This window comes from Parambassis ranga, chromosome 24 (assembly GCF_900634625.1).
Source record: "Parambassis ranga chromosome 24, fParRan2.1, whole genome shotgun sequence".
In the NCBI taxonomy this organism is placed as follows: domain Eukaryota; kingdom Metazoa; phylum Chordata; class Actinopteri; family Ambassidae; genus Parambassis; species Parambassis ranga.
Genome location: NC_041043.1, coordinates 15,267,955 through 15,329,466, shown reverse-complemented (window position 1 = coordinate 15,329,466; position 61,512 = coordinate 15,267,955). Strand labels below are relative to the sequence as shown.

Here is a 61,512-nt window from a genome sequence, read left to right as displayed (position 1 = left end):
CTTCCCCATTGTGGGACAAATAAAGTTTTTCTTAATCCTAATCTTAAAGGTAGGGTAGGAGATTTAGGCCCCGTTCACACTGGAGAAAGTCAATCCAGCTAGAGTAGGATTGTATCTGGATAGTCTTTAAGCTGGATACGTTCAGGCCTATTTTCAAATCTGGCTATCACACAAGCGTGTCCGTCCGCACTCAATTCAGCTTAATCCGGCTTGTTTGCGGTCCTCCAAACCACTAGGTGGCGCCTCGTAATATACAGAGTCCGTTCAGGCTAGATCCACCTCTCGTAGGTGGATTTAGCCGGATTGAAATCCAACTGGATACAGCCGGATTCGAGGTGTTCACACTCAGAAAAAAAACATCTGGATACATCTGGATGTGGCCCAAATCCCGCTTTAGCCAGATTTATTTCCCCAGTGTGAACGGGGTATTAGAAAACTCAGTGAGAGTCAGCCAGATTTCAAAAGTAAACACACGCCCCTTTCTCTCGGAGCTCACCCCGAAGCCACGCCTCCCAATCACATGGACGCACATCACCTGAAGACGAGCTGCGGTCTGTGACTTCGGCCATCATGCACGTACCTCTCTGGTGCGCGCAGAGCAGGAAGAGAGTGACAACCAGCCAATACTCCGCACAGGGTCCACCCGGAGGATTGGCTGATGTTTTTAGTGTTTTATAGCTTCAGATGATTAATATTCTTCGTTTTAATGAGAAACTGCCGAACTAATCGGTTGCTATCGGATTGTAAAGAGAAGTTACGCTAATTTAACAAGCCCTTAGGCCCCTGGGCCTGGTCGCCCGTGCAGTAATTGTTCTACTGATGCCAGTTAAAACTATAAAACTATCGTCTTACACTACTGTGACTGCTGTCTCCACACCGGCCCTGATACAGTGTTATACAGGCTGTGCATCAGGTTCAAGTCAAAAAATTTCAAAAGGGTGAAACGCTGGTAAGAAAATCGTAGAACATTTTATTTCATCGACAATACTTCAACACTTGAACACAGAATTGAACGTTCCCTGTGTTTTCAAGAACTTAAGACCACAAATGAATCCAACATAAGGCAAGTGTGCGCGTCAAATGTTCAAGGTCAGATGAGAAAAGAAGAGTACAATCACCACAGCTGTATGCATAAAACACACACACACACACAGCACATGTAATAATAATAATAATGACCGATCCCACTGAACATGCCTCTGATTCTCTCTCCCTCTCTCTGCTGGTCATCTCAAAGGAACGCTTTAACATTCTTTTAATTTTCAGATTACTAATTCAGAGCCACAGGGGCGGATCTAATCCCAGATAATCTCTGTGAAGATAATTCGCATAGTACAAGGATTAAAGAATGTGAATATATCTTTGAAAAATCTTGGGGAAATGGATAATTTGGGACCTGAAGTCACCACAGAAAACAAATATTCAGTCATAAAAACTGATGTATATGACTAAACCACAGGGTGCTTGTGATTAAAGTGTTAATGTTCCATTGTAAATGGCAGATTAGCTTCATGTATTGGAACAGATCTAAGTTTTTCTGCCAGACCGGAGTCAGATTTAACATCAACACCCACATTTTCACATCATCTGAATCCAAAGATGTCTGGATACCAGCACCAAAGTCCTAATATGGCCTCTTTATTTTTAGCCTTTATGCTAAGCTACGCTAATCACCTGATGCCACTGTTCACAGATTCGTCTCAACCTCAGTGTTCCTTAAATATTATGGCACAACTTGTCTATGCACACGAACAAAAATAACAAAATGAACCCATTCAGAAGTCGGTTAAAGCGTCAATCTGCATATGAATGAAGCACAAGTAGTCCACTGTTTTTTTTTAGCACTCACATGTCACTGTTGCACCAAAAATAATACAAAGAACATCGAGCATAGTCTTCATCCATTATTATTGTTATTATTATTATTATTGTTGTCTCCCAAAGTTGTGTACGTTTTTTTTTTATAAACAGCCAACACAAAGGACAGTATTGTGCAAGTTCTTTAGCAACAATGACCTGAAGATTAACACATTCTACAAAACTGACACAGGGGTTAACAACAGACCTCACGTCATAGGAACATTCTGGCATTTAAACAACACCTGGGCTCTATTGTCTGAAAACGAAGAATATTATACAGAGCAGGAGCCCAAAGGTGGCTGCAGAGGGGTGGCCGAGAGGCAATATGGACACATAAGCATGAGATTTAATCCCAGATTATCTCCTTAAAGCTGCACAAAGAGCAAAGAGCATGAATATCTTTATATAAAATCCTGAAGGAAAAGGCTACAGAAAACAAAAACTGTAAACATGACGGAGCATGTCGTGGTACAGGGTTGGGGCACGCTGCTGCGTTTGTGCATTTTATGATGCGTTCAGTACGATATTATTAGCACAGCTAGTTTGTCTAATTGGAATCAGTGCAAATGTGGCTACAAAAAAAAGCATTCTGACACATTTCTTCCTTTAAAAACTGTCCACACAAGCTATTTTGGAGTGAAACCTTAACTTTGTACGTGATCAGGTTGTGAGTCCGTTCTTGGCGCGCACACATCGCGATCTATCCTTGTGCACGTGTGCATAAAAGCGACCATTCAAGAGCGAGCATGTCATCTCTACACTGTCATAATGATACTTTTTCCAACCTTGGAAACAGCGTCCATGTTTGAAAATCCCAGAATGATCCTTTACGTTACTAAAATTGTACAATAAACTATATATATATACATATATTAAAGAAAGGAGGGTTTCACAGTAACAGTATGTCAACACAACGACGCTAAGAGATCTTAGAGTACATCCCAGCCTAGCTTCCAGCAGATGACAGTCTTGAGGTATCACTTCAGGGAGAAAGAGAAATGTTCACTTTATTTTTCTAACAATTCTACAGAAAATAATAATGGGGGTGGGGGGCTCACACACATAAAACAATAGGAACACTATATAATTACTGTATGCGGACACACACACACACACACACACACACTTATTTCCACGTGTACGTTACACTAAACCACGAAACAACGTTGAAATGTAGGCGTTATTACAGAGAGATACTGAGGCTTACATTCACATGGTTTCTCTGAGGGAGTGTATGCGTTCTGTTCTCCACAGATGATGGTGGTGGTGGTGGTGGTGGTGGTAAAGGTGGGGTGGTGGGGGGGGGGGGACAAGTGGGAAACTACAGGCCAAAATGGAGGCACATTCCTCTCCTGAGGCAGAGAGGTAAGGGAGGACGTTTTTGTTTTTCTTCTTCTTCTTCTTCTTTCTTTTTTTATGACAGACTCTCACACCTCTTCAGCAAAGAATCCGGGGGCCGGGGGTAGTAGCCGGTGGTGCAGGGCTTGTCAGGGGAAAACCTGGGGAACTTGTAATCCAGAGGGAGATCTACAAAGAGGCGAAGCAAACAGAAACACACATCAGCTGTGTGGGATGTTTGATCTTTAACTCATAAAGAGGAAACTATGGTATAAATGACAGACCTGCAAGAAAAGGGGAAAGTTTTAAAACAGAAGCCCTGTAAAAAAAAAAGGGGGGGGGGTATCATATCAAAACTACCACTGTATAGTAGGGCTGCAAGGATTACTCGAGTACTCGAGTAATATTCGAGTTGCATCGACAACTAATTTAGTACTCGATGACTCGCTTAGTGATGTCATCGGGAATGATTCTCTTGTGGCGTAGCGGGATGATCAGAGTTTTGGGTGCAAGAGGCCAGACGCAAAATAATCGGCGAGTATCCGAGTATCAAAAATACTCATTTGTTGCAGCCCTACTGTATAGTATAGCACTCGTACACCAGGCAGGGAGTATAGTATAGCATCATAACATCACAGATCAAATAGACACAGCAGCAGGTCGGTATGTCTTCTGTGGAGACCCAGGCCTGACAGGAGTCACACAGTGCTGTGGTTTGTCTCCAGTCATAATACAGTCTGTGCCAACATCGTACAAAAGGAACTCACACACACACACAGATGTCAGGATAACATCAGTAACGGCACTCCTGTGAGCACATGACAAACACAGGTGTCCTGACAACCACCGTACACACCTGGAGTTTTGATGAGGGACAGAAAGTCTGATCAGAACAGCAGTGAAAACACACCGACAGGGTTTTTCTTTTGGGGGGGGGGCAGTTTGCTGTGTGAAGACAGGCCCAAACTCATCATTATGTGGGAGACCAGTGCTGAATCACTGAGGTCGCCGGTTGGAGTTAATTCTGACTTCGGCTCCACATCTGTGTCTGATTCTGTGTGAATGTCTGAGCCAGTGATGGACGTGTGTGATGTGGGATTTCTTTACCCACTGAATGTTCGACATCCTGTTTTTTCCCTCCTTTAACACGATAAGTTTGATTCCCATGCTTGTTCTGTGCATCATATGGGCGCACTGGTAGTGTAGTGTTCACATTTACAGTCAGTGTGGGTTCATTGTTCATCGTCATGAAAAGTCCTGGACCTTTATAGAAACAGAACAATCACGGCTAGACAGCGGGAGAACTCAAACCTTTCTGTTATATATTGTTTAAAAGCAGCATTGTTTTGTTTGTTTTCCACCTGCTATGAATATTAAATTATTTGCATTTTACAGCCTCTGGGAACTAGTTTTGTTGCAGATCAGCCAATAACTCGCTGAATCCGTTTATTTTACCGGGACCTGAGCTGGTTGTGAGAAAACATCAGTAGTTCTTGATTTATTTTCCTGTAGAAGTGGAGATAGTTCAGCATGTATGCTAAATCTGTAATTACATCGTCAATATATCATTTAGAGCATGTGTCATTTTGGGGCTCCAAGAACCTGATTTGTGTGTCATCCACTCTTATTTTGAAAGTCCTCCGTGTTGCCGCCGCCCACCTACCTGCTATGTGCTCCACACTGGGGATGGCCATGGTGCTGTATTTGTGAATGCAGTGGCAGCACCAGGTCAGTTTCTGGATCTCCTCGTCGCCTCCTCCACTTTTATGTACGTCCACGAAGTAGGAGCCCCACTGCTGGGACACATCAGAGGGCGACTTCATGCCCTGCTCCTGTGCAGACACACAAACTTTGTGTGTTAAGAGTCATTTTCAGGCAAGTGTGGGTCTGACTGAAGAGCGTTTTTTTAGAACCGCCGTCAATCATTAATTCCAAGAAATCCCCTCTGTGTTAATCACACAGCATCATTATCATTGTAGATAAGCAGGAATGACAACAGGATGTGGTGTTCAAATGGGAGCTGACACACACCAACCCCACATGATAAACAGGCGCACTGCACAGCATCTGCAGGAAATGTTGCACAACAGAAAAGATTCAAATCTACTTCGGTGTCAAAGAAATATTTCTGAACATGCAACACGCTCTCCACAGATATCAGACTAAGCTCGTGAGAAAACAGAAAGCAGAGATCCTCATCATCGCTGAAGCTCCATGTGTCATGTTGTATGCTGCCGTGACAGGAGTGGAAACTATTCCTGACACACAGCTCAGTGACAGACTGAACACACTTGCTTCAACTTGCAAACCGCTCATAGGGTTTTAAAGGACCTTTCCATCCTGTAAGCCTGAACTTTGTTTAGAGAAGATGGGTTGGACTCACCTCCGGAGGAGGACCCTGAGGGCAAAGAAAGAGAAAAGCAACCAGCACTGAGCTGCTAATAAATCCAACTAATTGACCGATTTGATTGGCAGAAAATTAACTGAGAACAGTTGTGATGTCAGATGAACCACTGGTATCACTTTAAACAAAAATCTTTAAAACCAGCTTCACATATATAAAGATCCTGTTTGAGTTTTATACGTTGTAACATATCATAGCAAACCTAAGTTCTAATCTGGATTATAATCTTCATTTTAATGAAGCAGCAAACTGAGGCTGAGTTAACACAGATGTACCGAGAGCTGCAGTTCCTGCAGTGTCCACTTGAGGGCTGCCTCCAAAAGTGAGTGAAACCCCATAGAGTCTAATGTTAAAATATCCAACTTTAGCACAGACATAAACACGTTTACAGCCTGGTACAGCAACAAAAATTGTGAACGTTTTTCATTTCCAATGCCCCGCCCCTTTAGCCAACTAGCGGGTAAGTGCTGAGTGGAGCCATCAATGCCAATCTAAATCTAAATATTGGACTTATTTTTCAAATCTAACATTTAACTTGACATCGAAACTGTGATTTTTCAAACAAATCAATCAGTAAAAAATGGACTTTGGTGACAAACTTTGTTAGCTAACTGATTCTGAGATGCTAAACAGAGCTGCTAGCTATGTAAATCATCATTCATTTTAGCACAAAATATTTGCGAATATAAATGATAACATGTCATCGAGCAGCAATGTTTTGATTGGCCTTGTATGTAGCATTTCATACTGTTAGCATGATGGAATCTGAGTACCTCTGATGTCCAATCTGCTAAAAAACACAAGTTAATTAAAATAAAACATGGTGCCAGGAAACTTTGCTGTGTCCTCGGTGCAGTGAGTGATGTTAGCTGTGATTTATTACTGTATGTTGGAACAAGGAGGATTCTGTTGTGACATACTGTATGTGACGGTTTCTCCTCTTACACTCTGCAGTAGCACAGAAAGAGGAAGTCTGTGTGCAGACGCGCTGACCCCTCACTTAGTCGCTGTCAGGATCACAACATCCTGCTGCGTAATATCCTTATTTAGTGTGATATTATACACGCCACTGTGGAGGCTGAAAGTAGCTTCATCTGCTAAACACAAAGGGTGTGTGGTGGCAGCAGGCCAGAGGGGGGGGGCAGCACTAAACAGGAGCAGCTGCTTCACTCGACTTACCTCGAACTTTCCTTTTTTCTCCAGTGGCTCTACCTGCGCCTCGTTGGACATGGCCGCTTCGCTCTTCGGGACGCCCTCCCCCTCCATTTCCTCCACTATCATCACCGTCTCCCACTTCCCAAAGCTGCTGGCGGGAAACATGTCTGACCTCATGCTATCTCCGAAATACACTACCTGCAGGGGATGAAAGGAGAAAGAGAGAGAGACGATGTGAACGGCTTGTTTACTTTAACCACAGCCACTGTAAAAGTCAGTAAAGCTGGTATACATCTTAAGACCCCCCCCTCCACCACCACCACCACCAGGGGTGAACTTAACCAGACACCCTGAGTCTGCAAAAGCCATCACAGCCTCCTTGACCATCATATCTCTGGAAGGAAAAGCGAGCTGGGGCAGGAGCTGCATTCCAAACCTGAAGTGCAGACGCTTTAAATCCCATTTGAACGGCCATTTTTTTTCCTATTCATCTTAATGGGAGAGGAGAGCGGAGATTAAACTGAGAGGACGCAGACGCCTGCTGACACACTGAACACAGGAAAAAAGGATTTACAGCCAGAAGTGGCTCAAAAAAAAAAAAAGATCCTGCGTGAATTAAAGTGATCCTGAGGTGGAGTTAGTCGAGCTTGAGCTGCTGATTTATGGACAAAAGTATGTGGACATTATGTGTGTCTGCTGGTTCCCCCGCTCAGCACATGACACATCTGTAAAGTCTGATGAAGAGTGATGAGGAAAGGCGTGGGGTGGACTGGAGGTCGGGACAGGTGAGTTCATCAAACAGCAACATTTGCAGGAAGACTTTGTCCATAAATACATCCATTGATTAATCATAAACAACCAATTAATAACACAAACATATGCAGAGTCTGCAGGATTAGGATTTGCCTTATTTACCTTAATTAACCTTATTTATGACAGAAACATGAGATCTTTTCTGCAACTTTATCAGTATAAAGGTGTTTCCTGTGTATCATGAAGCTGGTTAGAATAGGAGCTGACACACACACGTGTTGTGTACGTTTGTGCGTGTGGAGTGTAACTGAATCAAACTTCCCTGCAGGGGTCAGAAGGTCATAAAACACGGATGTAAGGCATTCCAGTAGCCGCCCCTCCCCCTCGCAGCGCTGCGCTCCGTCCACATGTAAACAAACAGACGGGCTAATCGGGACAACGGCTGCTGGAATCCCTGTTCCAGCACAACTGACCACAGCTGGTCGCTGACACCCCCCCAACACCACCCAACACCACCCACCACCACCACCAAACAGCCTCTCATTGCTCAGCAGTGCTGGGATCACTATGATAAATATTTACAGAGGCCGAGGATTCCAGCACAGAGGCAACATATCAGAGAACAGACTCATTGTTCATGCACACAGTTCACCCTGCTGAGCTCTGCAGACTACAACACAATCACACTGCTCACTGGGTCCTAATGCAGCCAAGTGTTGAGATCTTTTACACCAAGAAAAAGCACAGTTACAGTAAGCACAGCCTTAAACATCTACTGCAGAGGTGTTTCACAGAGACTGTGGGGTCCCAGCCAAAAACTCACAGGGGCCCGTCCAGCCAGGGTTGATAACCTTCGGCTCCTTTGGCTCAGGTGGAGCAGCACTCAGGGGCCCCTGGACTAGCCTGGGGCCCCAAAGAGAGGCAGGCAAGGCAGGCAACCGACTAGTAGCACCTCTGCTCCAATCCCGTGCCTCTGACGTCCCACTGAGCGCGCGTCACTCCGATCCACGACTTTAGCCAAAAGTGAAAATCGACTGCATTCTCTATGCTGTCCGTATGTGTGAGTTTCTGCTCGACTGGCTCAGTGGAAGCTGGAGACTAATTAGATTCGGTGCTGAACCAGCGTGGAGGACTGTTTGATGCCTTGAAAGCATCTGGTGGGACCACACACACACACACATCAACTAGAGAGTGGCTCAGCCTGGCCGCGGCCAGCCAGGTCGTGGAAAACATAAAGCGGACCTCATCAAGTGTCTAAAAACTGGGTGCTATCACTGATGACAGCATTTCATGAAGGGTGTGTGTGTGTGTGTGCAGTTGGGGGCACAAGCTCACTGCTGTGTGTGCTTCACAGCTTTAAGAAGCAGTGTGTCCTGTGACCGAGCCGTCTCTTATCAGCTCATCACTCAGAGGTGCAGTTAAAGCCAGAGTCAGGCCCAGGTAAACAGAGCTGCAGGCACACTGAGGGCCTTAATGAACCCATTGTGCTGCACTGTGTGTGTGTGTGGGGGGGGGGCTGGGGCACAAGTGGACTGGTGAACTGGTGTCCAGGTGGGTGGTGGGCTCCATACATCATTTTGTCTTTAATATTCTGGTCTTAAAATGTTATATTCCTCTCCAGTTGTGGGACACTGTGCCAGCAGAATGACATCACTACACATGTTTTCAATGCAGTCTGAGCTCAGCCCCCCCACCACCACCACCATGTTTAAAATAATCCTAACTCTTCTTTTACTGAAACAACTGTATGATCGCGGCCACGACCCCGTCAGTTTCAGCACAGTGGATTGTAATCTTCCCCTGAATGCCTCCATTCAGCTCCACCTGCCTTAAGTCCTGTCAGGTGAAAGTGGAGAGAAGTGAAAACACAGGAGCGCCTCAGGTCACTGTTTAAAGCAGCTATAAGTGTAGGTTGACACCGAATTCCTTGAGAGCTTTCTCCACGTGGCGTGGCGGCGGCGGCGGGGGATGGAGGGGGTGTGGGGAACAGAGGGGGCATTGAGCAGAGGGGAGGGGGAGAGGGGAGGAGGAGCGGGTGAGGGTGGACGATGACAAGTAGTTGGACCTGCAGCTCTGCCTGCGCCTGGTCTGTCGGCCTGCTGTTCCTCTGTTTATTCTTTTGTCTTCATTGAAGTCCTGGCTGAAAGCACAGCCAAACATATAATATACAATATAATATATTTATTTTCCATGATTCTTCTTGAGCTAACCTAGGCTAGCTACAACATTTAATGACCTTTTTTTCTCTTAGATGAGGCATTCTGGGTTGAGACAGCTCCTCTCTCCACACAAAGCCACAGAGCCGGCAGCTTGCAGTCTGAGGGAGTTCTTGTGGCTGGCTTGGGGTTAGACTGTTGAGAGCTCAGATGATTCAGCATTTTCTTCCCCATCCGACATTTTTTCTCTTGTATGTAGCGGCCCGCATTTGGCTGAACTGTTCAGATTTTTATTATTATTATTATTATTATTATTATGTGTGAAGAAAAGAGCAATGATCTATTCTATTCTATTATATGAATCCTAACAGGTATGACACATGATACAATTAAGAAACACAAAAATTGAGCTATTTCAAATTTGTCTCAATTAGGAAAAAAACACCAAAAATTAACCGTTTACTCTATAAACATTCTGTAAAAAACAAAAAATTCTGCACTTCTTAGAGCAACCAAGAAGCCAAGACTCACTCACTTGTGACTCACAGTCATGTGACAAAAATTCAGCGAGTTTTTGGTTGATCTGCAGGCTTTTAACTGTTGATGTGCAGCGAACTGGTTTGAAAATATCTATAAAATATGGAAGTCTCATTTTTTTATTTCAAGACTGCTTGTAAAACTGTTGAACATACTGATTCTAGTTTATTTCATTTTCCATTCTTTGATCAACTTTGTTTCAGTGGTGAAACTGAGTATCATCTGTGTCATTACTGATTGCTCCAGCGACTAATTTCTGTAGGTTCTGCTCATTGACAGGAAAAACTATGGACTATGGAGCTTCCGTGACGTCACCCGTTTGTTTCTGAAGAGCCGTTTTGAGGCTCGGTGGGAGGCTCCGGGACGCTCTGACTGCCGCCATGTTGGCAGCGCCACGTCCGCCAAAACTCCAAATACGAAAAAAAGAGGGGGAGCACGAGCGGAGTTTAGGGGGGGCGGGCGACTTTGGAAGCAGGAAACTCACGGTTGTGATACGGCAACCGTCTGTCGCTCAAGGCAGCAACGCCCATAATTATGCGTAATTTTAAATCCGAATATAGTTAAAACTAGGGATGTCCCGATCCGATCACGTGATCGGAAATCGGGCCCGATTACGTGATTTCAGACTCGATCGGAATCGGATGTTGCCTCCCGATCAGGACTTGGATATATATTTATTAGGGCTCTCAAAGTTAACGCCTTCTGTGCAGGGTGGCTCTGTGTCCTGTAGTGTAGGGGTATGACAGTTGCTTTTGGTGCGAGAGGTCCTGGGTTCGAGGTCTCGATGAGCTGCTGCGTTTCTGAAATCTCCTAGCATGGCGCTCTGGACACACTTCTGGAGCCAGCCCCCAGTGGTTGCAGCGTGAACTACAAGTTTTGACACTTCCGGCTTCAAGTCTGAGCCCTGAAGGTTGCCACTTGGTTCTGCTTGCTATCCTCTAATCTGTGAGGGAAAGTAATAAGAACCGTCTGAAAGAATGAGCTCTATTGTGCACATTTTATCAGTGGAGCTCCAGCATGCTGGCACCCAGCTCGCCAGCTCGTGCCAAGGGCCACGTTCCTCCTCTTCATCACACCAGTGTGAATCTCCCTGAGCTGATTTATCATGAAGCCCTCATCTCTTTCACCCTCTGCCAAAAACTGAAGTTGGACTCAACCTCAAAGCTGGCTCCAGATACCCGTCAACTTAGAGGTCTTGCCCGGCTTCCCCTGTGAAGCACGAGCCGGCTGGCGTACCTTGGGCTCTGCTTTCCCCGTCATGGTCTTGAGCAGCTCGTGCAGGTGCGGCCAGTTGCCCTGGGAGTACCAGCCGGGTTTGTCCAGTGACGGGAGCCCCTCGCTCTCCTCCACGTCGTTCACTAGAAGAAGCAAAAAAAAAAACAGAGAGTCAGGCAGTGCAGCTGCAGACGTTAGAGCAACAGGCCAGCTGCTGGAGGAGCAGACACGACCGCACGGACGTCTTCCATCCACCACAGAGTTCACAAGGAAACCGAGAAGCATTCATTTAGTTATCTACTCCCTGAAACTCACAAGTGGTTTCCAATTTATGGTCAAATGTACAAAATATCAGAGCCTCCTCAGGCTTCTCAGGGTTATCAACAAACGGTCAACTAAACAAGACCTGCGTAAGAACAACAACAATGTGTAGACAAGCTGTCAGCAGAGCGTGTTTCTTCCAGTCTTATAAATCATGACACAAATATTAGTCAGAGAATCAAATCTACTAAACATAAGCCGACAGAAGCTGCTATGATTCAGTGTGTTTTTCTTTGTACAAATATATCTGAGCTGCTGTTTATTCTTACTGTACTCCAACAGCCGTTACCTCAGCAGCAGCAGCAGAGGAGGGAGTAAAAAAAAACTAAAGACTGTGAGCGAATGCAAAGCTGTGGTGACTGACATGTTCAGACCCGGCCGTGCCCGTGCTCGGATCAGTCCAACCCCAACATGCACCACGTGTCAACCAGGACGGGTTCCAAAACCTCAGCTTTACCCCTTCCAAAGATTCCAGAGCCGAGCGTTCAGCCATAGAAAACAGACCTCATGAATAATGACTGAGGGTTTTCCACTGGTTGGTTTACCTGTTTTCTGTCTGCACAGAAGAAAAAGGCATGCAGTGGAAAAAAGCTGTTTGTGCTGGAGGTCCGCCTTAACAAGCGCCGAATAACCTAAGCATCACGTAATGTGAAGAAGTATTCATTTAAAATGAGCTAACAAATTGTACAAGACCCCAAATGACACTGTAAAACAAGGTCTTAAAAAACAGGTTGCACAGGGCTTATATATTAGCATGCTAACATGCTAACTAGAACCATATGAAATGCTGGTTTTAGCTGTAATCTCGAGCCAGTCACGGACCAATAGGATGCTAGTGTGGCTAATTTAGCCCTAAAGGTGTGTGTAATACATTCATTTTACACAACCATCAGTGATGATCAGGCTGATTGATTATGATGTAATAAAATAATGTGACAAATATTAATGATAATGCAGACGAAGAACAAAGTGAAGTCTGATATCTGATGGCTATATTGGATAGTCTTTAAGCTGGATACGTTCAGACCTATTTTCAAATCTGGCTATCACACAAGCGTGTCCGCACTCAATCCGGCTTGTTTGCGGTCCTCCGAACCACTAGGTGGCGCCTCGTAATATACAGAGTCCGTTCTCTGTATATTACATATCAGCCTTGATATTGATCAGAACTGATCTATGACTCACAACAAACACAGAGAGCAACAACACTAAGTGACGTGTGTAATATCTGCAAAGCATTGTGACAAGAAGGGGCATCAACATCGTTCGCGTGAGGTTTAAACTCAGCTTTTGTCTCCACATTTCAAATCTTCAAATATCAGTGAAACTTCATCATTTGTCCTCTTCCATATCTGCTGACAGGGATGCATGATTTTGGATTTTTGCAGTTGTCAGAACTGCAGCTACACCAGCTTCAAAGCATGACTTTGTGTGTGTGTGTGAGGTGATGACACTCAGGAATGTAGACGTGTGATTTATGAAGCTGGCAGAGACATGTCTGCAGGGAATCTCTTCACTATCTGCATGTGTGCTGCTACTTATTTTAAAGTGTGTTTCACAGAGAAACACAGAAATCTTTCACTTGTGTCATGACTGTAATCACAATCTGCAGACTGTGGAGCGACAGCAAAGAGGTCTATAAAACATTTATATTAAAATACACAACAGAACAAAGTGTACTAATAGTGAGTGTACATGATAAGAGGATAATTATAGGAGCAGTAAATATCAGACCTGTTTGAGATCAACAGCATCAGGATAAGAGGAGGTCTGAGGAGAGCAGCGTGTTCTGGGTCAGACTGAGGTTAAATGTGCTTTTAATATGATGAGTGAAAAAACAGACGAGCACCTGCACATGTGGGAGCCACACACACACACACGTACACACACAGACACAGACACACACACACACACACACAGACACACACACACACACAGACACAGACACACACACATACACACACACACACACACACACACACACACACACACACACACACACACACACACACACACACACGTACACACACACACACACGTACACACACACACACAGGAATGAGTGGTATGTGATCTGGATCAGCATTAAGACGTGAATCATGACGATGTACAAAAATGGAGCTGATTATGTAACAGTGCCTTCAGGCTTCAGTGATGTGACACTTTCTGTGATGATGTCGGAATGGGACTGGGAGCGACTGTGGGTCGGGTTACTGCTCAGACTACAGCTGCTGCTGTGGTTGAATGTGTTAAAATTAATGATATGGGCAGAAGTATGTGGACACCACGTGTGTTTGCTGGCCTCCCGTCCATCCCATTAAATATTTGCCTGAAACAGACGGTCACATCTTTTGGTCACAGATGACATATCACACATTCTATTTACACATGTAGTATGTTTTTTGTCACATATGACACATCGTAAGTTACAAACTGTGATCAAAGTTTTTGTTGGTTTAGAGAATTTTAGTTAATTAAAGAAGAAGAAGAGGACCTAGAATAAAGCCATGAGGAACTCCTTGTCACATACACTATATAGGCAAAAGTATGTGGACACCTACTGTGTGTGTCCAGGACATTTGTAAAGTCCGTACACACTGTCACACTGAACTGGGAGGATCAGTGTCTCTCAGACTGTAAGCTTCCTACCTCAGCTCCGCTTCTTTGCCCATATTTGGATAAACAGGAAGTTAGGTGAACTGCTAAGATGGCGACAGCCACTCTGTTTCAAAACAACTCGGGGTGACTTCATGTAAGGTCTGTCCATCCTCATGCTGCTGTAGGTCTATTAGGGATTTGGTTACTGTAACTAACCTCAGTCTTTCCAGTGAATTCTGACTCACTCTGGGCTCCTGCAGTGTGTTTACAGTCTGCCTGTGTGGAGGATGCATTTGTTCTGAGTCTTATGTAGCATGAGTGGGCGTTCCAACATCATCACCATCATCCTGGGAGAGATGAAGGTAGGAGGCAGGCGAATTAAGAAGAGGAACCACGCAGGAAGGCTCCAGATAGCACTTCAATTAAACAGAAGTGGAAGTGATCCTGACATAAATCATTTATGAGCTGATAATGATCTGACTGTGAGGCGTAATAAACTTGTTTTTAGTGTCAGAGTCCTCCAAATAAACTTTACTGGCTATTAAGTGTAGCAGAAAATGTGAAGAATGCAGAATAACACGTAATGTTTCCAGCAAAAAAAAAGAAAAAAAAAAAAGAAGAGGAGCGGAGGCCAGAGGAAGAGCAGATGCTGATGCTTCTTTGCTGCCAACGTGGCAAAAAACAGAGGAAGGGCGCGGGGGAGAGGAGAATACTTCAGCGAGTGGATCATCCTGTCTTCACACATAATGCATCCCTAGTGTTGCTGCTGGCAGCAGGAGAGTCCAGCTGAGGGAAGCCAGGGAAGCCCCCCCCCACCTCTCCCCTACTCCTACTCCTCCGCCGGCATACACCTTCACCAGCAGCATCCAGGATCAGATGCCGGGGCAGGTGGAGGACGATGAGAAGGAGCAGCTGACACTGATCTAACTCACATCTGCCCGAATCACAGTCACAAGCTGGAGGGAGCTCCTAAAATATCACAAACATCCTGAAATCCTATTGTGAAATATTAAAGGGCCAGTGCACACAAACAATTTAGTTATTTCACAGGACACCGTCTGGTGTCCTGGTGTGCTGACAACAACCTGGAGCTGAATGCCCAGAAGACAGTGGAGATGACAGTAGACTTTCGGAAAGTGCCAGCTCCATCACCCCCCCTCACCCTGACAGACACCCCCATCTCCACAGTGGACTCTTTCCGCTTCCTGGGTACCACCATCACCCAGGACCTCAAGTGGGAGCTCACCATCAGCTCCCTCATCAAAAAGGCCCAGCAGAGGATGTACTTCCAGGCAGCTGAGGAAACTCGGTGCCAGCCAGGATGATGGTTCAGTTCTACACGGCCATCATTGAGTCCATCCTCACCTCCTCCATCACAGTGTGGTACGCTGGGGCCACTGCCAGGGACAGGCACAGACTGCAGCGTGTTGTGCGCTCTGCTGAGAAGGTGATCGGCTGCAGCCTGCCATCTATCCAAGACCTGTACGTCTCCAGGACTCTGAGGCGTGCAGGTTGGATCACAGCTGACCCTTCTCACCCTGGACACAGACTCTTTGAACCACTCCCCTCAGGCAGGAGGTTACGGTCCATTCGGACTAGAACCTCACGCCACAAGAACAGCTTCTTCCCCTCTGCTGTTGGACTGTTGAACTGTAATTAATGCACTGCTCTGCACTGTCACTTCACAAGGACACTTTAGTATAGTCACTGCACAATGACGACTATTTGCACTGTTTACTCCATCTTGCACTACTTGCACACTAGTACCACCTCACCGACCCATGTGGTACCTGTTACATTACTACATCATTACACTGTTCCATTTGTTCATATAAGGGTCTATGTTTACCATTTCATCCGCCATTCATTTTGTGTTCTGTTCATTGTCTGTTATGTCATGTCAATTTAGCCTTACTTTAGTTTATTTACTTAATTTTATCTTAGTTTTATCTTATTTCATGTTAATTATTATATGTTCTTTGTATGCACCAATCACTAAGGCAAATTCCTAGTAATGTGAACCCCCTTCACTTACATGGCAATCCTAAAACACGATTCTGATTCTTTTTGGGAAGACGACAGGAGCTGAGCTCTCAGCAAGAAGCATCACCTACCCTCTTAATCATGTGAAACCTAAGTCCTGATATAATGAATAAGAATTACTCACAGAGGGTCCTGAAGGGCCTCTGCTGGGGAACCAAGGAGAAGAATCCGGGCTTCAGAGCGTTGGTGATGATGACATCAAACAGCTCCTCAAAGTCCTTCCTGCAAGAGCCAGACAAGCAACGTGAGCAGCTGACCTACAGGACAACATCCAGACACACATGAGCACTCTGAGTGCAGCTCTAAACAGCCTGTACAGATGATGGAGAGCAGGGAGCAGGGAGCTCTGTGGATGACCCCCTCAGATACCCCCTCTGTATTTTGAAATGGTCACACTCCCAGACCTAGAACTCTGGATTTCTCCATTTTGTGCTAGCCTGCATCTCTATAAATTCTGGGCTTGCCTAGCTTGAGCTGTATGATAGAGATCTGTGAAGTGATACTGAGGCTGTGATGACCTCTCCAGAGCTGCTTACACTACTAATATTTTATGATACCGTATTGCACTGTCACCAGTTTGGACTAAACCTTCTGACTTGCTACGCCTCATTCAACCCCAAGTCCACCCAAATTCACCTCCATGCTTCATGAATCTCCTCTCATCTTCTGTTAACATGCCCGTACGTGTCAAAGTAAACTTTATTTAGAGTTCCACTTATTTTCCAAAACAGAAGTGTGTTTAATATCTCATAAATCCTGCTGAAGTCAACAGTTTAAAGCTGGCAGTACACACTGGAAGTGACAGTGAGCATGCCGAGCATGCTGGGTGACGTCTCCAAGGACACGTTCTGTACAGTAGATCTAATGTTTGTGTGAGGAGAATCTTCCTTATAAGGTGAGAAGCAAACGGCAGCCTGATGTTTAATAATACCAACGGAGAGTGTGGATCCAAGCTGTTTATGCTGCATGAACAGCTTGTTGTCTGTGTTTACAAGAGAAAGTATGGTGCCATGACTAGTTAGCTCGTTTAACATAACATAACAGTTTTCATTCTGCAATATTGTTTATTTATTTATTGTTCTATGAACCTTAATATCCAATCCAATAACTGCACATGTACCCTGCTGTTTACCTCCTCACAGTTTTCATTCTCTGCTCAATTTGCACAACAGCTGATGTAGCACACATACACATTTATATGTATATAGCTCCACTTAATTCCATAGTTTATATTTCTGTGTACTTATTTGCATTTAAGTAATATTAATAATAATAATGGAGATAAAAGTGAAAGACAAATAAATTAAATTAAATGTCCCACTGGGAGGAGACCCCGGAGGAATCCCAGGATGCAGTGGAGAGACTATGGCCCCGTTCACACTGGAGAAAGTTAATCCACATAGAGTAGGATTGTATCTGGATAGTCTTTAAGCTGGATACGTTCAGACCTATTTTCAAATCTGGGTATCGCACACACGTGTACACGCTCAACTGGGCTTAATCCGGCTTGTTTGCGGTCCTCCCAACTGCTAGGTGGCGCCTCGTAATATACAGAGTCTGTTTAGGCCGCGGTAGGACCACGTGTGGGCATGCGAACTGGAAGTATCACGTCGCTAGCCGGATTCGCTACCTGCATTTGCGTTCAGACCTGAGCCACATTGAAATCAAGCTGGATATAGCCGAATTCGCAGTGTTCACACAGAAGAAAACAGGATATATCCAGATACGGCCCGAATCCCGCTCTAGCCGGATTGATTTCCCCAGTGTGAACGGGGTAAGTGTGTCTCGGCTGGCCTGGGAACGCCTTGGGATCCCCCCGGAGGAGCTTCTCCGACCAGCTCCATCTGACAGCTGACCGTCACTGGCTTCCTGCCGGCTCGCTGCACTACAGCAGCGGCAGCTGTTGACCAGTGACTGAGTGTATGCAGTGACTCAATAGAGTTCCCTTTTAACAGTAAAGTGCTGACAAAGTGATTTTTTTCTGTGTTCCCAGAATTAACCTCTAAGAGAATAGTATACAAATGTGAAAGACTCTTAAAGCAGACCATCACTCTGGCAACATAAACACACACACACATTAGGTTTAGACTGCACTCCTTCTACAGGAGGGGGGGGCGGAGACATATTCTGTGCTGACGGAGGTCAAAGACACAGCAGGAGGTAAAGAATGAGCAGGCTGCTTGCTATGCAGGAAAGAATGTGAGGGTTTGGGGCTGCGAGGTCATTAGGCGTCACACAAGGCTCTCACAAATGACCATATAATAGGAATTTAGTCTTTTAGAGGGTTTACATGAGCCTCAACCTGCAGGCCTTTGTAGCCAGGATGTGATAACAAGACCTTACAAGCAGAAAAGAAAGGCTGTGGGTTTGCTAAGCGCAGCATCCACATAGACACTGTGGGCTTGATTGAGCGTGAAACAGAGCTCAGGCTACAAAAATAAACCTAGAACCACACATACTGTGTGCTGCAGACTGAGGGAGGCCAGTGTTAAACTACAAGCTACAGGAAACACTCCATCTCCAGCAACCTACAGTGTAAAGCACGACAGCTGTCAAGTCTAAACGGCCAATTGTGGCATCCTAATACCAAAAAATATACAAATAAAACACACAACAGTGCATGAATGTGAATTAAATTCAGGCTGGAGCCATGCCTGTGGAGGAGAGGACGGTCTCTGTGTGGGCATCCTTACCCCAGGATGTGTTCACAGATGAGCCTGCAGTAGTCGCTGTGGGAGCTGGTGATGAGGAGGAGAACCTTCCCGGCATTCTTCATGCTGCGCAGCCAGGTCTTGACCGAGTCAGAACAGGGTTGCAGGTAACGCCCCGGATCCCTCTTCACACTGGGGAAGTACGTCCCTGCATCATCTGTATGGAGACACAAGGTTTGTAGCAGGAAAGCGTTAAAACAGTGGTACAGGCACGACAAACCCTTTGATTACACTACAGGAAGGGAGATGGAGTGATAGCCTCTGTGAGGATACATCAAAACACAATAAAGACACACCACAAACATTGTGAAATTGCTTCCATTAACGAATGTCAGGACAAGTCTTTAAATGGCTGAAATAAACCCAAAAAACAATGGAAATGTTTGTATTTTTTCCCAAGAGTTCCAATAAAACCACTAAAAATCTGCTTTGATTTCAAAGACAGACATCAAAGCACACATGCTTCCATTTTATTTGTTGCACACTAAATGTTTACAGATTCAGACTTGCTGTGGCTTCAGACTTTCCCATGAACCGCTGGATGTAATATGCTGATTCAGTCCTAAATTAAAAAAAAAAAGAAAAAAGGGGCAGCTTCCCTCTCCCTCTTCACCATCCTCTCTCTCTCTCTTTCACTCTCCCTCTAGTGACCTCCCACTTAGTCAGGTGTTTAATCGATGGCACCTCCCTCACCAATCAGCTGTCGATCCATCCCTCTTCTGCCCAATCATAGCGTAGCAAGAAATTTAAAAGCCTCTGTCTCTTCTCCAGCTGTCTCCTGATCGAATCCGGCAACCCTCCTCCACCCCAAGCACCTCCCGATCCATGCAGTTCAAGGTCTCCCCTCTCCTGCTCTCCTGGGGGGGGGGGGGTCTAGGACGGGGTCTAGGACGCAATTATTGTATTAATAAATTCTTTCTCATTCAGTTCCGAGTCTCTCATGATTGAAATGTGTACATTAAAGTACTGTAGTGGTTAAAAACGGACTTGACCAAGTCCAGGCGCCTCTAAACTCTAAACAAAGTACCAGTGACTTAAAGCCTGAGTCTGCATTAAAGTAGGTTCCTGACAATATGCTCTACTTCATACTATGGTAGTTTTATTAGATACATGCTGATATAAGTAACGCCGCATGTTCTCACCACGCACCAACTTCCCCCCTCCCCCTCACATATTGAGTAGCAACAATCGACACGTCGCCCGTGCACCCGCTGGAACTGAGGGCTCATTCATCTAGCTTCCTGAGCCGAGTGGTATTATAGGTATTTATATCCAGACAGACAGATACGATTTTATAGCAAGAGCACGTGTTTGCAGACTCTTTGTTCTGCATTGAGCTCAGGATTATTCATGTCGGGAGGAGTTTATGAAATCCATTCACACTGATGTCATGTTGTAGGTTTACAAGTTGCTTTTTGGAGTTCCACACATCCACTCGAGCCGTGTCCTGGGGTTAGAATACACAGCTGGAAATGTGGCATCATCTTGGAACAGATTTGGAATTCAGCCCTTGGTGCTATCAAGAGGCAAACTACAAGATGGTGTTTGCTCTGGAGCTGAAGGTGGTAACCAATAAGTGAGAAGTGCTGTTTCTTCTTTCGCAAGCAGGAGAAAAGAGGGCTTAGGAAAACAGGGAAGGGTGTGGATGAGTGGTGTGTATTCATGAGCTGAGGTGTTTACCCTGGCAGAGAGCGGCGGCCTCTCAGGAGCATCGCTGGACCCTCACAGTGACACACACTGTGTGGACGCTGTTAGCTATGTCCTAATTCAGGTCTTTCCTTTTTTTGGCACATACTTGTAATGTTTACTTATCAGTGTGAGCAGCAACAAGATCAATGAGATTGCGCTTTTAAGATTTGAAACTCGGCCAATCAATACTTGCAGAACAAGATTCACACCAAGTGTGTGTTGACAACGTATTAATGTTCATGACAGTGGGACAAGAGGAACAGACAAATATAACCCTAGTCCTAAAGAAAGGTCGATGTGAAAAGTAACTAAGTATTTGTACTTTGTTATTGTACTTAAGTACATGTTTATTTATTTGTACTTTACTTAAGTAAAAATAATAGTGCATACTTTATACTATACTTATACACAGTGCTGGACTGATGTGAGGTCAGAATCTGCATGGAGGTGGTGTCACGCTGCCAGCTGTGTTTCTATAATGAGCCTCAGTCATGATGCCGGTGCTCTGGCTCAGTTAGCTAACTAGTTAGCTGCTGTTTACTAACACAGGTCCATCCATTAATGTCTGATGAACATGAATCATAACATGAATCTACAGCAGGAACACTGACACAGTAAACATGCTGAATGCCTGTTTGTTATCAGCAGCCTCTCTGTTCACTTGATGCCCACAGCCTGCCTCATGACACACAGACCTGTCCACAGCTGCTTCTGGACTGAACATGGACATTAACTACACATGGTCCATTTTAATTTGATTATTTTAACCTGTTCAGATCCTTTGCAATGGAAATCAATCATATATATTCAGTGTGTGAGTACTTTTACTTTTAATACTTTAAGTACATTTAACAGTTCTTAAGACTTTTACTTAAGTAGGATTGTTGATGTAGCACTTCTACTTTTACTTGAGTATATATTTTGCTGGGTAATTGTACTTTTACTTAAATACCAAACTTAAGTACTTCCTCCACCACTGAAGAAAGGTCATGGTGGTCACTATAACTGTGATGATTTATCAATTTTTAGCTTTGATTTTGTCACATATTCTGACAGACATCCAAACAACAGAACTGTCCAGTAGAACAAATGCAAGATAAACCCTAGAAATATGTTGTTCTGATTACAAAGTAATCCACCAGGAATGTGTGCTTCCACTTAGTAAGTTCAGCCAGGTTCAGACTTTTTGCTCTGTGTTTATATTGCACAACACCCTGAACTGATTTGTATCAGGACCCTTAGAATCCTGTCAAACGTTCCGTGGTTATTAGAGAGTTCTGTCATCCTAAACCATCCCAAACCTCATTTCTGGTGTGATCCAAAGCCTGAATGGTCACAGCATGCACCACATGGGATAAATTTGTGTTGTGTGTGTGTGCATGGGTGCTGCAGCATGGGTGTTTAAAATGTTTGGATGTGCTGCCCTCCAGTGATAAAACACAAGACTACCCTGAAGCAGGAAAAGGCTCCTGTAGTTAAAAAAACAAACTACAGGTTCTGACCAGCAGATGGCAACAAACACAAACAAGCAAAAGCCTTGATTCCCATCAGCAGCCCCAGTATTCACACCTTTGAAAGAGCTCCAGATGTAAACATTTGACTTTGAAGCACATTTCTTCTGAAGTTTTAATTGCATGCACAGATCATTACACCGTCAGCTAAACACAAAAAATCAAGGTCAAAATGACCAATGTTTGAACTAAAGTTTGAGGGCCCGGTCCTCCCCGGGGATCCAGCAGCAGAACACCCGTCCTGCCTCATTACCCACAACCTGGGAGGTCATATGGGTCCCCCCCATATGGGGGTTAAGAGAGCTGCCACCAAAATCCCATGTCACAGATATGTGTGTAAAAGGCTAAACACAAACTAAAAGCACCACTGCTTTCTGTGACTTATCTGATCCAACACCAGATACAGAGCAGAAGCCCACGACTACACAGCTGAACCAAGGGCGGGGTGAAAGATCCAGGAGGGGGAGGGGACAGGAGACCCTCCAAATTGCAAGACTGGAATGGAATGTTATAGGACTTCCTGCTAATTAGGCAAAAACTTTGTCGGCCATGTCGATTATGCTCTTCTTAGAATGAACAGATCAGATGTCGGCCATGTTTAACTTCTGCTAAAACTGCTGTGTGTAGCTCCGAAAACAGAACCGCTTCTGAGTGACTGCAGGGGTGTTTCCACTGCATGAAGGACAGGACATCCTGCACCATCCATGGCCAGACGCCAGCCCCCACCACCCCACAGGAGCTCCATCAGGGCTGTTCTCAGAGTAAAAGAGTCTGAGCTGTGGGGTAGGTGCTTCTGAGACCAACAATGAGCTGATGCTTTGTTTACAGGACACATGACAATGCGTAACACTGCTGTATTGCTCTACTTGTAATCCCCCAATAACAATCTCCTATTTACATATAAACACGCCCTCTTTGGCCTTGTGTCATGTGTTTGGCTGAGAGAGGACAGTCCAGTCTAAACTGTGGTCCAGAGAATCATGTGATCAAACCCAGTCCCACAGATTTAAGCATATTTAAAATGTTCTTCGGTCACCAGTGCCAGGCTACACACAATGTGTCTGTGTGGTGAACTACACACACTGGCTGCACTGGCTGTGAATGTGGGACTGCATCGCCCTGAGGGCCCGCAGGCCTGTGGCCGGGCACCATGCCGTGCAGGCCGGGCGCTGAGCACGGATGGCTGCAAAGCCGGCCAGCGTCAGAAAGAACGAACGGCGGCCAGCAGTGGCAGCTCTGTCTCACTCACACATCAAAGAAGTGGCCTCACAGGATATGCAGCTCAAATTAGTGCCAAGCACAAGAGCGTTTCACAAACAGCCACACCAAAAGTGATGAGGCGGCAGAATCGTTTTCTTTATCCCACAGTTAATCAGCAGGGAACATGCAGGCAAGCAAAACAAATAAGAAAAAAAGATGCATCCATAATGAGCATCAGTCTTTTCGGTGTAAGGCCCGTGAACAGAATCTCTAACAGGAAGCTATGATCTCTGTGTTTTGTCTTAAGCAGGCATCCAGACTGTTTTTCAGCACCTGTTGGAACCACGTGGAAAACACTGGCTGGGCCATTTTGTCTGTGGACTTTCCTTTTTTAGCAGACTGGCCACAAATTGCTGCATCATGTCCCTCATGCTGCACACACACTTTTTTTTATGCCTTTGGTCGGTGACAGAGGAAGAGAGTCTAAAAATAACACTAGTGATAACACAAATCCAACACAGACTCCACAGACACTCCAATATATGTAGAGCTCTAATCTGAGAGATCCACTTTGAGCATGAAAGGAGTCTGGTGAGGGGTTTTGGTTCTGTGTTGAAGGGAAGACTTGATTTGGGATACAGTTTTTGGGAGGACATGGGAGTCTGATATCTATACACATATAACCGGGTTTGATTCCTGGAGCCAGGTGTTCCAAAAGTAACAGGACAGTTACCAGAACCAGCAGTTTCAGTGGATGGAAGCCAAGTCGCCCAATTGACACACAGTTTTTGGACCCTTGTTGTATAGTGGTGGCCTTGGACTGTAGGACTGGAGATGCTGCATGAAGTCTGGAAAAGACCACCATAAAGTCTGTGGCAGTTTTTGGAGGTCTCGAGACATAGAAATACTGGAATTCCTCTTTGTCCAAAGGCCTGATTTCGTACAAAAATGAGGTGGAAAAATATTTGCAAATGAAATGTGACATGCTGATGCTCTTTTAGGACTGTACAAGTAGCTGTAGTACATCTTGGCTGCTGCACATGGACCAACATAACGTCTGCGATGGTAAAGGTCTAGATCGCACAACCAACGGGAGCCCCAAGGACACGTCAACATGTGGCCAGGGCCGGGGATTGAACGGCCAACCTTATGATCGGCAGACAAGTCGCAGCTGCCCCTTGAGAAGGAAGGGGGTAGTGAAGGATCACTCATTCCAAATCTTAATTAAGGAGATGTTGGCTGAAGATCGTGGAAATGCTATGCTATGCTTTCTGTTAGCAAGCACCCATGTGTGACTGGTTTGGAGTAAGACCGCCTTACACCTTCAGCCCCCTGCTCCAAGCTATAATACACTACACTGGTGCTTTTTGGAACTTGAAGGTGAAACTTTCAACAGTCCACCAGGCAGGCAGACTTCATCTATCCGTCTCCAAGCTTTCCTGCTGCTGAACTGGAGATAAGAGGCGACAAGAAGAACAATGGCAGCAGAGAAAAAAAAAACAGACAGTGGTTTTTGGACACCCTTGTGCAGATCACTGTGGGGGACAGTGACGCCAACTGCACAGTCACTTTCCCCTCGGAGCAAACGTGAGGGACGCTGCAATCTGTCATTATACCAAACCAGAGCTATATTTAGCCTGAGCTATCTTAAGAAATCTGCGTGGATTCATGCTTCAAGGTTTGATCTCAGAGGGATCATATCTCAAATTCCCCATACAGGCTGAAATATCACACTTAATCTGTACAGTAGCTTAATAGGTGCAGCAGTAAACCAAATTACACAGAAAAAAATAGAAATGCTGATTCAAACATATCTCTGCATAAAGTTAAATAGCCCATCAGCTCAAATACATTTAAGTATATTTATTCAGCAGCACTCTGCTGACTCTCGGAGCTATTTACAAAAAGCAGAGAAAGCAAAATGTGTAAAATCCTGAGCAAGGCAGGTCGAGTTTGTTTTAACACACTGCTGAACAATCTTCTGATCTCTTTCTGTAAACATCTCCACACACACACACATCTGCCTCTTTATAAGTCACAGACCTGTTTAGGTGGACATAGTTTTTAATTGTCAAACACATCCAGTATGTAGCATATCTCACATGCAGTGACCACGTCTGTACATGTGACGTAGCGTACTGCTCCAGAGTGGGGTTACTACAGGTCATGTGACGAAGTGGAAGGAGTGATCACACATGCTGAATGTGGAGTTACTTATAGAGACTATGAAAGCCTTGATTATGGTTTTGCACTCGCTTGGAAAATAGTGTTCTGCTACTATAAAGGTACCAGGTTTTTAGAATACGTACTCTCATGCTACAAATACTGAAACTTACTGTTCTCACCTGGATGACAAAAACCTGTTCTAGTGTGCGTGGTACAGGTCACAGTGTGGGTTAGGACTGCCTGTCTTATCCATAGTCACTGAATGCAGCTCGGGTTTGCACCTGGCTGCTGCTCTCCCTGCCTTAGGCTTTCAAATATAGACATGGAACGGGCATGCTCTCTTTGCCTAAGGCTTTCCATGTATGCACGGAAGTCCTAACCTTAGGTGAAGGCTTGCCACCTTGCTCCACCAATTAACAATTCCTAGACCCATGGTATCATGTTTGGATGCTTGGTCAGGGAACCATCCCTCCAGCCTTTTTCTTAACCCTCTCTGTCCTGTACTATGAGGTCAAGGGAGGGTTGGACCCTATGCCAGATGTCAATGGCCGTGAGGCAGAGTACATCCTGGTATGGTCGTCAGCCTATCATTAGGGCACCGTCATATTGCATAGTGTTGCTGTTTAAATGACAGCTTTCATCATAGCTGCTGTGAGGTCTTATAAAGACCACCATAAAGCCTGCGGCAGTGTCTGGAGGTCCCAGAACAAACCCACATGAACCCATGGATTTTCCTTAGTCTAAAGGCCTCATTTGTTGCAAAACTAAGGAAAGAAACAAAGCACAGGTGTTAAACTAATCCTGACCGTTCAGAAGAGGTCTGTGGGTGCAAATATCATAAGGAACCATAGCCCTGACAAGTTCAACATCGCTATATAACTGCAAGGTGTTCCATCCGGACATGGGGCACTACACACTGCTGGTTTTATCAACCTGTTCAGAACACATCGCCCCAGTTTTGACGCAGCATCCTGCCTGGTAGATGCCACGACTCAAATCAACACTGAAACCCTGAATCCTACACTGGATTCAATGTGGTTTTCACAGCCTCCATAACAGCAAAAGGGCTATTAAAGGCTTATTAGGCTGACTGCGACCATTGTCTTCACAGAATATAAACACATTTTACAAAGTCTTGTGGGAAGAACTTTCATCAGACTCCAAGTGTTCACTTTTTATGATGATGACTCTAAGAAAGAGAGTGTGTGTGTGAGAGAGAGAGACGTGAAGGTTTAAACTTGTTTCTCTACAGTAGATATAAAATTCTGGGGATTAAAATCCAACTTTATGGTTAATTACAGTAGCACCTCTCATCCTATGAGAAGAAAAAAAAAACAACATAGCGGCTCATTAGGAGCACGTTGTGTAAACTAAAAAAACTAAACTGTTATTGTCGGATGCAAACACATATTTAGCTTATCTGAGAACAAACCCAGGTCAGATCAAACCACGGGTGCTGCTGCAACATCATTTAGCATGACAGACATAACAGTGTACATCCCCACCCTGGCGGATGACGTCTTAGTGTGGAACAGTATCTTCAAAGCTGCGAGGGAATGCCAAAAAGACTGATGATTTGATACATGCAAACAGGCCGACGTTGAACCAGAACCAGCACTTGTGGATTTGTAGTGTTTAATTGTGTCCCCGGAGACGGAGACAGGAGGGGTGAAGGTAAATGCAGCCTTTCATGGAGCAGACAAGACCAGATATATATCGCACTCCGTGTCCTCCCAGTCATCAAATGCATAGACGCTGTGCAAAGTTGGCCTTTATGTTTCTTACCCTGTAACTCTAATTTCACTGGATCCCTGACAGACAGCGCTGCACAGTAGCACATCGCTACTTAAAGTTATACTGCCTACAAAAATAGTTCATGGACGCTGCTACACGTCCTGTTCATTGTGTTTCAAATGTAAACAAATTAACTCAACTTGCCACTTTGCAGACTAATTTAGGCCAAAGGCTTGTGGCACGGATGACTTCATCGTCTAACTTACATCTTTACAAAGCCGTAAAAACATGGCTACGGTTACTATGTCAACAAACGGCACCCTGACAAGGTCGTTCAAGCCCAAAGCGGGTGTTTGATGTACAGTGACAGAACTGGCATCACCGTGGAGACACCGGTAACGTCGTTACGATTACAATAACAGGGTCTTGGTCTTGCCTATGAGTTTAAAAGGCAGTAGGATTCAAACAATAAACCACAGCTTTATGTTTTGAAGTAATCCTGCACACCCAGAAAAAGCAGCCAGGCTATCAGAGACGGGACAATTACGCAGTGTGGAGCTAAACAAATTCAACAGTCAATTTAGCAGTGGACGCTGAGGTGGATGGGTGGTTGGAGATGTGGTGGATTTGATGAGAGCATTTTGGTATTTTTGCAGCTTAATACCATGTTTAAAATGAAACTGCTGACTTTAAAACTGGCTTATTTTGGATTTGCTGGATTACCATAAAAACCGGCACACATGTCCCTTCACTAAGGCTGTCCCCTGTTTTGTAGAGAAAATTAGGCATTACTATACATCAATGGTTCCACCTATTCTGGAATACAAACATGTGCACATGTCGTCTGCACACGTGATCAATACCATCTGTTCTGACTTTCTTACTCATAAGAGCATTTATTAAGCACACAGTAATTATGGGCTGGCTGAGGTCATGTAACCAGTGGTCATTACAGCCCCATATGTAGCCCCCTGTAAAGTCAAACCAGTGACCATCAAGTGAACCTTTATAAAGCTGATTGGCTGTTACATCACAATCCTTGTGGGGGTATTAGAGCCCCTTGTGCACATTAATAACACCCCGTTCAATCCGGCTAGAGCCCTATCTGGATATATCCAGATAGACCTCGATTTACCTCTCGGAGGTGGATCTAGCCGGATTGGCTTACATCTGGCTCAAGTCTGAACGCAAATGCGGCTAGTGACGCAATACTTCCAGTTCACAGGGACAGTGTCCGGGTCGCGTACAAAAGCCGTATGTAAACAATCGTGAAACTATGACAACTTTGCCCTGAGTTTATTTTCGACAGGGCTACAGAGGAATAAACTGCTTTTTAAACCAATAAAAAACAGAAAAGAAAGAGTGACATAAGAAAAAAAAAAACATAAAAAAAAAACAAAACAAAAAAACACACGCGGTCCTACCACGGCCTGAACGGACATCGTATATTACGATGCGCCACCTAGTGGTTTGGAGGACAACAAACAAGCCGAATTAAGCTTGATTGAACGTGTGTGTGATAGCCAGATTTGAAAATAGGTCTGAACGTATCCAGTTTAAAGGCTATCTGGATTCAATCCTACTCTAGCTGGATTAACTTTCTCCAGTGTGAACAGGGCCTAACATTACCATGCACACATATTTGGATTAATGTCCATATTTGGGTAAAGGCGATGCTATGAATAAGGTGCGTGCGTGCAGCTATTATGCAATTTCCCCATTGTGGGACTAATAAAGGTTTCTTAATCTTTCTTAATCTTAAACTATGGGATTATGTCTGTGTTCATGCAAACCAGCAAATAAAATGACCTCTTTCCTTAGCGTTGTACTGTAAGCAACACAGGCAATATCCAAAGTAGCTACATTAGCTTGCTTACTGCTAACTCCACCAAGCTAGGTGCAGTGTGTGAGGAATAGTTTTCTGTGAAAATCAGACTCTAACCTGAAAACATCCTCACACAGGGAAGCCATGACTGACTTGTGTCCAGCAGTCATGTGACAAAAACGACTTTATATAGATGGTGGATACAAATGTCACGTCATCACAACAACAAACAACATAAATAACTTCCTCATGATCACATTAGGTGAGGTTATAGTCGCAAGTACCAGCTAATGACGCTGCACTGATTCGCCATTGTTTACCAATCACACATTTAGCTGATACAGTAAACACCAAAGCAGTTCATTCAGGGACCGGGTCAGATGTGGGCGGGATGAATCAGATGCTGTTAACTGCTCTGGTATTGTGCTATATTAACTGCTAATAGTGAGCTGGCAGCCAATTAGCATTTAATGCACCTTGGTTTTCACAAATCCTTACATATGGTGACCTTAAATGCTTCTGACCATCATGTGTTAACTTAAAACATGCATAAAGCACCATGATGGGTTAAAAGGAGCTGAGAGTGTGGTGGAGCCAGGAAGAAGCCATGATGGCAAGGTTGTTGCCCAACCATGAGATGTGGTTTTCAGGCGTGGTTTGACAGCATCCTGAACCCTTCAGTCTGCTGCTTTTATCTCAGCACCACAGCTCAAGGAGTGTGTAATCTTGCCATTCTTGCCAATTTAATCAGTTGTACACACAAAACAAGTTCAGCACACCCTGTAAATCCTTCTACTTGCCAGTTCTGACACAATCCACAGCCATAAAGTTGTCGTTCCTTTTGGGAACGGAGTGTGTTTACATGTCTCAGTCTCAAGAATGTGATGCATGAGCTCTGTATCAGTCCACGTTCTTTCTCATGCAGCCAGTAAACAACACTCACTCTTATGTTGTTTTCTTCTTTGTTAACAGTTTAGCCAATAGCTACAAAGGGAATATGGAAAAATCTCACAATGATGCTGATAGAAATCTGTACTACAAAATCCAGATGTTGCCTTTTTTGTGTTGCAGGAACCTAAATGGGGAGTGCATATTAAGTCCAATTTCAGCCTCTATAATTGATATAATCACTTTTACTACATTCATATCCATGTCCATTTGATCTATCTATCCATCAACTGTGGTGAAAATCAAACCAGATATATTTATACTGCTTGTGAGATAAATGCTATTCGTGACTTTGCTCCTTATTCATTTCTACTTAGGGATGAAGGGGGAGGGAGGGAGGAAGGAAAAAAGAGCCTCTGAACTTCCTTAGGCATTCTCACCATCATGCTAAGAATGGTTCTCAGGGATTCTTCCCAAGCCCAACACCTAAAATAAAACCTAAACCGACAAAAACAACAGCAGACATGAGCGAGGAGAGCGGCCCGGTGAGGGAATTCCACACAGATTCCAGTGTATTTAGGACACAGGCCACCAGGGATGAAAAGAGCTGGGTTCATATAAAAGCATAGATTTTTATGCCAGCGCCTGAGTTCAACGGGAATAGATAAACATCTGACAGGTGAAGGGTGCACGGTGCTGCTACATGTCAGTTCTAGGCTGAGGTTTCTACTCGCTGTCCTGAAGACAACATTCAGTGTGTTTCCCATTGGAAAGCTTGCAACCCGACCTGCCAGTGATAATTTGATTGTGCCTTCAACACATGTTGCCTCAGGAAAGCCCAGAGAATCATCATTATATTGTTTTTTTTGGGGGGGATCATGACTATTTATATCCACCTCCTCCCTCGTCTACTCGTGGCCCAAAGCTTTCCTCACATACGTTTGTCTTTGGCGAAGCTCTCGATATACCGGTCAATCTACGTTTATACCCTCACCGATGGTCATGAGGTCATGAGCTATGGGTATGAGATCGCTAATACAAGCGGTCAAAATGAGCTTTCTTTGAAGGGTGGCTGGGTGCTCCCTTAGAGATAAGGTGAGGAGCTCGGTCACCCGAGAGGAGCACGGAGTAGAGCCGCTGCTCCTCCACATCAAGAGAAGTCAGCTGAGGTGGCTCGGGCATCTGTTTCGGATGCCTCCTGGATGCCTCCCTGGGGAGGTGTTCCGGGCATGTCCCACCGGGAGGTGACCCCGGGGAGAGACTATGTCTCTCGGCTGGCCTCGGGATTCCCCCGGAAGAGCTGGAAGAAGTGTCTGGTGAGTGGGAAGTCTGGGTGCCCCTGCAAACCGGCCCCGGAAAAGCGGTTGAAAATGGATGGATGGATGTCAATAACAAGAAACTGGCTGCTGCAGACAGTGTCTCCACCAGCTTTCCCTGCTTGGTACCAAGCAGCTCTGCACTGCTCTCATTGCCAGCTGGCGGGGTCCGACTCTTAGTTTTGATGGAAAGTCAAAACTTACGCCTGCTTTCTCCACCTGCACTACAATGGCTCATATAAATAGGGCTGAAAGTCCAGCATTGAGTTGTGTAGAAGCATCATTTTCATTGTGAGCAGCAGCACCAGGAGCCAGCTCTTATGTCAGCAGGCTGATATGTGCCAGTAAAGAATCATGATGCTCTGGAAGCTGCATTGAAGCAACATTCATTGTCTAATGTTTGCATCTCGAGCATGTATTAAGGATTTACATGTTAACTCTTCCCAGTTTGGTGTGGTGATACTTCCCTGTCCTGACCTCTAGGCCACCCAGCACCTGACCTCATGAGACTTCATCAGACCTTACAAATGTCTGATGGGCTGGTCAGAGGACCAGAAAATGGACGTCTGGTGTCCACATACTTTTGTCAATACGTGTACTAATGATACTTTCCTTAACAAAGTTAATTCTCTAGTTCCCTCAGTGGGTGTTACAAGTCTTACACAACACAGAATGTCAGCAAAAACCTGAGCCTTTACTTTACTTTTAGTCTTTTTGCAGAAGGAAAAGTTCTGGATCTATGAGTTTATGGCATGGTGCATTGGTGCTTCTATATAAACTAATTCTGTTGATGGCTCTTACACAGTCCTGCTTAGAACGTCATTATTTTAAGTGTGGACAATGTTGCATCCTGGAGTTTTGCATGTATTTTGTGGCTCCACCCTCCAACCTCCAACCAAATCCCATCTCTATTCTCACAATCAATGTAGAAAAATCCAGAGATGACTCTTAAACATGTTTGTCTATGATTGCAGGAGCTGCCAGCTGCCGTTATTGTCTCTGTGCACCGTAATTATTCTGAGCCCTGCATAATTTAGTCAACACTGGCGCTCCTTCCACAAAAACATACACATAATAGCATTGGAGCTGTTTAAGATGCTGGGTTTGGCTTCAAGCACGCTTTTCTCACCACTAACACCACCTCCACAGCGAGCGAGGCAGCAGGACTGAGTCCGCTGGAGGACAGCGAGGGGAGGGGAGGGGGCAGCAGCCATGATTGACTGTACAGCTCGTAGTGTTTGAATCAGATGGTAAACTTTGATGGTCACTATTTACAAGAGGTGTGGGATCTTTAACAGAAGCAACACACACACTGTGACACACGCTTGTTTCCACGCTCGTGAGCCAACCGGACACAGCGGTCAGCACATAGTACTGTGTGTAGTGATGCTGCTGCCAGATATAGTGAAAGGTCTGCTGTGTATTTTATTTTTGTCATTGCTGCTTTTTTCTCTTGTTTTATTTGTTTACTCCTAACATTTCCTGTCTGCAATAACAGTGCTGCTAGCTAGCATCACTGAGCTCGGAGCTGCAGCTGACATTTATTTCACTTATATTGAATTAGGATAGAATAGAAATACTTTATTTATCCTCCTATTTATAAGCTGAGAAATGTTGCTATTGCAGCAGCAATGTGCAGGCAAAAAACTAAAAATATACATCAACAGTAGAAATAAACAGCTTGAACATTATTTACAGCAAATGAAAATATAAAACAGACATATCAGTTCTTAAATTCTTGATGTGTTTGGCTTGAGTAATGTGAGGTGAAAGACATCATAGCACGTCAAACACATTAAAGGTCGGGTAGGAGATTTCACTCTGATGCACTTTTTGTTAAATTAGTGTAACTTCTCTTTACAATCCGATAGCAACCGATTAGTTCGGCAGTTTCGCTTTAAAACGAAGAATATGAATCATCTGTGGAAGCTATAAAACACTAAAAACATCAGCCAATCCTCCGGGTGGACCCTGCGCGGAGTATTGGCTGGTTGTCACTCTCTTCCTGCTCTGCGCGCACCAGAGAGGTACGTGCATGATGGCCGAAGTCACAGACTGATTGGGAGGCGTGGCTTAGGGGTGAGCTCCGAGAGAAAGGGGCGTGTGTTTACTTTGGAAATCTGGCTGACTCTCACTGAGTTTTCAGCCTCCTACCCTACCTTTAAGCATGTTAAGGATCCTCTTCCGCTGCTGGCATAAACAGATTGCCACACCGCACCGGTAAAAACTGCTGATTGTGAGCTGGATTTGGAGGTATATGAAAAGTACTGGTCATTATAGGACTACTTCACTCAGCTTTGATTACAATAATTGGCTTTAAAGTTCCCCATTACCTGCTCCTGAAATAAATCCTAAAACGAGAACGAAATCTAATTTAGTTACGGAGCAGCTCTGGCTTTAATTCTTCTTTCACAAGAGACCAACCTTTCCATAATTTCATAATAACTCAGGCAAGATTTTGTCAGGATGAAAAAGGAAAAGAAAACTCTGAAAGAATGGCTTCTGGTTGCTATTCTGAATTGCGTTAGCCTCACATTGGTCAAGCTTCCAACCATGATTTTTGTCTTTGGATCCCTGTAATTGCAGCCAACACTCAGCCAGGAGGTCCAGCTTCAGTCCTTCCATTCATAAAGCTCCAAGTGCCTCTTAGTGGCATATTCGGTTTATTAAAACGTTAAATCTGAGCCACCGTCACTTCCCAGCTCAAACACTCTATATTTAGCTCCTGCTTTCCACTCTTCCTTGCTGGCTTCGGCACATCAACCTGCAATTATTTTCTGCTTCTTTCCCTCAGGCTCCGAGGCGTCCTTAAATCTCTGGGACCGACCGGAGAACAACAACAAGGCATCACTGCTAAAATCAAACCACTAAGCTGAGCAGCGGGTTACAAAGAGGCTGATATAAATCAATGGCACGTCCTTTAATATGTTGGCAGATAGAAAGTGAAGGAGAACCGGGGGGGTGCTTGCTGTCGGCAGTGGTGAACACTGACAGCTGTACGTGGAGGGACAAACCATGAAGCAGCCACAGGGTGTTGTGGGATATATTTTTCTCCTTCTGATTTAAGGCAGCTCTAACATGTCGCTTGTAAAGAAACTTTAAGGATCTGCTGTTAATATCCAAGTGCCAGAAAGTCTCATTCCCCACTGATACTTGATTTTTGGAACAATTTTTAATGTTGATGTTTTGTGAGGGAAATCATCTGATTTTGATGAATCAGAGAATATACTCTATGTACAAACACAGCATGGAAAACAACCAATGGCAGGATGCTGATACAGATGGAAAAAATGGTTCAATATTATCAGGCTGATCTTAAGATATAAAGATGGACACTAGGAAATATTAACTAAACTAAACTAAATATGGATGAAATGTCTGTGGTGTCATCCACATGTTTCATTTAATCATCACCATGTTAATCTATAAACAGGCAAAAAGGGTGGAGCAGGAGCAGTGGGATGCAGGTGTTCCTTGATTATGTAAATTTCTGTCATCTTAAAACATTCAGTTGTCATAAAGGAGGATGGACCTTTTTCCTACATGAGGTCTATTGGAATTGACTCACTTTTGAATCTTCTAAGTGGGGAAAAGACTTGAAACAAAGGCCCCGTTCACACTGGAGAAAGTCATTCCACCTAGAGTAGGATTGAGCCACATTTGAGCCAATCTGGCTAGATCCACCTCTCGTGGGTGGATCTAGCCGGATTGAAATCAAACTGGATACAGCCGGATTCGAGGTGTTCACACTCAGAAAAAAACACATCTGGATTGATCAGGATGCGGCCGAATCCTGCTTAAGCCACATTTTTTCCCCAGTGTGAACGGGGTAAAACTGTGCTCCCACAGTGGGCTCAGCCCTCCCCCCACCTGTATCCAATAGAGATGCACCTATACCCTGTTCACACTGGGGAAATCAATCCGGCTAGAGTGGGATTCAGGCCATATCTGGATATATATCCTGATACCGTGAATCTGGCTATACCCAGCTTGATTTCAATCCACCTCTCAGAGGTGGATCTAGCCGGATTGGCTCAAATGTGGCTCAGGTCTGAACGCAAATGCAGCTAACGAATCCACCTAGCGACACGATACTGGTTCAGTGTCTGGGTCGTGTACAAAAGTATGTACCGTATGTAAACAACCGTCGAACTACTGATAAAGTACTTTGACATAAACTGCTTTTTAAACCGAAAAAAACGAAGGAACCAGCAACACGGGACAAAAAAAACGCATGACTCATGCGCACATGTGGTCCTACCGCGGCCTAAACGGACTCTGTATATTACGAGGCGCCACCTGGCGGTTTGGAGGACAACAAACACTTGGGATTGGGCCGGATCAAGTGCGGACACGCGTGTGTGATTTAAAATAGGTCTGAATGTATCCAGCTTAAAGACTATCCAGATACAATCCTACTCTAGCTGGAATGACTTTCTCCAGTGTGAACGGGGCCTTAAACAACATGGCAGCCAGCAGAGAAGAGCTTGCTCATAAAAATCATCAGAGCATCAGAGCCATAAGCAAGCATGTTTTTACCATTTATCCTCACGGTGCTGCAAAGATCTTTATTAACACCGATGTCCCACTCTCTTCTCATCGCCCGTGTGTGTGTGTGTGTGGTAGCGTGAGTGTTTGAAGGAGTGAGAGCTCTTACTGTTAATACAACATCTTTGAATAACGCACAAGTTTTTGGGCCATGTCAACAAACCGGACAGACAGCTGAATGCTGCAGCTGAGAGACAGAGGACTGTAGCCTGATGCCGGACTGAGAGGTCAGACTGGATGCCGTTAAAGAGTGAAGGGGTCTTTTATAACGTCCCTCAGTCATCATGTCAGTGCACTGGCACGTTAGTTAGCTAACTTGTTAGCTACTGTCTGCATTTTAAAAAGATGGGGAAAAAAACGATTAAAATTGTGTAAAAGAATCGTGGATTTTATTTTTAAGTCATATCGCCCTGGCCTACTTCAGCCTGAACATTGTTTCAGGGTGATGTGAAAAGCAGAAGCTGTGCATGTTGGGGGAGCAGCCTGTCATCATCAGAGTTAATTAAAGCCAGAGAAGAGGCATTAAGTCATGTCTGAAACAGCAAAGATGCTTGGAGGGGCAAAACAATGATTAAAGCAGACCCTCCCCAGAAACTCCAGCCTCCATCAGGAGGTGTCTGAACTCACAGAGGACGTCCTGCGACACAACTGCGTTCCATACACTTCATCTCCCTTCCTAATTACATGTTTATGCTCTGCAACTGCATTCTGCTATACACAGCACAAGTTTTTACCCAAAAAAAAAGGCACCATGTGAATCTAAGTAGCCGTTTACATTAAACCTCACAGTGTCCGGATTTAGACAGGGACGTATTAATTCTGACACACCAGAAAAGAAAAAAAAAAATCAAATCAAAATAAAAAAGCAGCTACTGCGGTCACATCCACTTTCATGGTGAGATGCGATGGCATATCTGCAGCTCAGAAAGTTGTTAAATCGTCGACTCCACCCCCGCACTACTCTGTCATTTCATTCAAAGAGTTTACCAAAGATGCCCACTCATCTGTGGCTGCTGGGACGCTGGCAGACGAAATGATACAGTCAGAGGGAAGAGAAGGCAGAGATGTACTACACAGTGGCTCAGCCAATCAGAGATGTAAGGCTGCACGTGGAAGCGCTTCTGCAGACATACTAGGATTTGGTTAATATCCCAGATGCCCGGTGTCCTTTGGGTCTCAGGCTTTTTTGGTTGCAAATCAGAAGGTCAATACAAATAAGACAACGCAGCGCATGTGTTTTTAGGGGACCTTAAAAGGTGTCGGACCAGCTAATGATAAACAAAAACTGATGAATAATTCAACCAGGATGTAAATAAATCAAATTTTCAACACCACTACTAACAAGAAATGACAACATCCCCCTTTTCCCATTTGCTTTTTGGTGTGAATGTGGAGAATTGATGCCATTATCCAGACATTAACACATTTATTTATATCTGTCATATACAGAGTGTTAATGTTCTTAAAAGTCTGAAACCCAAGCAGATTTTTTTGACATTTTTTCCCCTGTACGTCTATGGAAACCACACCATCATGGCTACGAGTACAGAAAACAGTACAACAAACACAAAAAAACATTACATTTATTTTAAATTACATAAAATATAAATAAGCTGTATATAATAATAATAATAATAATATAATAATAATAATAATAATAATAATAATAATAATAATAATAATAATAATAATAATAATAATAATATTATATACAATATCGGCCTGTCATTGATGGGAAAAACTAATTGTGAGCTCCAACTATTTGTATTGTTACAGCCTTTACAAACTTCATCTGAACATCTGCAGAAATTTGCTGATTTTTTTTTTGTCATGTGACTGCTGGTCACAGGTCAGTCAGTCACAGCTTCCTACTTGTGAAGTGGAGTGCAGAATTTTTTGTTTTGTGCAGAATAAATAATTTTATATTAATACATTTTTTAATGTATTAAATCACAAGACAAATCACAAAAAATAATAAATTGCGTTTATAAGTAAGCCTCTGTCTTTTGCCTCTGAGTTCTGAGAGCCCCACTGTGGCACAGCTACACTGACAGTGTAGACCAGAGGCAGAAGACCGGTGTTGCCCCGCAGGACCTCTCTGAGCCCCTCCATCCCTACACGCCTTCTCGGTCACTGAGGTCGGGTGACCGACTCCTCCCGAGTGTGCCTAAGACCAGTTGGAAGCTCAGAGGGGTCCGGGCCTTTGTGGTGGCAGCACCAAAACTATGTACTGACGTGCCTTTGCACATTAGACAGGCCTCCTCTGCACCTTTTTAAATCTGTTTTCATTTTATTGTATTTTAAATTTGTTTAAATATATTCTTTCATTCTATTCTTTTCATGCTGTAGCACGTTGGTCAACTTTTTCAAAGTGCGTTATAAATAAAGTTGCAGTTGCAGAGGCTCCTCACGGGCTGGAGTAGGTGAACAAAACCTCACTTCTGCCTCCTAGTGTCTAAAAACTGCAAACCACACGCCAGCACACAAAAACCATCAAGACAGCATACACACACACACCCTGCAGCAACATGACAGGCTGTAAAATGAAACCTGAACACAACATCAGAGTCAGACACAGTGTCATCTGTCACAGGCAGAAATTATAGATTAAAAAGCAAACTTTCCAGCATCCATTAAAAGACGGGTGCAATTTAAGATTTAACCAAAACTGAGTGAAAATAGCAGCCTGGCACGCCACAGCCTCACCGGTACAGAGTCATCAGACGGGAGGAAAACACCGTCAGACTTTACTTTTCCAGAAAAACATCCTGTCACAAGCCACCCCGCCAATAACTTGATGCTTTTAGATTTAAAATAACATGCTTTTGTGCTAAAGAAAGACACCGTTGCAGGATATTCAAGGGTCAAAAAATGGAGCAAAAAAAAAAAAGTGTTACAGATTTAACCATATGTTGTCCCAATGAGACAAATCTAACAATGAAAGTGTCACCCAAAGGGAGACCGATAGAAGTCCCCTCACTGCTGCTCCATATAGACAGAGAGAGCCTGATGGAGAGAGAGAGAGAGAGAGAGAGGGAGAGAGAGGGGAGACAGGGTGGGGTGGGAGGACCGGCACCCTGAAGTGACTGGCCTCCTGAGGACATGGCACCTATCATTAAAGATGACATCAGAGCAAGGGAGGGCCTTCCACGCAAGGTAGATCCTTCACAATGCTGAAGACCGGCTTGGTATAAATACCTTGAGCCCAGTGCCCTGGGAAGCAGCAGCTGCCACTCAGACAAACCGACTGACAGACTCCACGGCTAAGGATATACGAGTGCTGGGACAGAAGCTTCCCGACCGCCGCCGCTGTTTCTTTGGAGGCATAAACCTTCCTGGTAAGGTTTTTTTTTTTTATTCATCTGATTTCAGCTAGATGAAAGGGCAGGGGCATCCCCAGCTGCAACCATGCAAGAGTAATGAGCCATGTGCTGAGTTGTATACAGCTGTGGCTGCAGAGTAACAGACAGATTTCCCTCTAAGAATCTATGCAGAGATGCTTTCGACTATGGAAGCGTATGACAGTTAACAGAGTTCTCATGGAGTGACGCAACACAGGTGTGATGCTGCTATGAGACTGTGAAGTCAGACCATCCTATACTGATGTTTTTTTCTTTGTGTTTGCAGGTTTAGCTTCACAACATGGACCTGAGGGTAACGAGCCTTCTCCTCGTCCTCCTAGCTTTGGCTGAGGCGACACCTGAAAGATACTACCACCATGTGCCAAGAGTGAGCAAAACTCCCTACCCCACCAAGAGTCACGGTGAGTCCCGGAGGCTATTTAAAATCGAAACGGTGTTGTGGTAGTAAAGATGATGGTTCAAACTGAGGAGGTGATACAGAGCAGAACACAGCAGAAAGTGCATTTATCTTGTCTTTCATGGCTGTTGATCATTTCACTGCAGACTGAACTGCACAACAGGTTTCAGACTCTATCAGCTCCACAATCCAGCAGCATTTTGTTCAAAAATTAAATCAAATAGAGGCAAATTAAACTCCTAAACATCATGATTTAAGGACGTTATGCAGATTTGTAAATATAAATGTAAAATGGTGACCAAGGTCGGTCAAACACCTCCTGAACTGAATTACAATCACTTTTAAATTCAAGAAAAAAAAGAGATAAAATCCAGCTTTAACCACTGATAACCTGCACAAACCTGCTGCCTCTTTCAGTATCCAAAGATCCTGTCTCAATTATTTGCAAATTCAGGACATTCATCACCTGAACTACGCACTGAAATCTCCTGTATTCCTGCTCACACAAGCTTTTTATAGGCTTGTATATGCATTACTGCATTGAACTGTGAGGTGGTAAAATAAGAATTCAGCTCAGGCTGAACTGTCGCTGTTTCATGTGTCGAAAAAATAAAGGCATCTGGATGATGTCTCACTCTGCATTTTATACCCGCAACTTAACAATAACTCAAGCATGCTGCAGAGTTTATAGTGTTCGGAGAGGCTTTGATGTGGATTTCAGCATAAATATAGAATTCAAGGTCAACAATGAGAGCTTAAATTTGACGAATCTCCAAACCAGATGCTGTTACCACGTTGCAGACACGCCCTCACAAACTGGCATGAGACATTAAAATGCCACCACACAAATAAATAAAAAAGACACACACAAACAAACCACAGCAAATTTACTGGAGCCACTGCAGCAGGCAGCGTGGAGCTAGTTTTTCCAATATAAAAGATCATCAGTGTGAGTTTACTGAAGCTGAGGATGGATGCAGGTACAGCACTGAAAATAAAAGTGTGAAATGTGCTCAGTGGTTACACGGCCAGAGGGAGTTCAGATCCTGGGTCAGCTGCTGCAGCCAGTATCCTCACCTTCACTTTGTGGTGTTCCTGGCTGCCAAAAAAAGGTCCACGTTCTGGCACAAATCTCTCCTGTGTGGTTTCAGGCATGGCCCTTATGTGGCTGGAAAATGACAGTCCTCTCTAAACATTTTCTTCTCAAAACACCATTTCAACAGAGAGGCTGCTGGATCAGCTCCTCTGACAGGCCCTGCTTCTTTCTTTGGCAGCGATGCATCCAGAATTATGGTGTGAAGAAGAATGCAGGGTGATAGCAGACATCACACTGCTCTTTGTGCAAAGTGCAAAGGCTATGATGGCTTTAAACTACAATGGAGCACCTCCATTTACTCTAAAACCAATTTATACTAATATTATACACTAATGCTATAAATGCATCAAATTATTTACATTTGTGAGCAATTACTCACACATAAAATAAAAAGCAGTTGATGCAAACCTTCCCCTCTCATCTTTAACATCTGCCTTCATTTCATATTTGTTTTATGGGATGTGGTCATCCCTGTGTTGACTTATAAATAAAGATAAGTGAGCAATAACTTCCAGCAACGTAACCACTGACATCATAGTCTAGTTTGCATGCACTCCTTTGACCTTGCCCATGCAGACCAAGCTTTGTGGCAGGAAACGCACGATGGTCAAAAGGTGATGTTGACAACTTGGGCACCACTAACTACTGTATATACATCCACTCCTATGGGCGGTGCAGGAAAATGAATGGGTGCAGCACAGTGTGGGCAAATCAAGCTGCAATGCACAGACGCTGGTATGCTGGGTTACACCAACAGACATAAGCCTGGTGAGAGCATCACCTCAGATCAGTGGCAATGTGAACACAACTCTGAGGACAGGCAAAAAAAAGGAGTGCTCTCCCCACAACCCACCCCACAATCACAGGGAGGAGAGGTTTAAGTCAGGTTGTGGTCCCATGGTGTAGAATACCAAAGCCTGGGTTATTCAAGGACCAATCAGGCATCTTACACAACCAGCTTCCTTCAAAATGAAGGAATGTTTTCATTTCCTTCAGTTCATTTTTAGCCCTACAATACAAAGAAGAATCATTGGGATTTTATGCATATTAAACTCCGTATTTTTGTATTTCCCAGCTGTTGCAGGGTCCCCAGGTGCTCAGGGTCCTCCAGGCGAACCAGGACCAATGGGACCACCTGGACCTCCAGGAAAAAGTGGTGTGGGACACACTGGGCCACAAGGCCCACCAGGAGCTCCCGGAGCCCCTGGCTACAGTCATGCAGGTAAACCTGGTTCCCCAGGAGCCCCTGGAAAATCTGGTGCCCCTGGCATTCCCGGAGCATTAGGACAGCCTGGTGCAACTGGACCAATGGGTCCCAGGGGTGCACCTGGTACACCTGGAACACCTGGACCTTCTGGACTTTCTGCTGTTGGAAAACCAGGACCATCTGGAATCCCCGGAGCAATGGGTCCAAGAGGAGAGCCTGGTTTGAAGGGACACCCAGGTATTCCCGGTCTTCTTGGCCCTAAAGGAGAGAGAGGCATTGGAGTTCCTGGCGTTCAAGGACCATCGGGCCCAGTTGGACCAATGGGACCAGCTGGTATGCCTGGCAAACCTGGAGTTGGTCACGCCGGTGCCACTGGCTATCCTGGAGAACCTGGCAAGTCTGGCACGCCAGGAAGAGATGGTGCCCCTGGGCCAATGGGTTCGCCAGGACCAAAGGGTCACACTGGGGCTCCAGGCACAGGAGCACCAGGAAAACCAGGCCAGAATGGTACCCCAGGTATGCCTGGACCTATGGGATCTAAGGGTCCACAGGGTCCTGCCGGTCAGCCAGGTTCTCCTGGCATGCCAGGTGTTGGCAAAACAGGTGAACCTGGAATTCCCGGTGGCAGAGGATCTCCTGGTACTCCAGGAACCACTGGTCAGAAAGGAGAGCCAGGCCCAACAGGATTTACTGGTATGCCAGGTGCTCCTGGTCCTATTGGTCCAGCTGGTCCACAAGGTGCAAGAGGATTCCAGGGTGAGGCAGGCCCAGTAGGACCGAAAGGTGACATTGGTATGGTAGGTGCACCGGGTCCAAGAGGATCTAAAGGTGAGCAGGGAGCTCAGGGCTTTAGTGGAAAATCAGGTGTCCCTGGTGCAGTAGGTCCTCCAGGTATGCCAGGCCATAATGGTGCTCAGGGTCCAAAGGGTTCACAAGGCCATAGTGGTTCCCCTGGCATTCCTGGTGCAAATGGTGCCCCAGGACTAAAAGGACACACTGGCTCCCCAGGAGCACCAGGTAAAAGCGGAGAGTCTGGAAGGCCAGGACCCATGGGACCAGTTGGCCCCCCTGGTCCATCAGGTCCCGCTGGACTTAAGGGTCATCCAGGTCTCCCAGGCCCACCTGGCCCAGCTGGCTTGACAGCTAAGGGAACTGCCGGTCCTCATGGTCCTCCTGGAATTCCAGGTGCTAGAGGTCATGATGGTCTCCCAGGACCTGCTGGTCCTCCTGGTCCACCAGGCAAACCAGGAGAGATCGTCTACCATGAGAAGAGCATGCCAATCAAGTCCCACGAGGTTGTGATGCCTCATGAGATGATGAAGGCTCCTATGTCTGCCTTTAGTGCTGTGCTGACCAGCGCCTACCCTCAAGCTGCAACACCTATTGTGTTCAACCAGATTCTGTACAATGGAGAGAACCACTATGATGCTCACAGTGGGGTGTTTTCCTGCCAGATCCCAGGCCTCTACTATTTCAGTTATCATATGCATGTCAATGGTGCTAATGCATTGGTGGCGCTCTACAAAAATGAGGATCCCATGGTTTTCACCTATGATGAGTACAACAAGGGATTCCTGGATCAGATGTCTGGCAGTGCTGTTCTCATGCTGCATCCAGGTGACAGAGTCTACATCCAAGTCCCTGATGATGAGAGTAACGGCATCTTTGCTGCAGATAATGTTCACTGCTCTTTCTCTGGGTTCTTGATTGCCTCAACGTGATTTCACAGAGCCGGATCAACCAGACAAAACTACTCAGAGAAATAGATCAGTTTACAAAAGTCTAAATTGAGATTGTAGATGAAAAGAAAACGATGGTTGTGAGTTTTACAAGATTAACTGCCTCATCGAACACTTCAAATGTCTTCAATTTGGAAACAAATTACATTCCTCACCGAGGTATTAATGCAGACTAACAATGTATGGCTCAAAATAATCCCTTTCCCCCAGTTGACCTTGTGTGTGTTTAGAGAACAGTATTGGAAGATAAGTGGTGCTCTACATCTGCCTTTTCTTTGTGTTTGTTTTTATCAATGTCTGTTGTTTAAGAATTTTCTTGTAATATACATAAAAAAGACACACAAAACTGTTGTACTATATGTTATTAGAGATCAATACATGTTCCACAAGCACTGTGACCAAATAATAATAATAGTAATAAAACACAGGACAAGAATTCAAATCTTTTCAAAACAACTTTGTCCCATTGGATGTGTTAAGTTATGTACCACTTGCTGACCAAAGCACGGAATAAAAGTTCTACTTTGAAAAAGAAAAAAAACGACTTCTGTGTGTTATTTGTTGTTGTGTGTGCTGGTTTGGAATCAAATTCTTACCTTTGAATGCAGATGTGTTGTAATTGTGGTCGATGGCAGCCACCATGTCTTTCCAAAAGTCAGAATTCACCTCATTTCCTCGCTGTTACAAAGGAAGAAAAACAACATTTAGACATTTAGACCTTTGTTTTTCCCATCAAAAGAGCAACTATTACTCACCTTGTGCAACATATCCACGACTCTTCCACAGAGGAGAGCCCCCGGCAGATCAAAGTAGTTGTCATAGAAATAGTATTTTGCTGCAAAGGCACAAAAAAAAGAGTTAAAACATCCTTAAAAAGTACACAATACCCCGCATCATCACACAACAAAATGGATGTTAGCATAATACCAGATCTCGTAAAGGAGGTATTGAGGCTGTTGAAGTGCTTCCACTCCCTTTTTGGGCCATAATGTTTGATGATTTCTTCTGTGCTGAGGTCATTGGTTCCATGTGTCGCTCTAATCAAGAAATAAAACATAAACTAACGTCTGACAGACTGTGAACACAACAAGACTTTGAATCAGGATGCACATACCGCAAGACAGTTCCATCTTCAGCCAGCTTCACAATGTTTCCGTCGTCCAGATCCACCACTAACCCTTTGAAACTAAACACAGAAACCAGGGCCTTATCAATACAGTAAAGACAGTGAACAGTTAAATATCAGTCATCATTCATATCAGTGTGTGCAGTACACCATGCATCACAGGTCTAAGAGAATAAACAGCAACAACCAGAGCCTTGAAAACTGCAGTTCTTCACATGGCCTGTAGGAGAGCTCTACGTTGGTGAGTCAATCACTGTAGACTCCCATGTTAAAATTAGCACCTAAATGAAGATACACATGCGTAGCTGGCTGGCTACCTCATCGACACAGTGAACAGATGCATGAGTAACATCATGGCTGCCAGAGCCAGGCCTGCATTAGAGCTGTACTGCAAAGTGAAAATGATGGATTCCTAAAATAATTAATTAATTAGCAACATCTAGCCAAGACATCAGCTGTGGAGGAGAAGAGTGGCGGGTCATGAATAATTAAAAGATGGACCACTTTGAGTTACAGGTGTGTCAAGGTTTATACCAAGGCGATGATGTCAGAAGGTACGTCCATCTTTATTTACAGAGATATAATTCGTCACAACAGAACATACATAGTTTCATATTTACTATGATTTAAGGGAAGAAGGGAACACAAAGAAGCCTAAAAAAGGAAATATGTGGCCGTGAACAGCATGTTTATCGTCTGTTTTCTATGTATTTGGTCCTTAATTACACAGATGTGGATATATTTCAGAGGTTCTGCACGTACATTAATATTGTTATTTCTCTGTATAAAAGCTTGTGAACCAAAAAAATAATCAGGAATGCTCTGGGTCATGATAGTGTGACATCCCAGTGTGCATATTGATTTTACTTGGACGTGGGCTGGGTAATAGCCTACTAACATTCAACACAGCAAATGAAGAGACATGTTAATCAGTGCTGGAGTGCAGGTTGGTGCACACTATCACTCTAAAACTGTATGTTTAACCCAGAAGGAATAAATGCAAAACAAAATCTCTGAAGGATCATCAGCTATTCATTACAACTGCTGCTGACTCACCAGAAATCCCAGGTCGCAGGAGTGAGATTCAGCAGGTCCTTGTCATATCCTTTATGCTCCACCAGATACCTGGAAAAGCTCTCATAGATGAGCTGTGGACACAAAGAGGACAAAACATCACACAGCTGAAAGAGCAGCACAATCAGAGCACAAAGGGAGTTCAGCTGAATGCAGTGCAGGCGCATTGATCACAACTTATAGCACATTGTGTGTATGCTATGTAACCGTAAACAAGCCATTTACATGTGCACACAAACCCTCTCCTCTCTCTCTGTTACGCTGCTACTTCCACCCCCTTTGCCCACCTGTGCCATCTTTATTGCCCATCATCCTCCTCTGTACAGTACATCTGCCAGGAACTTTGCTTTGCTGACAATATCCTGGGAAAAAAAACACTTAACGAGCCCTTTGTCTATTTGATATGCACCTGGTGAATGCTGGGCATGAGGCAACAGGTTATAATCAGGCTTACATATACTGTGAATATGTATAAGCTACTAGATGCCTCAGGATCAATGAAATATAAATCTATCTAAAAATATATGGATGGTCAGCAACATAAAAATGAACCACACAGGTACAGAGGGGGCTGACATCTTAGCACTGTATTAATACATGTAAATGATGAGTCCTCCTATGGAATAACAACACCAGCACCAGTGGCACCTCTGCTCTAAAGAGTAACCACAGACTTGGGGCATTTAAGTACTATGACACCAATAAAATCACATCCTAATGCAAATGTCCTACATACAGTTTAAAATGTATGTGACATTGTGGGGGACTGAAGAGACCATCAGTGAACTCCTGGGCTGACAAACTGCAGTCATTTACACCACTTCAGTCATTTATCACCCAGAAAGCAGCAGCAGCATCCTGCAGTGTCTCCAGCTCCTAGTGGTATGTGGACGATGGGAGAATCTGCTGGCTGCCAGCAGGCCTCAGAGAGGGTTTCAAGACGTGTATGTATGAGCATCAACACCGACGTTCAACCTGTGAGTCACGCAGAGTGACTGCAGCACCGGCAGCCTCGCATCACCCTGCACAAGCACACATCCAACCGCTAAACGCACCAATATGTGCGTGTGTATCCCACCCCAGTGAGTCTTCACACGGTCAGAATTGATGAGTGACCGCTGAGCGCTGGTGGCTCCGAGCTATTTTTAATCCAGATGTGATGCGGATCGAAAACATCACGGCCACCGTATGATGATCGTGGATGGCAGCTAGCCGTGCGCGCAAACCCCTACACTCACCCTGGAGGTCTCCTTCAGATGGTAGCGGCAGAGCGTGTGGTCCAGGTCGAAGCCGATAACATCGCAGTCCGACAGGCTGAAGTATTCGCTCATGGTCGCTGAAGTCGTAGAAGGGGTGGAGGAGGTGGAGGAGGAGGGGTGAGGAGAAGCACGAAGTTGTGCACGGCAGCACACAACACTCCTGAATGTGTCAATGTCACTGACTGACAGCGGGGACGTGACTGCAGCCGCTCCGCTCCGGCCTCTTTTAACGGTACCGCGAGAACGAACAGGCGCTCTCTGACATCGAGCTGAACGCCGAACGCTTAGTGTCAATAACTGGCGTTATGGAGGCAGAAGTTAAACTCCGTGTGCGCCAGGAGAAGGCGGCAGAGAGGCGAGCGCCAGAGCGCCAAGAGCGCGCAGAGCTTCCGGGTGTGAAACCGTAACGCATGCTGTACAGGCGCAGGAGGAAATTGTAAATGCGCAAGCACACATCCCATTTTTTTTTTATAAAACCTCTTTAAAGAGACAATGCAAGCCATGAAGAGAAGTTTTCACTTGCCAGAAAGTGATTGTAGCCCTTGAAGAATTGTTTAAAACGTTATATGACTTTATTTCATTCATGACTGCGATATTATTAGACATATTATAGCCCGACTTACTTCCTGAAGTACATTTAAAAAACAAATATAAATCCACAAAACACATTTTTAATCATTGCGGTTCTTATAATGTATCTATGAGGTTATTTATGACTATTATAGTTGACATATTTCAGCACAGCCAACCCTTGTTTACCTGTTTATAATGCCCTTAAAGGGCCAGTACAACCCATAAATTGCTGTGTTGTGATTGTACCTCTCACAGTGTATGCTTGGTTGACTTGATTATGACTCAGAATGGAATTATAATAGTGGAATTACACAAGAAAAACAAGAAATGGCAGCACAGCACCTGACGTGATGGAGGGAGGTGAAGTTGCCCAATCTTTATTCAAGTTCATTAATTAATCGAACTTTTTATTTAATATTAATTAAACTGAAGTGTTCTTGTTTTATTTATGCCAACTATTACTTCACATGGTGTGACAACTTACCCGCTAATGGGGCAGCATGTCACATGTGTGCACCCCCTATTTAAATTATAGAATGATTTAATTCATGACACATTATATTTAATAGTCTGTCATTGTTATCTGTTCCTCTAAACCTCCAATAAAATCAATGAAGGGACTTTTTCTGTGGCCAAAAAGTGATGGTAGCCCTTTATATGACTTTATTTCATTCATGGCTGTGACATTAAAAGACCAATACAAATCCACAAAATTCATTTTAATAATTGTGGCTCTCATAATGTATCTAAAAGGTTATTTATAACTATTATAGTTGACATATTTGACAGGTTATAGATCTATTTTATTCAGACTATATTTCATGTAGATAGATAGATAGATAGATAGATAGATAGATAGATAGATAGATAGATAGATAGATAGATAGATAGATAGATTGATAGATAGATAGATAGATAGATTGATAGATTGAAAAAAGCTGAACTGTATTCTTTAATGAAAATCAATCTTATTAGTTAATTCTTTAATAGTGATTAAAAATCAGGCGCAGTTTCCTCCACCTTGAGCCGTAAGGACATGACGTCACCCGGGGCTTCCTGAACGCGTGCCGCTCCTCATTCCTGAGCAGGTGCAGCTGATTACTCCAACCTGAACCAGGAAGCTCCACATTTAAGAGGCCGTCGCTTCCCCCGTTCACTGCTGTGTTCAGCTCCGTGTGTGTGTGTGAGGGTCCGGGTCCGGGTCCGGGTCCGCTGTGGGGAACGTTATGTGGATGTATTTTATGGATCATGAAAACCACCACCCGGGATTCACCTGTTGACTTCCTGATGCGCAATGAGCTGCTGTGATTGACGATGAGCATGGAGATCATCCGGGAAAGGCTTTCTCTGTGTTGGGAGCGTGTTTTGGACTGTTGTAAAAAGCCGACCCCTTCCGAAGTCGACAGGGGGACTGAGGTGAAAGGCGTCACTGTCATTAAAAACCACGGCGCCGCTGAAAAAGACACAGAAACGGACTTCTTCAAGAAGCGGTCTCTGCCGCCGCTGCCTATCGGGATAGCCGCGGGGGACTACTACGTCGCCCTGTATGACTACTCCGCTCGGACAGAGGACGATCTGAGCTTCAACACCGGTGACACTTTAGAGGCGTTGGACAAAAGTACCGGTGACTGGTGGATTGCGAAAGCCCTCACCGGGGTTTCAGCCTCTAAACAGGGATACATCCCGGCGAACTATGTGGCGCCCGTGGAAAGCATTAACGCGGAGCCGTGAGTACTCCTGCTGTGTGGTGTTATCCACAAAATAGTGTTGCTTTTAGTCTTTTCTGATAAATAAATATCTGTCTGACACTTGTTGTGAGTGGAAGTTCACTCCAAGTATTTAACAACAAAGAGATTTTCACTCCCTGATCCAGTCTCCATACGTAGACGGCCGCCATCTTTGTTTTGATTTATTTAAACCGTTAGAAACACGATTTTTTTATTGTTATTAAGAAAAAAAATGTGTTTTTAACTAAAATTTGGTTAAAGCAATCATTAACATCCTGTTTATACTATAATTTATAAAACACAGAATGTAACAAGTAAAAAAAAAAAACCCTCAAACGTAGGTTAGCATGTAGGCTAGAATGAGTAGGGGGACCGGGGCTTGTTGTCACACTTGTAATAACTTGACCACAAAGGGGGTCTACTCAAAAGGGGGTCTACTCAAAGGGGGTCTACTCAAAAGGGGGGTACTAGTTTTGTTCATAAACATAATGTGATGTCACATCCTGTCTGGGGAAAAGCGAAGCACACTGTCAACTGAGCTAAAGACAAATTTCCCATTTTTCACATATTTAGTTGGTATTTTTTACTTTCATATCTTTTGTAATTGTCTACTTAAAGACAGAAATATCAATTATTTAACATTTGAACCTGTTAGAAAAGAGAATAAAGTGTTTCGCAAGACTTTAGTTACAGTGCTGCTTCAAGCTAACTTTAAAACATGGCTAATATTAGCAAACATGGCTAATATTAGCAAACATGGCTAATATTAGCAAACATGGCCGTTTGGGGCAACTTAATGGTTTTTCAATTTGTGATTGTTTTTTGAAAGAACAAAGAAAAAACTCACAGCAGAAGAAATTGTCAGGAATTACACAAGAAAAACAAGAAATGGCCGCTCACCACCTGACGTGATGGAGGGAGGTGAAGCTGGCCATTTATTATTCAAGTTCATTGATTAATCAAACTTTTTCTTTAATATTAATTCAACTGAAGTGTTCTTGTTTTATTCATGCCAAGCATGTGTGACGTATGCTGTGACAACTTATGAAGCAGCATGTCACATGTGTGCACCCACTATTTAAATGCTGATAAGTCTGCACAGAAATGAGATATCAAAACAAAATGAAAACAAAGTTTGTGCCCAAGACTTTGCTCTTTCATTTGGTAAGTATTTTTTAACAATCTGAACTTATTTTAAGATGTATAACAGAGTGTAAAAAGTGTGACAACAAGCCCCGGTGAAGCGAACAGCTTTCCTGTGTAGACACTGTGACATGTTATCATCAAAAGCTGTGCTCAAACTACATTATTTCACAGCATGGTTCATGTAGCAGAAACCAATGAACAAAAAGAAATAAGGTCTTAAATAAGGCCTCCTAATAAAGGTCTTAGATTTGAATCCTTTGTTCCATTAAGGCTTTTTAAACGTATGGAGGGCCATGTTTCTTGTCTTATGTGTAAAGCCTCGGCTGTCCATAGTTAGTCATTGGCAGTCCAGGAAGTGTAGATTTATAGGTTAATAATTTCCAAGAAGCAAAGGTGTACGACAACAGTGGATTGTTCCACGCAGATTAGCAGTCGGCCGTTCAGTGAAACCTGTTTCTTCTGAGCTGTACATAGGGGTTTTCTTTTGTGTGTTCATGAATAAAAATAGTTCAGAGTACTTTATCAGTTCAGGACATCATCATCATAGTTTGGACCAACAATATGTTTTGACTGAAGAAATGAAGAAAGAAAAATGTTTTACAGATGAGTAAGCAAATTAGTAAAAAATTAAAAAAAACAGAATTGGTGCTGTAGTTGCTGTAGGATGTCGGCCTAGAGAGGAATAAATACATGAAAGTCAGTGACTCTACAGAGGAAGAGGGCCTAACCTTGCAAGTAGCAGTAGTGAGTTGAGTAATCATCGTGGCTAATAAATGTTGGTCCAGAGTGATAAACAGCACTCGTAAAACCACAATAATCCAAAACCGATAACAAAGTGCTTCAGTAAATAAAACGTCAGCATCTCTAATGGAAAAAGTATTTTCAGCTGGTGCTGCACGTCCCAAACATCTACCTGCAGACACAGGTTCCTCCGTTATGTTTGATTTCCAGCCAAAAGAAAACAGGAAGTCATGATGGCAATGTTGCTTAACTTGCTAACACCCAATACAGTCAAAGAAATTACCGGTGTATGGGATACAGGGAGGCAGAGGCATTCAAACTTATTTTGTGGTAAATGGCAAGAGATTTTTTTTTTTATTGAAATTTATTAGCACATTGATTTGTCAATTTTTGATTTGTCAAAAATAAAAAAGTTGCAGTTTCAGGGCATGAGGAACAATATGAAAGAGAGGGTTTCTTATACAACAGGCACACAGCTGGGAGTCTATACCGTATTCTATTTGGTGGGCAGCAGTGGCTCACTGGTAGAGCAGGGTTTCCCAGTGGTTCGACCCCAGCTCCTCCCTAGTCATTGTTGTGTGTCCTTGGGCACTTTACCCACGTTGCCTCCAGTGCACTCACTGGTGTATGAATGAATCAGCCATGTCTCTGTCAGTCTCCCCCAGGGGCTACATCTGTAGCTTACCACTGCCACTGTGTGAATGTGGTGTGAATGAATAATGCATCTCAATGTAAGTGCTTTGAGTGTCTGCCCAACAGAGCAGACCAATGCATTATTATTATTATTATTATTATTATTATTATTATTATTATTATTATTATTATTATTATTATTATTATTATTATTATTATTATTACTATCTATTTCTTGAAGTGCAAATAACCAAACAGCAGATTTTCTTTCTGCAGGTGTTGTATTGTATCCATATTATTCATAAATCAATAGCTCCCGTTTGCTTTACAGGTGGTATTTCCCTGACACCAAGCGGCTGGATGCTGAGAAGATGCTGCTGGCTGAAGGGAACCAGCACGGCGCCTTCCTCATCAGACACTGTGAAAGTCAGAAGGGAGAGCTCTCTCTTTCTGGTAAGTACAGCAAAACACAAAAAAAAACCTCCACACTGCAAGTGGTAAATATTTTTAAACACTTAATATAACACCAGAAGTCTGCATCATCACTCGTAGTTAATGAGCTGTGCTATAGGAATAAATGGAGCTGAACAAGAAAGCGGTGTTTGACTTTGAATAAGGGTTCATACACACTTTAACATTAAGTCATTCTCAGTCCTGGATAAGTACTGGACTTTTTTTCCTGAAATATAAAAACCTTGCACAATGATGACTCTGTGTTGTGTGCAGCTCTGCAAGGAAAAATGTTTTAAAATGGTGACAAAGCAAGAAGGTCAATACATACGCGTCAGTTTTAAACTTGTGCCCAGAAATAAATCAACGTATTGGAATCAGTGGAAATTAATCAGAGCTTACTCATTAGTTTATAAGCAATAAAACCCACCTTTGCTCACATGCTTATTACTTGGTTTGACTTGTGATAAGTCAGCTGTCAGTTCTATGACTTTATGACACTTTCATGCTCAATTTCATGTCTGTTAATACAATCATAAATGTTCAGTATTCCACAGTTTATATTGCCTTCTCAGGCTTGAGTCATTCTGCTGCGTAACACCCCAGGCATTGTTCGTCACCCTTCTTTTCCTCTGTTGATACAAAATGATTGATGGTTTAAAGGTCATCAGGTTAAATAAATGTCTGCTGAACAATAACTGTATCTCTCTGTCTAATCTTTTCACTCTGACCTTGTACTTTCCATCATGACTGTAAATTAAAGTAAATCTACAGCCTGAGGGATTTTCATGTGATAAAAGTGTCATTTTAAAAATTCCCTGTGAATATTCTATGATTGGTTAATATTTTTTTCACAGAGAATTTGTGCCTGTGATCATGTTGTATCTATTTATATCAGGCCCCGTCGGGGTTGTTTATGTACTGTACACTAGTCATGAAAGAGCCAAAGCTTCTTATTGGTGGTCATGTTCAAACGTTTTACCAAAACCTGTGGTAATAAGTCATGTTACTCACAGCACAGAGTGGTCCTGTAACACCATGTCTAATAACCTGCCTCTTTAGTCTGAACATTTTTAATATTTTCTTATATGCACTGGATCAAATGACCATGTGAAATGGATGCATTTTTTTTTTCTTGTCCTGCAATGAAAACGTCTGACTCCTCTTTCAGTCCTGGACTCTCATCGGGTGAAGCATTACAAGCTGAAAAAACTGGATAATGGTCACTACTTTGTATCGAGGACCAAATCCTTTCCAACACTGAGGGAGTTGGTGGAGCACTACTCCAACCAGGCCGATGGCCTCTGTGTGCGCCTGGGCGAGCCCTGCAGAAAGGTACAGCACACTCCGCCTTGCATTTGATCTCATATCGTTATTTGAGCTTTTTATCTTAAGCACAAGTCTTTACTGTCCATGCAGATGGAGGCACCACAGACCTATGGCCTGTCCTACAACACAGTGGACCAATGGGAGATCAGTCGCAGCTCCATCAAGCTGTTGAGGAAGCTGGGAGCAGGACAGTTTGGTGAAGTGTATGAGGGCGTGTGGAACGACACGACACCAGTCGCAGTTAAGACTCTAAAGCCAGGTACAGAAATGTAAATCAGTATGTGTCACCATGATGGCTCATTCGGCCGATGGCTCATCATAAACTTGCCTCTGCGTACCCCTCGTAGGCACCATGGACACCGAGGACTTTCTGCGGGAGGCTCAGATCATGAAGAGGCTGCGGCACCTCAAGCTGATCCAGCTGTATGCTGTCTGCACCTTGGAGGAGCCCATCTACATCATCACAGAGCTGATGAAGAACGGCAGCCTGCTGGAGCACCTCCAGAGTAAGACATGCTCTGACATTCCTACATCGACCAAAGTTTGTTCTTCTCATACAAGTGGTCAAATGTAGCTCACTGTATAGTGAGGTACAGAAATCATTCATTCACAATGACGGGAAACATGGAGGCACAAACATGAGTGATTCTGTATCTCTTCCTGGGTTACAGAGGATAAGGGAGCCACTCTGCGCTTCGCCGACCAAATTGAGATGGCCGCCCAGGTGGCGTCAGGCATGGCTTTCCTGGAGCTGCAGAACTACATCCACAGAGACCTGGCAGCCAGAAATGTGCTGGTGGGCGAGAACAACATCTGCAAGGTGGCTGATTTTGGTCTCGCCAGGGTCTTCATGGTGAGTCTGACAAGTGCTATCAAGTACTATTGTGTGTGTGTGTGTGTGTGTGTAGTCTTATGCTTGAGGGGTATTCTTTTCTACTTGAATCGCATTTTTAGCGTCCATCTGTTACTGCAGTCTAAAGTCCTGGAATCAACATAATCATGGCTGCAAGTAAGGGGAATTCAAACTTGTTTTGTGCAGTTACAGACGTCTTAAAACGCAGATTATTAATTTTTCATCTATAGAACAATCTTCCAGTGCCCGCAGGTTTGCTAATCTTGGGATATAAATGCTAATCACACCTTTTTTCGACATTTTCTCAGCCTCTCTGCACATCAGCTGTTGAAGTGATAGCTGAGTGTAAGTCACGCAACCGTAGCTTCCTAGCTCCATCAAGGAGTGCAGATGTTTTTGTTTATTTTAAAGAATTGTGTTAATAAAAGATGTAAAATAATAACTCCATCATGGTTGATGGAACCGGCCCACCAACCCTGATGCATTCACAAGAACCATTGGAAAGTTCATAGGCAGACAGTTGTGCTCTGTAGTGTTCTCTATACTGAATGTTGACAATGATAATGAAATAAAACTTCTCTCTAGTAATAGTACGCGCTGCTGCCTTTAGCAATCTTTATCGTTTGCTTCGTTCTGTTTGCAGAAAGAGAGTGAAAACGTGTATGAAGCCAAAGAGGGCACTAAATTCCCTGTGAAGTGGACTGCTCCAGAGGCCATCAATGATAACAAGTTCTCTATTAAATCTGACGTGTGGTCCTTTGGAATCCTGCTGTATGAGATCATGACTTTTGGCCAGATGCCATACCCCGGTGAGTCCTGATCAGAATCTTCCAGGAGATAAAAGCAGCTCTCGGTAGATAATTACTCATGTAACTGTACTCGTGTCTTTTTCCAGCCATGACAAACTATCAGGTGGTCCAGAGAGTTCCGCAGGGCTACAGGATGCCGTGCCCCCCTAACTGCCCCAAAGTCATGTATGACATTATGATGGAATGCTGGAAGAAAGACGAACAGGACCGGCCCACGTTTGAGACCCTGCAGTGGAAGCTGGAGGATTTCTTCGATCTGGATGTGGCTTCCTACGATGACGCTGCCCGCTATTAGGACCAACGGTTGGAAGGTTGTGATGTGCAGGAGGGAACGATAAGAAAAATGAAATCTCTTCAGAGCCTGACGTGGACACTGATGTTCTGACGCAGCAGCAGATTCAAGTGCCTGTGAAGGATCCACACTGACACGCGGCGAGGACGCTTTAACTACAGCAGCGGTCGGTTGGTACCAACACTCCTCTTCTTGCTGTTTACTGACAACTGAATGCACCTTCAAAACAGGCAAAGCCTCACTAAAGTGCACTTGAATAGAAGAGGCCTCTTTTAGCTGAAAGCTGCTATCCACCGATCTCCACAAACCAGTTCTCTCATTCTAAGCATAGCACACATTCTTTCCACCGACTACTTATTGTTATTTGTTATGAGTCACTAACCCTTTTCACAAGTCGGGTGGCGTCATCTCCTCATTCCTGATTGCATATGGAATGACCAGAAATGATCAGCCGACCGGGCGCCAAGGAAAAGAATATTACTGTAAGATGAATTATTAGAGCCACATTATGTTCCTTCACTGTGACAGCTGCTGCTGCAGGAGCTGCAAGAACGGTCGCAGCAGGTGACTCGGAGGAAAAAAAATGAAAAACTAGATCTTCTGTTTTGCAACGTGGGAGTTTTTAGTTTTTAATTAAAAGTCAAAAATGAGCACTCGGACTTAGGTGTGTGTGATGTTCAGATAGATGTTCAAGATCAGTTTTTAATAATCCAAGGTTTTTTTTTTTTTAGATTTAAGTCTGACTGAATACACATAAAGTTTTACAAGCACAAACATCTGCTTTCCTCCGACACCTGCTGTGACAACACATCCCTCCATCCTGTTCTCTTAAAGGGTGACCGTGGCCTCCTCAGGTAGCCTCTTTGCAGCACAGTCTTGGTGTACTCACACCCTGTCTGCCTTCACACTTGACTAAACAATGTTGTGTGGACCAAATCAATCCAATGATGCTTCACTTGGGTGGTTGAAACTGGTGATTTTTGTTATGTTTTTAGCAACATGAACAAATTCTTGTTAATTGGAAAAAATAACCGTGTCAGTGTTTATATATAATCAGATCGTATTTTAATTTAATTGTCCTGTATAACATAATTAAATGAATTCTATTCAGTGTAATCTGATTATTATGTTATTATATCGGTGCTTTTTCCTGTAGAGGACTGCCAGTCTGTCTCATTTCTCCAAAGCTACAGGACTAAGACATGTAGCCTAAACAATTATTTGTCTGATAAATCTAAATCATATTAAATAATAGAACAGTCCAAGACACCATTCTATCTTATCATATGTTTCTGTAGATCTTTGCTCCTCTGCCCTGACTAAGCAGAGTATGAAAGGCAAACTGTGACTGCTCAGTAACCAGCATGTCAGCCGTCATAACCCATAATCATAAGCTTGTTATCAGACAAAACAACTTGTAACATGAACCTTGTGTCGATTGTGGTGATGAAATGGTGTTTTTCTCACACTTTGTGTGACAAGACTGGGACTGTAGGGCTTCCTGGTATGATTAACCCACATACCATACTAGTTTTTAACAAAACAAACAAACAATATGATGAATAGACAGGTTTTGAGAATTTTAGAGTGGAGTTTTAAATCAAAAAAGTGGAAAATGAAAGGGCTCATTTCATGTAGCTGCTGTTTTCAGACTTTTTTCCTGGATGTAATTTCCCAAAGTGGCCACACAGTGGTGCTGACGCTCCTGCTTGCCCTCCTGCTTCTCTCCTTACATTAACTGTGGGCCTGAGGAGTGTAGCAGTGTTCTCAAAAATACAATATGGCTCACTTGTATTGGTTAATAACTTGTAGCTGTAAAGACGAGAAACAACCTCATCAGGAGGGTTTGATTGATGGATGAGCCACAGGTGTCAGGGAGACTTGATTGTGGCAGGTACAGGAAATCTCTTCAAATAAAAGGCCTGCAGCATCACGTGCTGGGCAGGAGGAAATGGGATGATGATGTGCACTTTCTTGCTTTTGCTTTTACAGGCATCATAAAATTTGGCACGTGCATTATCAGTCTGAATCAAAGACTGCTCCAAACACCCTCCTTTAAGCCTCCACACTCAGTCCCAGTCAGTCCTACATGGATGCCTGCATTCACATCCGCAGTCTTGACATGTCTCAGAGAAGAAGGGAATTAACTCATAAACATGTTGGTCGCAAAAAGGAATTACCCGCCCCATTCCAGGCAGCCCGTCTTTTTAAAATCCCCTTTTTTCTCTATGCAAACAAGAGCAATTCATTTGAATAATTCTCACTAAACCCGTCTCATCCACTTGTTTTCCCTTTGAGAGGCAGTCGCCCGTTTGTCTGCTTGTAATTTATGAGCACGGACAAATCTGCTGTGGTTCTACAGGGCGCTCTGTTATTGTGAAGCATTATGGTAAATGAGGAAAAATACACATTTTAATGTAAGAAGACAGGTGGATGTTCAGCCTCGTGTGTTTCTGGGACGCTAAGGAGGAAGACGGCTTATTTTGGACTCATTCAGTGTCCAAAATATGCAAACAGTTCATCACTGTGAAATGTTTTTAAAAAGGCTTATGAAGATTTTGCTGAATTAAGATCTTTGAACAACTTGATCATTAAGGCAGTGAGCAGATGGCACTGAAGTATGACTGAGGGTTCAGAGACGAGGACACTGAACAGTAACAGTAACGGCACGCTGTTTGAATTACATTCCAAATTATTTGTTAACTTGATACTTGTTTTTTAAAATCATTTTTTGAACATGATTCATAATTAAATTAAAATAAAACTAAAATTATGTTGTAAATATTATGATTGTTTGGGCTCAAAGGCAAAAATCATCCTGAATTACCAACTAATAACAATTTTCTGCTATTTTTAAGGCCGATTATTTGTATAAAACCAGCATTCAACAATATTTACACATTGTTTAGTCGAGTAAGTTTTTTAATTGTATAAATTGACTATTTTTCAGGTAAAACTGGTGGCTCATGGGTAAAAGTGATGGATGTCGACTGTTGTTTTGATGGCAAAATGGACATGTCACAGCCGTCCTTGGTGTGTCCTTGTAGATGCAACCTGTAAGCGCTCAGACCCCTGCCGGCGGTGAGACGAGCATCTCCTTAGAGTCAGTTTAACGTAAGGCGGTTGAAATGGAGTGTAATTATATTTGTGGTGTGGGGTTGGGTGAGGTTCAGGAAGCCGGCTCCGTGGGGGCTGCTGTGTGGGTGACATGATGGATGGACTCCCCCTCAAACCCTAATGGCCGAGGCGTAGGGGCAGTATAGAGGAGCATCTTCTCACAGACGAATGACCTGCACCTGTGCGCCCCCCCCCCCTCCATCTTTCCGTCACGTCTTCATCGTGCATCGGTTGGCGGTGGCGATAAATGCCTCGCTGTGGCGGCTGTTAGGTGACTGTGAAAATGGCAGCAGGCTCCTTTGGTGCAGAAACCTGGAGTTTATTGGAAAAGCCACAGTGGTCCTGACCTGACATTAGTACCTCTTTATTTAATTATCTCCACTCTGCAGGGGTGCAGCAGGAAGCATGTGCAGCACTTTATTAAGGCTAAAGCAGGACAGGGCTTGGTCACAATCAAAGAGCACAGCCTGGCAGATGATCCGTCTTCGTTTCATCTGGATGCATGATAAAGAACAAACAATATGATTAAGACCTTAACAGAGACATGTGTTAACCCATTAGGAAGGGATTAAGGTGGCACTGTGTAAAAACTGGAATAAATCATCACACCAGATTCAGACTACAACACAGCTGAAACTATATGCAAGTTTCTGAGCAGTGATTTCTACAGTTCTCACATCTCTAGTTGACCAGTTGTCTCTTACTGAGCTCGTCCTGGTCTGGCTCCAAGCTGCTTGAGAGAGTTGTTGTTGTTGTTGACACTGTTTGCATCCTTGGATCCTCATATCGGGCTGTATAGGATGAAACATGGCTGCCTGTGTGGCCCCAATCCCCCCAACATGTCTCCAGGAGTTTCACCATCTAGTCATTGATCACTTTTAAAGCCTGTCTGAGGGGTTAACTGACCCCTTATGAAGCAGCCTGAAGCCTCAGGTCCACCCATGGGCTCTTTCTAGAGTAGTGTTCGTGGTTTTGCCAGCAGCGGTCCCACAGCAGGTCTAGTTGATTTGAATGTTTATTTCTAAAGTCTGTCTGTGTGCGGGTACCTGAAGGAGAGGGCTGCTGAGATGAGACTCTTCTGGTTGTTGATGGTCATTTTTACAGTGGTTTTGCCAACATCGCCCCTAAAACAGCTTCTGCAGGGGTTGAACGTTGATTTCACGTTCATTACTTTGAATCCATACCTCACCTGAGTCTCATGCCTGCACAACTACTATTCACTTTTTTAATCAGTCATAATATTGTTTTTTTTATGTTTGTATGATTCTGACCTCTACTCTGAAATAAGACTAAGACCAAGTGTACCTAAGTAATTAACCGATAACCCAGCTTAGAAAAGATCGTGCACTGACTGATGAATACAGAAGCAATAAGTCGAGCGTCAAATTTCTCTGGACTTCATCTCTTTCTGTTTAAATATTAAAGGCTTCCAAAGATTTACATCTATGCATTTTAATTGGACTTATATTAGCCCATTTAATGCCTTGTGCCGTAAAGCTTTATTCCTAATTTCAAGAGAGGATTCAGTTTGAGGCAAATGTGTCCTGATGGCACTCTGGGTAAACGGTGCCGATGGCAGAGAGGGAAATATATCATCACTCGACAGAGTGATGATATATCAGGCCGTCTAAGACCAATTATCAAAAGGTTTCACAATCTGGAAACCTCCAGCAACCTAAAATCCGCTCATCAACACATGCAGCGATCTGATGTATCACCCAGCTAACACTTGCTTTATTGGAATTTCAGAGTCAAAATTCAGTTTTCATATGAAAATTGTCCAGATTTTTATTTATTTATCACCCGATCCACAAACAGTCGGCTTCAACAGTCAGACAAAAGGCAGAGCAGCAATTTCACTGCTTTTAACGCACGTTGGTCTGACGTTGGTCTGACGTTGGTCTCCTGTCAGTTGTACATTTATGTAACGAATGTTCAATGTTTTAATTGAATTTTAACTTCACTACTTTTCTACCTGTATATGTGTTTATTCTGTTTTTGTTCATTAATTGCAGATTTTGCTGGGTTATTTTTCTTCATGAATTCCTTTCATTTTTTATTCATGCTGGTTTATTTATTTTTCAACATATTTTGATCTTATTCATTGATCACCTTCTTTCATTTTTTATGTATTCATCTTTCTCTTAAGGTTTTATTGTTTATTCTTTTGTCTCTGCTCTTTCCTGATTCACCGCTGCTTTTGATTTAACTTCTGTTTTTAATGAGTATCTATAGATAACTGTGTGATGTAGTAACAGTTTAACAGCCAAATGCTGCTTAAAGTACTTCTACTACATTATTTGTTGGTGCTCCAGCCCCTGATCTAAGGCCTCGTGGTAATGAGGGGCAGGCTCAGGCTGTTTACAGATGTCCACAGTGTTGTAGGACTCAGCTGGCCTCGGTGTTCATCAATGACAGCCATATTAGAATAACATAAGTTTGAGTTCGGACCCAGTGTCCTCACCTCCTCCGTCAAGGCTTCATTCACATGCAGAGCGGCCCTTGTGAAGGGGGCTAAATTACCCAGAATCCCACTGTGTGACCATATGCTTCACCTCTTTTGTCAGAGGCTCATGTCGAGGAGCAGTCTGCTGCTAACTGTCTGAGATCAAAG

General features: G+C 43.8%; 3 protein-coding genes across 3 annotated transcripts; 2 read left to right on the top strand and 1 right to left on the bottom strand.

Annotated features, from left to right (window-relative positions):
* Positions 1 to 950: 950 nt before the first annotated feature.
* nt5dc1 (5'-nucleotidase domain containing 1) lies at positions 951 to 47,610 on the bottom strand. The gene is made up of 12 exons (XM_028397279.1): positions 47,208 to 47,610; positions 45,952 to 46,043; positions 44,884 to 44,955; positions 44,697 to 44,806; positions 44,525 to 44,604; positions 44,366 to 44,447; positions 19,074 to 19,248; positions 16,505 to 16,602; positions 11,440 to 11,561; positions 6,782 to 6,955; positions 4,862 to 5,030; positions 951 to 3,387 (listed from the first exon to the last, which is right to left on the bottom strand). Exons 1-12 carry the CDS (start codon positions 47,298 to 47,300, stop codon positions 3,275 to 3,277), a joined length of 1,380 nt encoding a protein of 459 aa, XP_028253080.1. The 5' UTR covers positions 47,301 to 47,610; the 3' UTR covers positions 951 to 3,274.
* On the top strand, positions 39,202 to 44,272 carry col10a1b (collagen, type X, alpha 1b). Its single transcript, XM_028397278.1, has 3 exons — positions 39,202 to 39,306; positions 39,596 to 39,731; positions 41,899 to 44,272. Exons 2-3 carry the CDS (start codon positions 39,611 to 39,613, stop codon positions 43,749 to 43,751), a joined length of 1,974 nt encoding a protein of 657 aa, XP_028253079.1. The 5' UTR covers positions 39,202 to 39,306; positions 39,596 to 39,610; the 3' UTR covers positions 43,752 to 44,272.
* Positions 47,611 to 48,900: 1,290 nt separating the features above from the next.
* frk (fyn-related Src family tyrosine kinase) lies at positions 48,901 to 56,897 on the top strand. The gene is made up of 8 exons (XM_028397112.1): positions 48,901 to 49,528; positions 52,380 to 52,501; positions 53,670 to 53,833; positions 53,918 to 54,086; positions 54,175 to 54,333; positions 54,499 to 54,680; positions 55,324 to 55,489; positions 55,576 to 56,897. Exons 1-8 carry the CDS (start codon positions 49,116 to 49,118, stop codon positions 55,782 to 55,784), a joined length of 1,584 nt encoding a protein of 527 aa, XP_028252913.1. The 5' UTR covers positions 48,901 to 49,115; the 3' UTR covers positions 55,785 to 56,897.
* Positions 56,898 to 61,512: the final 4,615 nt, after the last annotated feature.

Excerpts from the sequence above, each read along its gene's own strand:
- col10a1b (XM_028397278.1), top strand. The coding sequence starts at position 39,611 with ATGGACCTGAGGGTAACGAGCCTTCTCCTCGTCCTCCTAGCTTTGGCT. Across the intron at positions 39,732-41,898 it reads CTACCCCACCAAGAGTCACG|CTGTTGCAGGGTCCCCAGGT; the intron begins GTGAGTCCCGGA and ends TGTATTTCCCAG.
- nt5dc1 (XM_028397279.1), bottom strand. The coding sequence starts at position 47,300 with ATGAGCGAATACTTCAGCCTGTCGGACTGCGATGTTATCGGCTTCGAC. Across the intron at positions 46,044-47,207 it reads ATCTGAAGGAGACCTCCAGG|CTCATCTATGAGAGCTTTTC; the intron begins GTGAGTGTAGGG and ends TTGTGTCCACAG. Across the intron at positions 11,562-16,504 it reads GAGGCCCTTCAGGACCCTCT|TGAACGACGTGGAGGAGAGC; the intron begins GTGAGTAATTCT and ends TGCTTCTTCTAG.
- frk (XM_028397112.1), top strand. The coding sequence starts at position 49,116 with ATGAGCATGGAGATCATCCGGGAAAGGCTTTCTCTGTGTTGGGAGCGT. Across the intron at positions 49,529-52,379 it reads GAAAGCATTAACGCGGAGCC|GTGGTATTTCCCTGACACCA; the intron begins GTGAGTACTCCT and ends TTTGCTTTACAG. Across the intron at positions 53,834-53,917 it reads TGGGCGAGCCCTGCAGAAAG|ATGGAGGCACCACAGACCTA; the intron begins GTACAGCACACT and ends CTGTCCATGCAG.